The sequence below is a fragment of the Suncus etruscus genome, chromosome 1, assembly GCF_024139225.1.
Source record: "Suncus etruscus isolate mSunEtr1 chromosome 1, mSunEtr1.pri.cur, whole genome shotgun sequence".
NCBI lineage: Eukaryota > Metazoa > Chordata > Mammalia > Eulipotyphla > Soricidae > Suncus > Suncus etruscus.
The window spans coordinates 1387942-1460030 of record NC_064848.1 but is presented as its reverse complement, the minus strand read 5'-3'; the positions used below and the strand labels follow the sequence as shown (position 1 = coordinate 1460030).

General features: G+C 42.4%; 1 protein-coding gene across 1 annotated transcript; it reads left to right on the top strand.

The window, feature by feature from the left end:
* The first annotated feature begins 14236 nt into the window (after positions 1-14236).
* Positions 14237-69328, top strand: NRG4 (neuregulin 4). Its single transcript, XM_049781994.1, is given in 5 exon segments — positions 14237-14246; positions 18643-18736; positions 65277-65284; positions 65287-65425; positions 69241-69328. Coding segments are annotated over 5 exon segments (339 nt in total).
* Positions 69329-72089: the final 2761 nt, after the last annotated feature.

The following is a 72089-nucleotide window of genomic DNA, read 5'->3' as shown; positions in this document are numbered from 1 at the left end:
ACCTATAGATATTTTCTCCCCCAATTCATCCTGAATCAGACTTGGTGTTGGCATAAATTGCTACTATAAGATAGTAAGCTAAAACCTTAGTGAGAGATCCTTAAATGTATAAGGGTATATTTAACCAACTGACTGAAAATCTATCTGATCTATTTCTGTTGAGATCTTTTGGACACTCTATACAAGGTTTTAAATGGAGTTTAAAACTTGAATTTTTTAAAATTTAAACCCTTCTTACTTTTAAAAATGAATTGTTAGATTGGTGGCTTTTTATCCACTTTCATATGACTTTTTTCCTTTCTTCTTATTTTTTTGGGGGACACCCCGGCAGTGCTCAAGGGTTACTCCTAGCCCTGTGCTCAGAAATAGTTCTTGGCAATCTCCCAGGACCATATGGGATGCTGGGAATCAAACCCAGGTCTGCCCTGGGTAAACTGCACACAAGGCAAATGCCCTACCGCTGTGCTATCTCCCTGACCCTCATGTAAGGCTTTTATGCTGGGTGATTTTTTTTTTTTTGATATTTGGGTCACACTCAGAAATTGCTTCTGGCAGGCTCGGGGGACCATATGGGATGCCAGGATCCAAACCACCTTCCTTCTGCATGCAAGACAAACACACTACCTCCATGCTATCTCTCCGACCCTAATTTTTATTTTTATGGTGAATCCATATACCAGCTTTTTTCACATCACATGACATGAAAGTACCCAGGTTCTTGTGCCTATATTCATTGCTAAAATATACCCTTTCTCTGCACCAATTTTACACTGTTATCTGCTACATAGGTCTTTTTCAGGACAGGTTTCCTGGTTACCTATTATGTGTGTCCATGCAGCAAGAAGAAGCCAAATTACATAAATTTCACTAAAATTTACATAAATTTCACTAAGTAAATAGTTTGTCCACAAAATACTTACTAAATTGTAAGTGTACATGCATCCTTGTCTAATTTAGAGTCATGACTCACTGATTTTTTTTTCTGATTGTTGAATTCTCCTGTAAACTAATCTATAGTGGGAAAATGACACTAAAATATCTTGAAAATAAGCAGGATAGATGATAAATATGTTAATGAACTCAAAGAAAATCAATGACAAGTGGTAAGATTTGGTAAAATTAAGTGACAGCAGTTGTAACCTATAAAAATTTTAAGGATCATAATGAACCTCTTTGGTGGGGACACACCTGGTGACACTTGGGTTACCCATCCATGGCTCTGTGCTTAGAAATCACTCCTGGCAGGCTTAGAGTAAAGTGCAAAGTAAATGCTCTACCCACTGTTCTATTGCTCCAGTCCCTGACCCTTATATTTTAAACTGAATTTCAGAATAAAAGAGGGCCTTAAGAAAGTTGTTCAAAAAATAAACTTAATTTTTTAACTTTACAAATAAGACTTTATTTACAATTTCAATATAAAAGCTAGACATAAGATGAAGTCTGTATATAAATATAAAAATATAACTATCAGAAAAGTTATATTCAAATTCTTTCCTGATTTGTTCCTTTCCATGAACTATCATATAATTGCAACTACAACTCAAAGTTGTTAACTCTAGGATAAAGTTAATTGATCAATTCTTTTTTTTTTTTGTTTTTGTTTTTTTGGGTCACACCCAGCAGCACTCAGGGGTTACTCCTGGCAGGCTCGGGGGACCATATGGGATGCCAGGATTCGAACCACCATCCTTCTGCATGCAAGGCAAATGCCCTACCTTCATGCTATCTCTCCAGCCCCTAATTGAACAATTCTTATCATGTTTTTATAGGAAATTTTCATCTGTTTTAAGTAGTAGACTAATTTTAAATGGCTTCTTTTAACAAAGAAAAAGGATCTCACGGGCCTGGAGAGATAGCACAGTGGCATTTGCCTTGCAAGCAGCCGATCCAGGACCAAAGGTGGTTGGTTCGAATCCCGGTGTCCCATATGGTCCCCCGTGCCTGCCAGGAGCTATTTCTGAGCAGACAGCCAGGAGTAACCCCTGAGCACCACGGGGTGTGGCCCAAAAACCAAAAAAAAAAAAAAAGAAAAGAAAAAAGAAAAAGGATCTCACATAGATTATCTAGAATTTCAAAGAATTTTGTCTACCTTTATATAGTATTTTGAAAATGTATTTACATATATATGCATAAGTAAATTCATAAAAAATACTGTAATTATGGGACTGAAGAGATAGCACAGGGATAAGACATTTGCCTTGCACGCAGCAGACACAGGACTGTCAATGGTTAGATTTCTGGCATCCCATATGGTCCCGTGAGCCTGCCAGGGGCGATTTCTGAGCACAGAGCCAGGAGTAACCCTTGCGTGTCGACAGGTGTGACCCAAAAACAAACAAACAAACAAAAGTATTGTATTTACCAGGGCATGTTTCTTAAAACTACAGATTAAAGATCCTCTTGCTTTCTTGCCTATTGTTCTGACTTGTACTTCAGAATAGCCTCTACCAGTTGAAGTTTTACACCTGTGTTTATAATACATGATTGCTAAGTCTCTTTCATAACCCAAGTTTCTTGAGCTGGAGACCTTTAAGAATTGTTCACCCTCTAATTTTTTAATATAATTTTTATTTTGATCATCGTGGCTTACATATTGTTGACAATATTATTTTAGGTACATAGTTACATAAAATCAAGGGGGATTCCCATCACCAGATTGTCTTCCCTATACCTCCATTTTTGTCCTCCCTCCCATTTCCTCTTCCCTCACCCTCAGGGCGGCTAGAATATGTGGTCCCCTCTGTATCTGACCTACTACTTAGTAGTCTTGCACCTGTTTGGTCTTGATGTCTCCCTTATTTCCCCCTCTAACTGGAGGCAGGACTAGCTAGTTCAAGATGCATGGTTTTGTTTGAAAAAGAGAAAAGTCATAAGCTGGGGTAAGAGACTAATATGCCGAAAATGGGCGGAATCCTTCTAGGGGCTCTCATCAATGCTTTGAGAGATGAAGGAGATAAAGAAGGTGAAAAACTCCCCCAGTACCAAAAGAAGTGTCAAATATCCAGTGAGGATTCCAGCTATATCGATTAGCACCACAAAAAAAAAACAAGCAAACAAAAACAAAACAAAGAAAAACAGACAAACAAAAACAAAAACAAAAACAAAAAGAAACAAACAAAAACAAATCAAAACGAAAACCGCCATGGTCTTGAAATAAGAAACATGGCATAGCACATAAAGAAAGAAAAGAAAAGAAGAGAAAAAAAAAAAAAGTATAACTGGGGACAACAATTTCAATAATCACACCCAAACAGAGAAATCTACCAAAGATAGGTAGGTAAATAAAAATATTAATAATAATAAATGAAGATTAAAAAATAATATATAAAAAATAACCGAGGTTTTGTGCTTTTTGTATTTTTGTTTTTTCCCTCCTGCCCTGGCACAGTAGATATTGGGGTCATTCAAAGAGGAATTCACTTGGCCTAAGAAATATGGGGTGTCTCCGTCCTTGGAGTATTTTGTCATGGGATCAACTATAGACTCTGTTCAGGATCATTTATTCTCCCGGTGGTGCTTTTGTGGTGTGTGGAAGACTTCTGCCCTGTCCTGGGTGATACAATCAGACCTTTGTGTCTAGAGGTCTCAGTATCTGCACGGATCCTGAGGTGGGACTTATGATGAAGTCAATCTTTGTGGTTCTAGAGGTTCTGTTCCCTCAGTGTCATTTTAATCCATCTTCTGTGGTTGGAGATCTTGGTCTTTGTGTTGAACCTGGGATGGCGCCTAGGATAGCGTCTTTCTTTGTGCTTCCCGAAGCCCCATTCCGTTACAATTGTCTCTGCCAGACCTTTGGTTCACCCTCTATTTTATTCTAAAAAAAAAAGAGAGAATCTTTGACTGTTACCCTTAATCCTGTAACTATTATAAGTACAGTGAGGCAAGAAGCAAGGAAATAATTTTCTAACGTTTCTTGTAAACTCAAATATTTTATTCTTCTTTGGAACAAAATAGGTTCCTAATTGCTTACAAGTTTTTTTAATGTAGTATTCTAGACTTATTTTTTTTTGAAATATCATGATTTTAAATAGTACTAATATCAGTATTTTAGGCACACATTATTACTGTACCACAAATACTACCAGAGTTCCAGTGTTCATTCACCAATATCCCCACTTCCCTTCTTGTCTACTTCTGGCATGCCTTCCCTTTGCAGATTCAGTACTTTAGGGATAATCTCAAGGTTTATATTCATTGGCCATTTTCTGTCCCCTTTGTTTCTTTATTCTCCTGGTATCTGGTATTTGTTCTGGTATTTGGTATTTGTATACCTGGTATCTGATATTTGTTCTCCTTACTCACTTTCATATCATGTCACTCACATAACAGCCTCCGATTTCATTCAAGTTAAAAAGATTTTATCTGGGCCTGGAGAGATAGCACAGCGGTGTTTGCCTTGCAAGCAGCCAATCCAGGACCAAAGGTGGTTGATTCGAATCCCGGTGTCCCATATGGTCCCCCGTGCCTGCCAGGAGCTGTTTCTGAGCAGACAGCCAGGAGTAACGCCTGAGCAGCGCCGGGTGTGGCCCAAAAACCAAAAAAAAAAAAAAAAAAAAAAGATTTTATCTGGGCCAGAGAGATAGCATGGAGGTAAGGTGTTTGTCTTGCATGCAGAAGGACGGTGGTTCAAATCCCGGTATCCCATATGATCCCCCAAGCCTGCTGGGGGTGATTTCTGAGTGTAGAGCCAGGAGTAGCTCCTGACTGCTGCTGGATGTGATCCAAACAAAAACAAAAACAAAAACAACTTTTATCTTTCATTATAGCTAAGTAGGATGCTTTTGTGTTTGTATATCACAATTTTTTTTTTTAGTTTTGGGCCACACAAAGCAATGATCAGGGGTTACCTCTGGCTTTGCACTCAGGCTTTACTTCAGGGGGGTTGGAGGGACCATATGGATGCTGGGGATTGAGCTTGGGCTGGCTGTATCAGAGGCAAGCATCCTATCCACTACACTATCACTCTGGCTCCTGAACATCATAGCTTTTTTTATTTACTCCTCTGTTGTTGGCAACTTAGGTTGTTTCCAGTCCTGACTGAGTTATATAGCACTGAGTCAGAGGGAGTAATCACTGGGACCGCTGCTGGTGACATTGCATATTGGTATTATGGAGGAAGTTTATTGAATGCAAGTTTCCCTCCAACCATTTGCCCAATTCAACTTGGGGGACCCTAATTGTCTTGAATCTTTGAAATTTGGATGACCTAGATCAATGTGTATTCTGGATATAATATCATCCCTATAAAACTTATAAATATGAATAGTTTGTATTATTAGCATAGTATATAGCTGTCTCTACAAGCTAGTATTTGTTGACTGCCCATGTGAACCAAGCACTAATATTATACTGTAAGCAGCTCTACAGTTTTAGGATTTTGTACAAAACTTACTGTACAAATTAACTAGCTTAGTACAGTTCTCTTGAAGATTAAAAGTGATAAGAGTTTGGTGATGTATCTCTCAGTTTCACAAGTGAGAAAGCAGAGGCATAGAAACGTGAAACAGCTTGCTGAAGACAGCACAGACACGTTTCCAACACAGGTTAACTAGCTTCAAAGCCCATTGCTCTTAACTGTACCACTTCGCCTCACACACAGAAGGATTGTCTGACCAAACTTTAGAAACCAGTTACTTAGACATGAAAGTAATAGTACAATATGAAACTGGTCCTCTTAAAACAGCAAAACATGGGCTGACCCAAAGTAAAGTAGGTAGGGAGTTTGCCTTGCACACTGCCAACCTGAGATTGACCCCACCCCACCCCCAATGTCCCTAGAGCACCACCAGGAGTGATCCCTGTATGTAGAGTCAGGACTAAGCACTAAGAACACTGGGAATGACCCACCAAACCAAAATAAATAAATAATTTAAAGCCAACAAAACACATCCTGCCAGTTTACAAATTCTAAGAGGGAGGAGAAAACGAAAGATAGGAGATAGGAGAGGAAGATATAGCACGCAAGCTTGAAATTCCAGGATATAGTGTGCTTGTTTTAATACTTTTTTAATTTTTAGTGCTTTTTGTTATTGTTTGTGTATTGTTGTTTTGTTTTGTTTTGCCATACTTAGTGGTGCTCAGGGCTTACTCCTGGCTCTGTGCTTAAGGATCACTCTTGGTAAGGCTCAAGGGATTCTATGGAGCGTTGGAGCTCTAACCTGGGTTGGCCACCTGCAAGGCAAATATCCTGCATGCCTCTACTACTGGCTCCAGTTTCTATTTCTTAATTTTGAGGACACACATTGCTTTGGAGCTGCTCTAGCTTAGTGCTTGGGCGGCTTTAGTGTCAGTCCTGATGGAGCTTAGGGGACTAAGTAGTGCCAAGGGTAAAAGCCAAAGACTCACATATGCAAGGCAATGCTCTACCTTTTAGCTACATCTCCAGTCATTTTTATCTTTTCTTTCTTTTTTTTTTTTTTTTTTCGGTTTTTGAGCCACACATGGAAGTTCTCAGAGGCTCTACAATCCTGGCTCTACACTCAAGAATTACTCTGGTCAGTGCTCTGGGGACCATATGAGATGCCAGGGATCGAACTTAGGTCAGCAGTGTGCAAAGGAAACACTTTGCCCACTGTATCTATCTCTCTGGCCTTCCATTTAAACATTTCAAAATTTTAAAATTTTTTCCTTTCTTGGAACTCTCATTCACTTGGAACTCTCATGCTGGTGGGCATGTTGTCTAGTTCAGCCTTTATGAAAAACAATGTGGAAATTCCTCAAAACACTGGAAATTGAGCTCCCATGTGATCCAGCTATACCAGTCCTAGGGTTATATCCTAGGAACACAAAAACTCAATACAAAAATACCTCCTACACACCTATATTCATTGCAGCGCTATTTACGGTAGCCAGAATCTGGAAACAACCCAGATGCCTAACAACAAATGAGTGGCTAAAGAAACTTTGGTACATTTACACAGTGGAATACTATGCAGCCATTAGGAAAAATGAAGCCATGAAAATTTCCTATACATGGATGGACATGGAAACTATTATGCAGAGTGAAATAAGTCAGGGGGAGAGAGACAGACACAGAATAGTCTCACTTATCTATGCATTTTAAGAAAAATAAAAGACATTATTGTAATAACACCCAGAAACAGCAGAGATAGGGCTGGAAGGATGGACCATGATATGAAGCTCACCATAAAGAGTGGTGAGAGCAGTTAGAGAAATAACTACAATAACTATCATGACAATGGTTGTGAGTGAGAGAAATAGAATGCCTGTCTTGAATACAAGCAAGGGGTGGGGAACAAGGGAGTTGGGGATCATTGGTGGTGGAAAGGTTGCACTGGTGAAGGGGTATTCATTTTTTTATAACTGAAAACCAACTACAAACATATTTGTAATCATGGTGCTTAAATAAAAATATATTTTAAAAAATAATTTCCTTTCTCCATAGAGACTTTATATATTTATGTATATGTATACACATATATACACACACTTATTTGTAATACCTGAGGTCTCACACATACAAGGCATTCACTCCACCACTGAGACATATCCCAGCCCCTTGAATATTTTAAATTGAATATTTTATATTTTAAATTTGTATTTATAGAATTAATTATTTTATTTGGAGCCATACCTGGCAGTTCTCAGGGCTTATTTCTAGTTCTACACTCAGGAATCACTCTTGGCAGATTCAGGAGACTATATGAGGTAACACAGATTGAACCTCGGTTGACCATGGGCAAGTCAAATCTGACCTTTGTTTTTCCTAAATTATTATGATTTATCATTAATACCTTTAAACTTGTGTTGAGTTTGTTTTATTGCTACATATATTTAGCAAATGAGTGTGCTATTATTTCAGTGACTGTTCTAGGTACGATGTTTACAAAAACCCTAATCATGATCCTTACAACACTCTTGGTTTTTTGCTTTTTGTTTTTTGTTTTGGTTATTGGGTCACACCCAGCTGCACTCAGGGAATATTCCTGGCTCTATGCTCAAGAATTGCTCCTGGCAGGCCTGGGGGACCATATGGAGTGCCGGGATTCAAGCTACCATCCTTCTGCATGCAAGGCAAATGCCCTACTTCCATGCTCTCTCCCGCCCCTCTTGTTTTTTTTTGTTGTTGTTGTTTGGTTTGGTTTTGGGGTCACACCCAGTGGTGTTGAGGGCCTATTCCTCGCTCTGTGCTCAGAAATCACTCCTGGCAGGCTCATGGGACCATATGGGATGCTGGGATTCGAACTGGGGTTCGTCCTGTGTTGGCTGTAGGCAAGGCAAATGCCTTACCTCTATGCTACCACTCTGGCCCCACAACACTTTTGTAATAATATGGATTGTAGGGACAGAAGCGATAGCACAGTGGTAGGGCATTTGCTTGCACACGGCTGACCCAGGATGGACCTTGGTTCAATCCCCGTTGTCCCATATGGTCCCCCAAACCAGGAGCGATTTCTGAGCACATAGCCAGGAGTAACCCCTGAGCGTTACCGGGTGTGGGTGTGACCCAAAACCCAAAAATAAATAAAAAAATAGGGATTGTATATATCTCACTTTACATATGTGTATCTTTCCCAAGACAGTTTTTCTTTCCTAAGGCCATTACATTTTAAAGTTTATGGGTTTTATTTTGGAGAAAACAAATTTACCTCTCAGTTCTTTATTCAGCAAATTATTTATTCAACTCTCAAATCTTTATTCACTTTTGGTGAGTTTTTTTCTTTTCCAAAGTAGCTTTATGATTATTATTATTATTGTTGTTGTTGTTGTTGTTATTATTATTATTATTATTATTATTAGTAGTAGTAGTAGTAGTAGTAGTAGTATTTGGTTTTGGGGCCACACCCGGCGTTGCTCAGGGGTTACTCCTGGCTATCTGCTCAGAAATAGCTCCTGGCAGGCACCGGGGACCATATGGGACACCGGGATTCGAATCAACCACCTTTGGTCCTGGATCGGCTGTTTGCAAGGCAAACGCCACTGTGCTATCTCTCCGGGCCAGCTTTATTATTTTAATCACTACAAAGTTGTTCATGATTGAGTTTTAGTCATAAAATGTCCAACACCCTTCACCAGTGCACATTTCCTGCCACTAATGTCCCCAGTTTCCATTTTATCTTCATTACCCCCACCTGCCTCTGTGGCAGACATTTTCCCTCTCTCTTCCTCCCAACTCCCTCCGTCTCTTTCTCTCTCTCTCTTTTTCTGTACTATGGTTTACAATATTTTTACTAAAAGGGTACCATGCATGTCACTTTACCTCATTTCAGTACTCAGTTCTTGTCCAGAGTGATCATTTCTAACTATCATTGTCAAGTGATCTCTTCTCTGCCCTCACTGCACTCTCCCCATGTACTCCCTTGCTTTTATGGCAAGCTTCCTACCATGGACCAGTCCTCCTGGCCCTCATCTCTATTGCCTTTGGGTATAATTACCATACTAACTTTGTTTAATATCCCACAAATGAGTGCTTTTGTTCTGTGTCTGTCCCTCTCTTGATTCATTTCACTAAGCATAATACTGCCTGTATCCATCCATGTATAAGCAGATTTTGTGACTTCATTTTTCCTAATTGTGGCATAGTATCACATTATATAGATGTACCATAGTTTTTCTACTCTTCTGTTCTCTTAGGTTGTTTCCAGAATCTGGCTATTGTGAATAGTGGTACAACAAGCATAGGAGGAATGCTTTGAATGAAGATAGGAAAATGCCTTTTCTGCATTGTATTTTTGGACACCTAGGGATTATCCCCAGGAGCAGTATTGCTGGATCATATGAGAGCTCAATTTTTATTTTTTTGTGGAATGTTCATGCTGTTTTCCAAAAAAGCCAAGGTCACTCTTTAGTAAGAGGTGGAGCCAAAATTCACCGTTAGTAATCTGATGTAAATTTTTTTCTACTTTTTATTATCCTAAAAACAATATTTAGAACTGAAAACTGTCTTCTCAGGTTATCTAGAAGGTCAGCGCTCTAAAATTTCTTTATTGGGGCTGAATTAGGGCATTTGCCTTGCACATGGCTGACCCGGAGTTGATCCCCAGAAACCCATATGGTCCCTGGAACACCTCCAGGAGTAACTTTTGAGTGCAGAGCCAGGAATAACCCCCTGAGTGTTGCTGGATATGACCCAAAAACTAAATAAAATAAAATGTTCACTTTTGAAATTAATCTTTATTGCACTGGCATTAGAAACTATACAACTTCAGGGGGTAGAAAAAATACTATTGGTTAGAAAAGATGGTTTTGATAACATCCAAGTTTATGGTATTGGTGATATACAAAGTTATTATATTCCACTACCACCAAACTGCCTATATAGCACCTACCATGCTCATGATTTTACGTATGGACCCGTAAGTTTAGGCTTTAAGGAGTATGTGGTAGATATTATTAGCTACCTTCTTACCAGCTACTTCTCCATCCAAACCAGGTTTTGTGTATTTATCCTAGTGCTCATCTTACTCCAGGGAATTTCTACTCCTTGGTAATCCAGAAAGTCCCCTCATGAGACTCTGATTAAACTATGATAATTCTATTCTCCTTGCCAGTGATTGGTTTAGAAATGGGTAAAAGGGAGATTTTTCAAACATTTGAGATTTGTCTTCGTTCCTCCTAGATGGCTCCAGTGGTCAAAAGGATGATGATTATGGGAAGCCCGCAAGCAAGCCCACAGAGCCATATGGGAAGGTCCTAACGTCTGATCACATCCCTAAAATAACTTTAAACTTTACTGAAACATTTTTGAGGAGTTATAGAGATAGGACAGGGGCTAAGGTGCTTGCCTTGCATGTAACCAGCCTCTGTTGAATCCCCAACACTCTGTGTTCCCTGAGCATGGGAGTGACCCTTGAGCCCAGAGCTAAGAGTTGAATCCCAAGCACAGTTGAGTCTAGCCTCACTCATCCCTCCCCAAATTAAAAAAGAACTAAATGTGTACTTTCAGGCAAAATTATCTTAACTTACAGAACTTATTGAAGTTTTTATATGAAAAAATAGTGTTTCTTGGGGCCGGAGAGATAGCATGGAGGTAAGGCGTTTGCCTTTCATGTAGAAGGTCATCGGTTCAAATCCCGGCGTCCCATATGGCCCCCCGTGCCTTCCAGGAGCAATTTCTGAGCACGGAGCAGGAATAACCCCTGAGTACTGCCATGTGTGACCCAAAAACCACAAAAAAAAATAGTGTTTCTTGGGGCCAGAGAGATAGCACAGCAGTAGGGCGCTGCCTTGCACACAGAAAGATGATGGTTGGAATCCCAGCATCCCATATGGTCCCCGAGCCTGCCAGGAGTGATTCTGAGCATAGAGCCAGTAGTAACCCCTGAGCACTGCCAGGTGTGACACACACACCCCCAAATAGTGTTTCTTATAGATACTGAGAAAGGTGTGGCTCTTTATTTATTTTTGGATTTTGAGCCATGCTCTGCTATACTCAAGGATTACTCCTGGCTCTGTGCTCCGGGATCATTTCTGGTAATGTGACTGGGACAGGGGTTGGCCAAATGCACAGCAAATACTTTAGCCCTGCTATCTCTTTGACCCAGGTTATTTTTAGAGTTAAAAATCAGGTGAAAACAGGGGCCAGAGAGATAATACAGTGTATAGGGTATTTGCCCTGTATTCAGTTGACCTGGATTTGATCTCTAGAACCCTACGTGGTCTTGGAGCTTTTCGAGTGTCATTCCTGAGCACAGATTAGGACTGAGCCCTGAGCAAGCCAGGTGTGGTTCAAAATTAAAAATAAAAACAAACAAAATTAGACTCAATGGTGAGGTTCTATATAGGGAGATGATGTGAAGATTGGAAGAAGCCCTGAGTTCTATTCCCAGCACTACATGGACCCCAAGTTGAGTAGAAGTAACCCCTTAGTACCATATTCAGAGTAGTTCCAAAACACTGCCATGTATGACACAAATACTCTCTGTCCCAAAGCATCACATTCCTCCTCCGATTCTAGACTCTTGACACTGTAACCCTTGAGCAAATTGCTTACTTTCTCTAAGGCAGGTATATGGTAATCTTCCTCTTGAGGCCCACATATTTTGGTTTAGGCTTTCTAAGCAATCAAGGTTCCATTGAAACCTCTGAACTTTGCTGGGGTGACACATTGAAGCAGCCATGTGTGAATTTATGAATGTTTTGTATTTGAATTCCATATTCACATGGATCTGATATTCCAGTTCATTTTCCACATCCTACTATATATACATATATATTTAACTGTTTGAAAATGTAGGAATCATTTTTTAAATTAGGTGGAGAGTTCCAGAGTTACCAGTACTGTGAGTAATAAATCAGGCTGGAAAACAGACATGCTAATATTTGCGCTTGCCTAAAGATCCTTGAACTTTCTGAGTCTTGAGAGCCTTCTTGATTAGTTCTCCATTAAGGTACCAGAGAGAACATGCAGGGGTTAAAGTGCTTGCTTGCATATAGATGACCTTGGCATAACAATCCATACAACATATGGTGCCCAAGCACTACCAGTGGTCATTCCTGAGCACAAAGCCAGGAATAGTCCCTAACCACCACTGGATGTGAACCCCAACCCCAAACAAAGATCCCAGTTTTTTTGTTAGAAGGAAGGGATATTTCTGAAAATAAAAGGGTATGCAATAAAGAGTATAATTAAAAAGGTAAGGTGTCTGCTTTGCAAGCGCTAGCCAAGGAAGGACCGGGGTTTGATCCCCCGGCATCCCATATGGTCCCCCCAAGCCAGGGGCAATTTCTGAGCGCTTAGCCAGGAGTAACCCCTGAGCATTAAATGGGTGTGGCCCGAAAAAACAAACAAAAAAAGTATAATTAAGAAGCTGAATATTTTGAGGGGCCAGAGAGGTGTACAGTGGATAGGTGTTTGCCTTGCATGTTGACCTCCTGGGTCCAATCACTGATACCACATATAGTCTCTAGCCTTTAGGGGTGATCCCTGAGCATTGCAGGGTGGGCTCCCCCAAAGAAGCTGAATATTTGTAATGTCATAGCAAAGCATGTTATCCTTCGGTTCCTACCTACCTTTTCCCCCAAAAGAAAGCTGCAAGAAAAACCTAGTACAAATAAGAGGCAAATTCTAATATTCCATAATTTTTAATCATCCTGTAGAGTTGAAGGAAACCTGTTTTCTGGGAATATTATAAGTGGCCCAGGTATCGAGACACTGAAGCAGGAGGAGGAAGCGTGATTCTTGCCCACTGTTGTAAATTTGTGTTCAAAGTTACAGTAATACAAGAGCTGTTTGTTTTCAACTTTGAAAGTAAAATTTTCAAGGAAACACATGATATGCTCCATTAAATGTACAGACTAGAGTATAAATGTTAAATATAAGAGTCAATAGCTGGGGCCGGGCGGTGGCGCTGGAGGTTAGGTGCCTGCCTTACCTGCGCTAGCCTAGGAGACGGACCGCGGTTCGATCCCCCGGCGTCCCATATGGTCCCCCAAGCCAGGAGCGACTTCTGAGCGCATAGCCAGGAGTAACCCCTGAGCGTTACCGGGTGTGGCCCAAAAACCAAAAAAAAAAAAAAAAAAAAAAAAAAAAAGAGTCAATAGCTAGGGGCCGGCGTGGTGTCCCTAGAGGTAAGGTTACTGCCTTGCCAGCGCTAGCCTAGGACGGACCGCGATTCGAACCAACCACCTTGGTCCTGGATCGGCTGCTTGCAAGGCAAACGCCACTGTGCTATCACTCCGGGCCCTTGCTAGCTCATAGGCAATTTCATGTACTGTATTAGCAAGGTCTACTGAAAGTAAAACGTACTAGACTTTTTCCAATGAAATATTAAAATGATATATTTAAACAATAATTTATATTTAATGCATTTATACTCTTTAGTGTTCTTTTTGTTTTACATATTCAACATTTTAATTTATACATTAAGTCTCTAAAACTGACTAATCAATTAGTCTTATTTATCACTAACATACAAATGTCTTGTTTTCATTAGTTAACAGAATGTTGTTCAGAATATTTCCAATTTTATAATGCCCGCAAAAAAAGATAATTTTTCCAAAATTATTCATTTTAGGTGCTGTATTTCAACCCTAATCTTTTTTTTTTTTTTACCAAGAATGAAACTATTTAAAGATTAAGATGCCTTGGGGCCGGAGAGATAGCATGGAGGTAAGGTGTATGCCTTTCATGCAGGAGGTCATCGGTTCGAATCCCCGGCATCTCATATGGTCCCCCGTGCCTGCCAGGAGCAATTTCTGAGCCTGGAGCCAGGAATAACCCTTAAGCACTGCCGGGTGTGACCCAAAAACCACAAAAAAAAAAAAAAAAAAAAAGATGCCAACAGGTAATTCCTTGTAAGTTTATACTTTTGTCAATGTGTGTCACATAACAGTAGAACAACAAAAAATACTGTATTAAAACAAAGCTTTTTTTTTTTTTTTTGTCCATCTGAAAATACTGCAGAGATGTGGAGTGTTTGGGTTTTGAAAGACCTTCTTATAACATAAAATGATTTTGTTTTAGAAATATATTTTAATCTCATCTAAAACCAATAAATTCTGTCTTACTCTTTATCCAGTGTCAACTACCAAATAGGTAAATGAGCCAGAATGAATATAGATGGTTAGATGAGTATACTTTATTAATAAAATACCAGGTGTTAAGAAATGAGGGTATAGAGTCCATACCAAGACCACAAAGAGGCCAGCTTGATAGTACAGAAGGGAGGTTGTTTGCCTTGCACGTGGCTGACCCAAGTTCTGTCTACAACATCCCTTATGGTCCCCCAAGACCACCAGGAATGATTCTTAAGCGCAGAGCAAGGAGTAACCCCTGATCACTGCTGCATGTGGCCCAAAAACAAAACAAAAATGAAGCAAACAAACAAAAAACCCAAGGCCACTAACTTCAGCCGCAAGAACATTTTACGTAACACTCTACATCTACAAAATTCTTGGTGATATTCATGCTTCTGATTTAATGTAATATTAATTGCCGATTAATCAATCAGATTATTCCTGACAAATTGTGAGATCTATTTTATTAAAAAGGTGTTTGATTATGAAGAAGCCTGACACTGTGTTAAAAGAAAAATACAAGAATTTGTTCTGGCTTGTTTATCTTTCTTATCTTATACTTCTTTGTATAGTTCTATTTTTCTTGATAATTTTATAGATTTGTTTATGTAATATTTTGTACGTGAGGGAATCCATACCCAGAAGTGCTCAGAAGTCACTTCCTAGCAGTGCTCTAGAGTCTCATTCAGTATCAGGGACTAATCCCCAGACTTCTGCATATAAACCATGCCCTCAGCCCTTTGCGCCATATCTCTGCCCCTATTGACTGACAGTTTTTCTACATGGTGGAATATTTATCTCAGTTTTTTAACATTTCAGATTCTGATAGTGGAAACAGCTGGCTGAGTAGCTGTTATAGCTTAACAGGTCCTGATAACCTTTATGGAAAATATTAGATAGCCTTTATGAAACAGAGTATACTATTTTTTAGTGCCAGTGACATAGTATGTCACTTTCTTCTTCACATAAAATTCAGAACATTTTTTACAAATAATCAGGAAGTAACAATAAGCAATTTTATTTATTTGGGGCTTTGGTGGTTTTTCTTTGGTTTGGAGGGGGGTCACACCATGCAATGCTCAAAGGCTACTTACAGCTCTGCGCTCAGGATAGTTCTTGGCGGTGCTCTGGAGACCCTGATGCCAAACACGATCCACTGAAGCTTTCTTCATGCAGAAACTTTGGACTTTGCAACCACAAAAATGGGCCCTTTTTTTTGGGGGGGGGGGGTTTGAGGTCACTCAGGAATTACTCCTGGCTCTGTGCTCAGAAGTCGCTCCTGGCAGGCTCAGGGAACCATAGGAGATGCCAGGAATCCAGGTCGGCCGAATGTGAGGCAAACACCCTACTCCTATGCTCTCTCCAGCCCCCAACAATGGGCCATTTTAAAGCACTGTAATTTTCCTTTCAAGACTGACAGCTGAAGCATTCAACGGTTTGCTTCTCAAACCCTGCACAGCAGTAGGGCTGAATGAATTCTGCTAGGTTCATTCCTCAATTTTTCTATACCATGTTGTTGATGCCCAGGAATGAAAGAAAAAAATTGAACTGTGGAGAGAGGTGGAGGCTCGAAGGAAGGTGAGGTCCCGTGGGAGCCAGGGAAGACAAAGAGTTAGAATGAAGGTCAACTGAAAGATAGTGTTGGAGCCAGAGCAATAGTACAGTGGGTAGGACACTTGACTTGCACATGGCTGACCCAGGTTTGATCTTTGGCACACCATATGGCCCCCCATTACTGCCAGGAGTAATTCCTGACCCAAGCCCCTCCTGCCCCCCCAAAATAAGATAAATACGGTTGGAGCGTCTGGAGGAGAGAAAGGAAGTGAAAGGAGGAGGGGGTTATTTTTCTTAAGAGTCTAAAAGCCCTGTTTGTGTTTCAACAGCAACAGATTTTCATTTGACTTGACAGTTAACTAGCTATTCCCTGAAATCCTCCTGGAAAAAATAAACATCTTGTAAGGTTATATTTTGTCTTTCAATGTTAAAATGATCCTACATATGAGTATCGAGAGGTAATTGTAATAAATTCTGATGGCTAAAATTACCCAAATCTCTCTCTTTTTTTTTTTCACAATAACTGCAAATGTGTTTGGTATGGTACCTGAAGAGAAAGGAAAGATTCTAAAAAGTAAGAATAAGACACTCTAAGCAAGGCAGCAGGACCCCTGAACTCAGTAAGAAAGGCCACTATGATACAACTAGGCTTTTTGAGATCTAAAATTTTGTAATCTAGTTTATAAATCAATTATAATTTATGGCCATGTTAGTTTAATTTTCCCACCAAAGCAACAGTGGTCCCTGCTTATTAAATAAGGAATAACATTAAGTTCTTTATTTCAACAAGTACTTGTTTTTTGTTTTTGCTTGTTTGTTTGTTGGGTTTTGGGCCACACCCAGTGATGCTCAGGGGTTACCCCTGGCTATGCACTCAGAAATCACTCCTGGCTTGGGGAGCCATGTTGGACACCAGAGGACCGAACCAAGGTCCTTCCTATGCTAGCTTGCACAAGATAGACGTCTTAGCGCTTGCACCACTGCTCCAGTCCCACAAATACTTGTTTAAAAAAAAATTTGGCAGTAGCCAGAGAAGTAGCACAGCAGGTAGGGCATTTGCCTTGTATGTGGCCAACTCGGGTTTGATCTCTAGCACCCCATTTGGTTCCCTGAATCCCACTAGAAGTGACCCTGAGCATAGAGCCAGCAGTATTCACTGAGCATCACTGGATCTGGATGCTGGTAGGGACTAGGCCCTGAGGCCCCATATGCAATTCTAGGCTAACCAGGTGATTGTTTCACAGCTGGGTCCAAAGATGGGATTCTACTCCGGCTCTGTTGGCCAGGGAGATTTGAGCCATACTGGAGGTTCTGGAGGCTTCCATGGCCACAGCGAGTGGCATTAAGAGGACCACTTGGTGCTGGAAATCAAATCTGGGTTAGATGCTTACTAGACATGCACTCTAATCACACTACTGTTTCTTGGTTCCTCAATTAAAATCTTTTAAGCTCAGATTGTCAATTCCTAGTTCATTTATTTTACTATAGCACATTAGTGTTTTATGCTTGCAGTGTGGAGATGCCCACCACCAGAGTGCTAGGAATCTCCTACCCCATTATTCAAGCAAGTTCCCTTGCTCATTCTGACCCCCAGGACCCTCATATCACAGTTCTCTTATCTCTAACCCCTTGCTTTGTGGGATGTGGTGAGGGCACACCCATAGGTGCTCAGGGCACCACCTGACTTTGTGCTTAGAGGTAACCCAGCAGTGCTTGGGGCAGGTAGGGACCATAAGGACCAGGGAATGGGAACTGAACCAGGATTAGCCACATAAAATCAAAGCCTTGCCTCTTGTCCTAGTTCTCATGCTTTGTCCTTGTATACTTCTCATGTGTGAAGGAAAAAGTGTTTGGCACTTTCCTTTTCACTTCACATAACATAACACCAGCCAGCTCCATCCAAGTTGAAACAAGCTGCAAGATTTCATCTTTCTTTCATAGTAGAGAAATATTCCATTGTATATCTAAGCCATAGTTTTTTTTTAATTTTAGGCACCACCATTTACATTTACATTATTATTATTAATTATTATTATTATTTTGGGGGGGGTTGGGTCACACCCTGCTGCGCTCAGGGGTTATTCCTGGCTCTCCACTCAGAAATCGCTCCTGGCAGGCTCGGGGGGCCACATGGGATGCCAGAATTCGAACCAACGTTCTTCTGCATGCAAGGCGAACACCCTACCTTCATGCTATCTCTCCGGCCCCCCATTTACAGTATTATTAATGGCAGTAGGGTTTCATGCATATCACAATCCATTCCCATACACTCCACCAGTGTCCACTTCCTTCATCCTCTTGTCCCAGTGTCTCCAATATTAGCCCACCATTTCATTTCCCTATGAAAGAAAGCTTCAGTAAGCGTCCCACTAAAGACGAGTTCTCAGGTTCTTTTGACTCTGGGCATCTGTTATCCCCTACTATTTTCTTTATAATCCATACATGAGAGATTGTTTTGTGTCTCTCTCCCTTCACTCAGCAAGAGGCTTTTCAAAGTAAATAATGCCATTAATATTCATTTAAATTTTAGATTTGTTGTTTCCACCTAAGATATTTAGTTACTTTCCTTTATTTTCCTCTGTAAGATAATGTTACTTCATGGTGTTTCAGATCACGAAGAGCCATGTGGTTCCAATCATGGGTCCTTCTGCTGGAATGGGGGAATTTGCTATGTGATACCCACTATTCCCAGCCCATTTTGTAGGTAAGTAAAACGGTGTGGTGTCTGTTATTTATTTTGTTTTTGTCTACCAACTTCTTTGAGAAGTTATAAATAGTTCAAATGGTATGAAGTGTGAAAAATAGTTTTCATACTATGCTCTTCAAACAAAGTTTCGTTCACAGTCTCACATAAAGTTCTTATTTGGTAAGTTTGGTAGTTTGAAAAAAAAAATAACCATGGTAGTTTCAAACCTAGTCAGATTTTTAAATTTTTTTTTTTTTTTTTTTTGGTTTTTGGGTCACACCCGGTGACGCTCAGGGGTTACTCCTGGCTATGCGCTCAGAAGTCGCTCCTGGCTTGAGGGACCAATTGGGACACCGGGGGATCGAACTGTGGTCCGTCCTAGGCTAGCGCAGGCAAGACAGGCACCTTACCTCTAATGCCACAGTGCCGGCCCCACTCTTTTTTTTTTTTTTAGATTTTTAAATTTTTATTTAAAGAAAATGCATTACATAGTTGACATAGTTAATCATAATACATTTGATTCCAAAAAGCAAAAGCAAAGTTATTGAAAAAGATGGAAAGAAAAAATAAAATGGAAGATAAAAGAAAGAAAAAAGAAATGAGCAAGCTCATTTGTGAAAATTATTGTATGACCAATGAAATAATTAAGACAGTGGTAGAATGTTTAGTAAGTTTTTGTTGTTATATGCCCACTCTTTTAAATAGGGGTGTTCCTTTAGGGATGAAAACATCAAACAAATGAGGTTGTCTTTAAATTTAAAGCTATAATACTACAAATTTTAGGGGCATATACTCAGTGCGAGGCCTTCTAGAAGAAAGCCAGTTTCAAATATGGCAACTGCATTTGTGGGAATGGTTAAAGCTGCCAGGCTTTCCCAGAAGAAGGAAGATATTGCGAACAGTGCCTGCACTTGGTCCCCTCCCCCTGACAAAAAAAGCCATGGTGATATCAGCCGAACAACTGGTGATCCTGAAGTGTGGTTAGATCGGTGTTCCTGCAGGAAATTATAGAGGGTCAGTGATGAAGCAGGGCCATTGGGGAAATGATGATTCTGGGTGATGGAGGCAGCAAGCGTGGCTTCAGCAGGGTGGGGGCTTGACCCACCTTCTCCTCATGAGATAGCTACAAACCCACCGCTCCTCCTGAGGTGGCCAGCTTTGTGCTGTGTGGGCTGGTTTTAGACATGATCTTTCATGGCTCAGTTTACATCTTGAATTATAGTCAGATTTTTTAAAGTTCATTTTAGGGAACTCTGTGGATTTATAGTGAATAGTCTATACTTAATATTACTGTCAAAACAGCTGGAGAATTTTGTTATAAAAAACTCCAGCATGAAATATTTTGCTTTGCGTTTTGAAAATATTAATGCCTAGCTCTAGTGGTCCCAAATATACTTGTTTTGTTAAAAAAGAAAATAGGGGGGCTGGAGTGTTAGTACAGAGAGTAAGGCATCTGCCTTGGATGCAGCTGATGTGGGTTCAATCCCTGGTGTCCCACATGGCCCCCCCAGCACCACCAGAATTCCTGAGTGCATAGCCAGAAGTAATCCCTGAATATCACCGGGTATGACCCAAAGGCAAACAACAAAAATATAGTTCTTCTAATTGTGGGGAAAAAATTGTAAAGGGGTATTTTAGACAGAGAGCAGCAAATTACTTGAAAATAGTACTTGTCTGGCCCGGAGAAATAGCACAGTGGCGTTTGCCTTACAAGCAGCCGATCCTAAGGTGGTTGGTTCGAATCCCGGTGTCCCATAGGGTCCCCCGTGCCTGCCAGGAGCTATTTCTGAGCAGACAGCCAGGAGTAACCCCTGAGCACCACTGGGTGTGGCCCAAAAAACAAAAAACAAAAAAAATAGTACTTGTCAAGGCCGGAGAGATAGCATGGAGGTAGTGAGTTTGCCTTGCATGCAGAAGGACAGTGGTTCGAATCCCAGCATCTCATATGGTCCCCAAGTCTGCCAGGAGCGATTTCTGGGTATAGAACTAGGAGTAACCCCTGAGTTCTGCCGGGTGTGACCCCAAAAAAACAAAACAAACAAACAAAAAAAGAAAATAGTACTTGTCCATTGATAGGGCGCTTGCCTTGCACAAAGTCAACCTGATTCAAGCTTAGGTTTCCCAAATGGTCTTCCAAGCCCTTCCAGAAGTGATCCATCAGCACAGACCCAGAAGTCCTGAGCACTCCATATATGCCCCTACCAAAGAAAGAAAATGTACTTCTATAGCTGGCTTCTTGTGAGTTTGGTAGAGTAAGATTTAAGGTCGATATAATACATTTTTTAAAATACAAATTAGCTACTGAATACTATCAGTAGAATCTAGACACTTTCACAGAGCTGGCACCAAAAGACCTCAAGGTCTTTTAGACCACGTGTCTGAATTTGTTCTAGTTTTTGTCTTTAACTGAAACTGGAGATATAGAATCTAGACGGAAGATTTTACTACAGGAAAGGACAGTAAAGTAGTGAAGTAGAATTCATTTCAAAAGAAAAAAGATATTGGGGTTTAGCCTGGAGTCGGGGAGGCAGAGACTCCAGAGACCCTTCATAATTCATATATGATAGAGGTTTTCATATAAGGACTAGGGACTTGTTATATATTTCTTTCAAGTGAAAAGGAAAGAGAGGATGGAGGATAAATAAATTTTGGTACTCACCAGCTACAAAATTTTTCTTTTTTAATGTATTTGCTGAGATAGAGTTGACAATCTAATAAACCTTATACATTCTGTAAAGTTGCACAGCTCCCTGGCTTCCAAACCTGGCACTATAAAGAGAAAGCAAAAGTATAGAGCTAATGAATTTGAGTGATGTTTCTGTCCATGAAATCATTACCAACATAATAGGATAAAGAAAATTTCCAGTGCCCCCAGATTCCTTTGCACCCTGTGTTCTTTATTTACATTTCTTTTTCATTCTCACAAAAGCCTCATTTGAATGGACTCAGGAAACAAGCAAATTAGAGAAAGTTGAGAAATGAAGCAACTTTTCAAAAGTCAATCAGATTTTGAGTACTACTTATGGGATTACTTAATCTTCAGGTTTATTTGTTCTTCTAGGGATATATGATATCACACCTCACATGTAGCAGACATAGGTTTAATCTCTACATCCCATATGTATGGTCCCCCAAGCCTGCCAGGAGAAATTTCTGAGTGTAGAGCTAAGAGTAATCCCTGAGCGCCGGAGCCACAGATACGGGGAAAAAAAAAACAAACATTTCAAAACATATTAACATTTAGTTTCTTGGTCTTGCTGGTGGCTACATGAGCGGGTATATTCTACATTAAATTGCCTTTGCACCTTTGTCAAAAATCAGTTGACCATGTATGGATGATTTCTGCACTATTCAGTTCCACTGATCTGTTTCTGTCTTTTCTCAGTTCCATAATCATAATGACTGCAGCTTTAGAATAAGTGAATTCAATTGAATCCTTAGTTTTGTTCTTAGCTCATTGAATTTTAGTGTTTTTGAATGTTACAACTTTCTAAACATTTGCTGCATCTTACAAATTTTGTTTGTTTTGGTTTGGGGGCCACACCCAGTGGCAAACACCCTACCTGCTGTGCTATTGCTTCAGCCCCACATTTTACAAATTTTATATGGTTTGTTCAGTTCTAAGTTTTTGTTTTTTTTTTTCATCAGTCACCTCACTTTATTCCATGGCTTCTTCCCTGCCTGAGTCTTTCTGCTATCAGCTTTCTTTGCCAAGCAGTTTCCCAGTTCTAAGTTTAAAAGCTTTATTACTACTTCTCAAACCTTTGAGTTTTTTTAAATTATATTCGATTGAGTTGTGGTCAGAGTGTTCAACTTAATATTCATCTGTCTAGTGTTCCTTTAATGCACTGAAAAGAAATGAAAGAATGAATCCACTGCACTGAAATTTGTAGCATTTAGGTTTTGGCGGTTGTAACATAAGTCCATTGATTTGTGGCTTTAGTTCTTGGGGCTCTGGTGGCTTGAAGTCAGGGATCAAAGTGCTGTATGACTGGGTTCTTGTGAATGGTTCTTATGAACTGGGTTCTTGCTTCCTGCTCTGCAGGTGTACAAGGTAGAACTTCTGCCTGGTTTGTTTTGTTTCTTTGTTTTGGTTTTGGTTTTTCATGCATAGCCAGTAAGGAGCCAGCAACCAATTTGCAGAATTACCCTGTGACAATGAGGAGGGGAGAGCATATTCTAGAGCAGGGTCTAAACATTTAAACTACAGGCCACTTTTTTTTTTTTTTTTTTTTTTGGTTTTTGGGCCACACCTGGTGATGCTCAGGGGTTACTTCTGGCTATGCATTCAGAAGTCGCTCCTGGCTTGGGGGACCATATGGGACGCTGGGGGAATCGAACCGCGGTCTGTCCTAGGCTAGCACAGGCAAGGCAGGCACCTTACCTCTAGTGCCACCATGCCGGCCCCAAGCCAGCTTTTTGTATGATGATAGATCCATGATTGTTTTTGTCTTCATAAATGGCTGTAGAAAACAAGAAATGAAACAAATATGTAAGCTTATGCAACCCAGGCTAGGCAGAAAAAAGAACTTGCTGGAGTCTTTTTATGATTACACTAAACATTCATAATCTAATCACTTCCCATGTTCTGGGGCTGGAGAGATAGTACATCAGATTGGGCACTTGCCTTGTACATGGCCGACCTACATTCAATCCTGGTACCCCATATGATCCCCTGAGCCACATTTGGAGTGATCCTTGAACAGTGCCAGGTGTGACCCCAAAACAAAATAAAACAAAACCAACCCCTGTCCTGATGCCATCATTTGGGGGTTGGGACTTCAGTATGCAAATTTTTCATTTGGAAAGGCTTCTTAGATATTCTCAGCCCCTGGACTTGAGGCTCAATTTGGGGGTGGGGGCTCCACACCAGGCAATGATCAGGAATTACTAGTGGCTCTTCACCTACAAATCGTCACCTAAAAATGGCGATAGTTGGGAGACCATATTGAGCTACATCCCCTGTGTTAGCAAATCCTGAGGCCTAGGAAGGCACCAAGTTTATAAAGGCCCTAATTGCCAATGGGAGGGTTTTTTTTAATAGGTGTCTGCTATTACAGGAACTTTTTTAAAGCAGTCTGTACTAGCAGAGAGGACGTTTGAAAAAGTAGCACCTGTAAGAAAAGATGCTTAAAAAAATAACCTATACTCACAAGTACGAGGGCCCTGAAAAAAACCTTGGTTGCCTGTCCATGAGGCATTTGGGAAATAAAGGGATGTAGCATAAATTATTATTTGAGACATAATTGAGCTGACATGTTAAAGATAACTTAGATATAGAAACACAGCCTATGAGTAAATTTGTTTAGATTCAAGCATTTTTATTTAGTCTTACAGAAATATTTTTCATCCTCTAATCTAACTTTACTCTTAGCCCATGTACAGTCATAGTAAGGGTTAACATTTCAGGCCTCAGTTCAGCATGCATAAATCCAAAACAATTCTCAACTGACCTTGTTACTGAGAAACTATTGATAGCAAGAAGCAGCCTCAAAAATAAAACTGCCTGTGTCAAATTATGTTTTGAACAATTTGCCCCTGTGCCTTTTTTGGTAAAATTAGTTTTGTCTGAATAACTTTGTTTGAAAATTATGACTAGTCAAGAAATTGGGTATACATATGTTCCATCTTTTGCTTTGAATAAACGGAACAGAGCTTGAAACCAACACTGCTGGTGTTGCCCCCCTCCCCAATGCAAAATAATCAATCTACTTTTTCTTAATTTCTAACTCTGGCCATGATCATTGAAGAGGAGCTGACAGCTGGCCCACAGAAAGAGCTGTCCCATCATACAGCCATGAGACACCCTGGGATTTAGTACTCTGCAGTATGAGTAGGGGAGGGGACCTGGAGTTTTTAGGACATTGGAAAGGAGTTACACAAACATGAACAAAAGCATGACAAAAGACAGAAATATTTTGACAAAGGGTTTAGTGTTGCATGGCAGATATAGTTTAAATCTGACTTTTGTACAAGTAATTGCTTTCCACTAATTGTCTACTTTCACTTAATTATACCACCTCAATTATAGGAATATTTTAATTTTATACTTAAAATTGTCCTTTGTGAAGTCTTTCTTCTGTTTTTGCTGCAAAAGTTATATCATTAGATATTCTAAACCACGGACTGCAGTTCCAGGGAGTGAGCCAGGGTTAGCTATATCATGGTACACTTTAATAATTGTATGCCTGGGGCCAGAGAGATAGCATGGAGGTAAGGTGTTTGCCTTTCATGCAGAAGGACAGTGGTTTGAATCCCGGCATCTCATATGGTCCCCCGTGCCTGCCAGGGGCGATTTCTGAGCATAGAGCCAGGAGTAACCCCTGAGCACTGCCGGGTGTGATTCAAGGAAAAAAGAAACAAACCCCCCCCCCAAATAATTGTATGCCCAAGACTCTGTGGCCATTAATATTGGTACTAATACACATCTTGTGGTCTATTCCATTTCCAATTCTCACTTTCCATTCCGTTCAGTCCATGTGGTGGGGTTCTGAGACCATGTAATATGAACTAAAGGAATGAAAACAAATTATCACTCTGGCTATATATAATCTCTGGGAAAACTCCAACTTTGATATTTCCGTACCTCAGTGTCCTTGAAAGCTATGTCTTCCAGGTAGTAGATTGAATAGATGTAGAATATAGCACATTCAACTGTAATATGCACAAAAACCAATTTTTATTATACTAAGCTACCTATATTTGAGGATGTGTATTAAGTGGCAGATAATATTATTTTATTGACTAAGATAGCCCACATCTTACACATATTTCCATATTTACTTCATTTAGTAATTTATAGGTACGTTGCTCTCTAATAGAATAGAATAAATGCCGTTAGAACAGGCACATCTTCCTAATTGTCTTAACGTTACCTCCATAAAATGAAGGTCCTGGAATAAAATAAATACTCAAAGATGAGTTAGAACAATAGCACAGTGGGCAAGGTAATTGCCTTGTTTTCATCCAGACCAAGTTGATCCCATATGCACTGCCCAAAGAGATCCCTGAGCACAGAGTCAGGAGGAAGCCCTGAGTACCACCGAATGTGTCTTTAAAAAAAAAAAGGAGAGAACACTCCGCATGCCAGGATTTCTGGGTTCCTTTGACTGGTATGTTGGGGGCTCTGGGCAGGACAGCTAGCCACCGGACCCCTGGGCTGACCACTTAGTCCAGGCGAGCATGACTTCCCCCACACCAGGCGGGTCTTCAGGGCCACGCCTGGTTAATCCGGCCCTGGGGGGAGGGGGTGAGAAATTCCTCCCTAGGCATCCAAAATCTGCAGAGGCACGGCTGGGGCCAGAACACTCCGCATGCCAGGATTTCTGGGTTCCTTTGACTGGTATGTTGGGGGCTCTGGGCAGGACAGCTAGCCACCGGACCCCTGGGCTGACCACTTAGTCCAGGCGAGCATGACTTCCCCCACACCAGGCGGGTCTTCAGGGCCACGCCTGGTTAATCCGGCCCTGGGGGGAGGGGGTGAGAAATTCCTCCCTAGGCATCCAAAATCTGCAGAGGCACGGCTGGGGCCAGAACACTCCGCATGCCAGGATTTCTGGGTTCCTTTGACTGGTATGTTGGGGGCTCTGGGCAGGACAGCTAGCCACCGGACCCCTGGGCTGACCACTTAGTCCAGGCGAGCATGACTTCCCCCACACCAGGCGGGTCTTCAGGGCCACGCCTGGTTAATCCGGCCCTGGGGGGAGGGGGTGAGAAATTCCTCCCTAGGCATCCAAACTCTGCAGAGGCACGGCTGGGGCCAGAACACTCCGCATGCCAGGATTTCTGGGTTCCTTTGACTGGTATGTTGGGGGCTCTGGGCAGGACAGCTAGCCACCGGACCCCTGGGCTGACCACTTAGTCCAGGCGAGCATGACTTCCCCCACACCAGGCGGGTCTTCAGGGCCACGCCTGGTTAATCCGGCCCTGGGGGGAGGGGGTGAGAAATTCCTCCCTAGGCATCCAAAATCTGCAGAGGCACGGCTGGGGCCAGAACACTCCGCATGCCAGGATTTCTGGGTTCCTTTGACTGGTATGTTGGGGGCTCTGGGCAGGACAGCTAGCCACCGGACCCCTGGGCTGACCACTTAGTCCAGGCGAGCATGACTTCCCCCACACCAGGCGGGTCTTCAGGGCCACGCCTGGTTAATCCGGCCCTGGGGGGAGGGGGTGAGAAATTCCTCCCTAGGCATCCAAAATCTGCAGAGGCACGGCTGGGGCCAGAACACTCCGCATGCCAGGATTTCTGGGTTCCTTTGACTGGTATGTTGGGGGCTCTGGGCAGGACAGCTAGCCACCGGACCCCTGGGCTGACCACTTAGTCCAGGCGAGCATGACTTCCCCCACACCAGGCGGGTCTTCAGGGCCACGCCTGGTTAATCCGGCCCTGGGGGGAGGGGGTGAGAAATTCCTCCCTAGGCATCCAAAATCTGCAGAGGCACGGCTGGGGCCAGAACACTCCGCATGCCAGGATTTCTGGGTTCCTTTGACTGGTATGTTGGGGGCTCTGGGCAGGACAGCTAGCCACCGGACCCCTGGGCTGACCACTTAGTCCAGGCGAGCATGACTTCCCCCACACCAGGCGGGTCTTCAGGGCCACGCCTGGTTAATCCGGCCCTGGGGGGAGGGGGTGAGAAATTCCTCCCTAGGCATCCAAAATCTGCAGAACCGCGCGGGGGCTTACGCCCCCGCGCGTCCTTCGTGTATTCAGAATATTCCTTATTCTTAAGTTATGTTTTGCGTATACAGAATGTTCATTTTGTATTCTGCCCTTTACCACACCCCTACAAATTTCTTTTTTACTCCTTAACTCTCTAACCCCCTCTGAAATAATACTAACCTACATTACTCTCTTTAATTCAGTAGTGTACAATCCTAATCACAGTCCAAAGCTGTGCATTTTGTGTGACAACCCCAAACCATTTCAAGATACATAAAATGGACACATATTCTTTAGAATATGTTGTATTTTTTCTCTGACAGCTATGATTCTTACTAAATGTTGTCTTATACAGTGACGATTCTAACTACTTTTTATCTTCTCTTTTTGAGCTGTTTAATAAGGAATTTTGGTGGAAGAGTCCCCCAGTTTAATGCTTATGATTGAACCATGTCATGGGAATCATTGGAATTGTTCTTATGGCCCCCATATGCGCCAATAACACCACGTGGCATTGCTTCTTATTTGCATAGGCACATCAAAATGGGAAAATACTATACATACAAATAAGATCCTACCTAATAGATTTTGGAACACACAAATCTTGTAGTGCAAAGGGACCTTACCCCCTGAACATTGACATAACGACCTGGCACAGACCTCAGAAGAAAGAGCATAATCCATCCTCCCCTGAACCAGGGAAGCCATCTACGAAACATCCAGGCTGGTCTATAACATCACCTGGAAGTAATCCTTTACCACGGAAGACCTACACTGCTCAGACTTCGACCTGCTCAAGAGAGACTTCCCTTAACAATGAGAAGACTTAACAACAACAACGACCTGCTTACAGGACAGGGCTCCCTGCATTGCCCTATGATTGTGAGGTGAAAGGAGAGGATGTTCCACATCCTGACTTCAATGTAAGATATGCAGATTCCAGGAACTTTAATACAGAATCACACAGAGACTGTGTGAAAAATAAAAGTGTGTTGGCATTACAGACAATGTATTGGATTGGACGATCTAGCTTGCCTGGAGCCTAGACTTGGTCTTGTGCCAGGAAACTTCAGGGGTCTGGTCTCTTTGTACTTAGGCCAAGGTTATTTCTTTCCATGTCCCTCATATTTTGGTGGGCCTATGCAAACAACAATTGCCACTCTAACACCATTTTTACTGTGCTCCTTTGACTCTAATCCTTAAAAAGAACTCACTTAAAATTTGAGGGTAACTTAAGCCAATATGCATGTATATGGAAATGTAAGAAAATACTATGCCTGTAATGTTTAAGGGGTTACATAAGTTTTATTGCTTTAAATTACCTTGTGTACAGTTAAGAAATATTATAATGTGTTACAATCTGGGGACTTGAGGGACAAAGTAATTGTACATGAATTCTGTCTTATTTGTCTTAATTTTCTTTGGCTGAAATTTCAAAGTTAAGATATCAGCAAGGGGACTTTTGAGAATTATGTTATGGGTGATTGTCCTTCCACGGTAACTCTTTCTTTGCACCCTTGTTCTCATAATTAAAAATAAAAATTAAAAAAAAAAAAAAAAAAAAAAAAAAAAAAAAAAAATTAAAAAAAAAAAAAAAAAGGAAACAACAAAATCAAAGAAAAGGTCAAATGAATTGTGGAGGAGAAAAAATAGAAGCAGATAAGAATGTGTTGCTCTTATGTCAAGAAAACAGGAAAAAATTAATACAAGCAAACATAATTCAGATTAAGATACAGTAAGAAATACAGTAAGACATTTCAGAAATATCTTTGTAGTGCAGAGTAGATTTGAAATTAGGGCCAGATATGTAGCTTTATTTGCCTTACATATGTGAAACCGTGGTTTCTAACCTTAGTAACACCCCCCACCTTCACACATACACACACACACACCCCATACACACACACACACACACACACACACACATTTGCAATTTTCATTTGAGATTTTCTGGAATTGGGATTTCCCCCTTCTTTAATTTGTTAATATTTTTCATTAGGTTTATAAAAAATCTGCAATTCTGAAAATCTTCTGTTGTTTTGTTTTTGTTTTGGGGCTATATGCCCAGCAGCGCTCAGGGGTTATTCCTGCCTGACTCTGGGCTCAGAAATTAATCCTGGCAGACTCAGAGGACCATATGGGATGCTGGGAACTGAACTCTAGTTGGCCACGTGCAAAGCAAAAGCTTTACCTGCTGTGCTATCACTGGCCCTACTTCTGAAAATCTTAAACTTAGTCTAGCAGAATGTTGGAGTAGGAGAGGGCTTAATGGGGGAAGGGCCATGAAGCAGTTTTAAAAAATACCATTAAAAAAATTTCCCCTCTGTTTAACAGCTACCTCATCCTCTTTACAAATTAGCTCAACCAATATGTGTTAATTAAGTGGGAGCTCCAAATACATAGCTAATCTGGCCATTGAGGGAAAAAAAAGTGAAATACTAATATTTATAGGCCATCTTTTTTTAATATAATTTTTATTTTGATCATAGTGGATTACATATTGTTGACAATAATATTTAGGTACATATTTACATAAAATCAGGGGGGGATTCCCATCACCAAATTGTCCTCCCTACACCTCCATTTTTGTCCTACCTCCCATATCCTCTTCCCTCACCCCTAAGGTTGCTAGAATATGTGGTCTCCTCTGTATCTAGCCTACTACTTAGTAGTCTTGCACCTGTTTGGTCCTGGTGCCTCCCTTATAGGCCATCTTTTTTTAATATTTAAATGACAGACATTTATTAGAATATATAACGGCAAATCTTAGACAGTGATATTTAAGGTACACAGTGACAATAAATGAGGGTCTTTCCCCCACCAGTGTTGTCCTCCCTTCATCCCTGTTCCCAAGCATATATCCCTTATCTCCCTCCTTTATCCCCCAGAATGCTAGTGCATCTAAAAGCATATATGTTAACACTAATGTAAACCTTTTTTTTTTTTTTTTTTGCAGTTCCAGATATTTTTACTAGTGGTTTCTTAAAGGTTTGGAGTCAAAGGAGCACTGTAAAAACAATGTTAGAGTGGCAATTATTGTTTGCATGGGCCCACCAATATATGGGGGTTATGGAAAGGAAAAACTTTGGCCTAAGTACAAGGAGACCTTACCCCTGAAGTTTCCTGACATAAGACCATTTCTAGGCTCCAGGCAAACTAGTTTGTCCAATCCCAGTCATTGTCTGTAGTGCCCATACAGTTATATTTTTCACAGTCTCTGTTGTTGATCTCACGTTTCTGTATTGAAGGTCCTGAAATCTGTATATCCTACATTAAAGTCAGGATGGTGCAGAGCGGCGTCTAATTTCAACTCGCAATTAACGGGCAATGCAGAAAGCCCTGTCCAGTATGCAGGTCGTTGTTGTTGTTTAAATCTTCTCAGTGTTAAGAGAAGACTCTTTTGAGTAAATCGATGTCAGAGCAGCGGTAGGGTCTTCCTTGGTAGAGGATTGCTTCCAGGTGATGTCATAAACAACGTTGGATGTTTCACAGATGGCTTCCCTGGTTCAGGGGTGACTGGAAAATACCCAAACCTCTGAGGCCTGTGCCAGGTCATCATGTCATTGTTCAGGATTTGTAAGGTTCCATTGCACCACAAGATTTGTGTGTTCCTATCTCTATTAGATAAGAACTTATTTGTATGTATAGTATTTTCCATTTTAATGTGCCCATGCAAACAAGGAATAATGCCATCCGGCATTATCAGCACATAAGGGGGCCACATGAACAAATCCAACAATCCCAGTGACCTGGTTCAAACATAAGAATTAAACTGAGGGACTCCATCACCAAAATTTCTTTTTTTTTTTTTTTTGGTTTTTGGGCCACACCCAGTAACGCTCAGGGGTTACTCCTGGCTATGTGCTCAGAAGTTGCTCCTGGCTTGGGGGACCATATGGGACACCGGGGGATCGAACCGCGGTCCGTCCAAGGCTAGCGCAGGCAAGGCAGGTACCTTACCTTTAGCGCCACCGCCCGGGCCCAACCAAAATTTCTTATTGAACAGTTCCCAGCGAGATTGGTGCCTATGGGGATGCTAGAACAAGTCCAACAATCCAATTGACTTGGTTCTTATATAAACATTAAATGGAGGGACACTTCTACAAACTTCCTTATTTAAAAAATAACAGGGAAGGAAAGATAGAGAGGGACTCTCACCAAAATACCTTATTGAACAGTTCACAAAGAGGAGAAAAAAAAGTGGGGAAAATAAACAATCTAACTTAAGACAGTGGACTCAATTGTCACCGTTCATAGGAACTAATCAGAAACCTAGTATGGTAACAACCACAGTTACACAATGAAAGAAGGAAGAGGCCAAGAGGCCGCTGAGAGTAAACAAGTAGGAAAAGAGTACTGTTTATAGGCATCTTGATGCAGTTCCCAATAGATGTTTTTCAGGGAATAATTGAGCCTTGATCAGACCTTTTTTTTTCACATTTTAATTTATCTGATGTCTAATATAGTGGTTTATTATAATGTAATATATCATCTGCTAATATATAGTCATTTCATCTGACATCTCCGAGGATAGTCCAGCAGATGTAATAATAGTAAATAATAATGTTGGAATTTAATGCTATCATCATGTAGTTGAATGATCTCAGTAACTCACTAGCCATTCATTGAAAAGGAGGTGGTTATTCCTAAGAATTTGGTACTCTTCCAGTTTGGTAAATGAACAGTCTTCTTTCTTTGCTGCTTCTGGGGGAGATTTTATATCAGGGACCACGGTTGATGTTCTGACCTTTCAACCATGTTCTCATCTGCTACAGCTTCTCTCCTCTATGTCCTATGTAATCAAGGACATATGATTGTGGGTTTTTTAGATGTCACTTTAGAAAAGTGAGATTTGGATTTCAAGCTATTATTAGACTGTGCATTATGTGCAAAGGTCAAGACTGAGGTGCTCTACAATACTTGGAAATGAAGGAAACAAGAATACTTGCTGCAGTTGAATTATACCAACAATGAGTCAGAGCTGTGAAGGCAGCTCAAAGGGAGGGCATGCCTTTGCATGCCAAAGGCACTGAGCACCCACCCCATCGACCTCAAGTACTGCCAGGAGCAGCACCCCCTGAGCACAAGAATCCCTCCCTCAAAAAATAATTGAAAATAAATTACTTTTAGCTACTCAGTGAAGTAAGTACATTTAAAAAAATAAATATCATCCTGGAATATGACCATTGCCATTATCACGATCTGGAGGTCTCCCCCAGCTTCCATGCATAAGAAGCTAATTAAACACTTTTAAGATGAAGGTTTCATCTCATATTAACAAGGCTTATAAAGATTAATGTCTAAAATAAGCATTTTAAATTATTCATTTCTAGTGAGAAGGATCAGTGACACAGACTTTGGAGCTCCTGTGAGCCTGGCATTCTCCCTGTGGACTGACATGCTTGAGAGGCCAAGTTTATAATTAGAACATTGTTTAGTGAGCAGAAAGGAAAAACAAGAAATATTATATAATTTATATTTCTATTTATAAATTGCTGCATACATTCATCTCTGCCCAGGCAATCATACTCCCTAGAATTGTACTACTTGAAGATTTTTGGCCACAGCTTCCAACTGAAAAATCTTAGTTTAGTTTTGATTTTTGTTTATGGACCACACCCTGCAGGGCTCAGGGCTTTTCGCTGGCTCTGTGCTCAAGGATCACTCCTGGCACACTCAGAACCATATGGGATGCTGTTGTAATGGGTATTAACATGTTCCCTTGATCAAGCACATGGAGACAATCCATGGCAGGAGTAAAGGATGCTTATTCACCATTGAGCTTAGTCCAGACAGCAAGGGTATCTGGAAACATCAGCAGAGTAGTGGTCTCACAAGCCATTTTATAAGACCACAAGGTCATTAGTGATTCACTCTCAGTATTATGCATTGGCACATATATACACCATGGCAGCAAGTACAGCAAAGACATTGGATAAGGAGTAAACCATGGTTATGTCGGAGGAAGTTGCGTACAGCTAGGATATTACTGAGTTCACGCACATCATGATATCTTACCAAAACAGCTATAAGAAGTTTCTAGAATAAGCGGTTTCTTAGCTTGGATGGATTAGGAAACTCATCCTAAGTGTAAACAGTGTGGGCTTCTTGTAACACTTTCCATTTAAAGGCAAAATCATCAATTTAGAGCACATCTTGTAAATCAGTTATAAAATCAAAGATACGTATCATAAATTTGCATCATAACAATGCTGGGGATTGAGCCCAGGTCGGCTGCATCAAGACAAATGTCCTGCTGTACTGTTGCTTTGAAGATTACTATCTCGTATTTACCTTTCTGCCTTTTCTGTGCCTTGGTTTCCCTGATTGCCTAGCAACTCTTCAGGCTTCTTTTCAAGGTGGGCAGGTATATATTTAGTCAGTTTCAAAGACTAAACGCAGCCTTGGTTATAGATTGCTCTGATTCAGAGACTGTATAATTCAGCTGCAATTAGGTACTCTTGTTTCCTTCCTTTCCAAGTATTGTAGTGCACCTCAGGTCATCCTTGTATATCTAACACAGTTTGAATGCAGTTGAGATATGACATAGTGCTTAGTTATCTTTTCTCTTTGTGTCTGTCCTCCTGCTCCCTGATTTCCAAGAAAACGGTCTGTCCACTTTAGTCTTAAAAACAGAACTTTGGGGGCCGGGCAGTGGCGCTGGAGGTAAGGTGCCTGCCTTGCCTGCGCTAGCCTAGGACGGACCACGGTTCGATCCCCCGGCGTCCCATATGGTCCCCCAAGAAGCCAGGAGCAACTTCTGAGTGCATAGCCAGGAGTAACCCCTGAGCGTCACAGGGTGTGGCCCAAAAACAAAAAAAAAACAAAAACAAAAAAAAAAACAGAACTTTGGTTTTAAACCCCCAACATCTTTTCATGTTTGACCATCACCAATTTAAATTTGATTAAAACTACTTTGTCAAAAAAAAAAACAAAGAAAAAAACTACTTTGCATTGGGACTATGAATGTGTCAGTGGTAGAGGACTTGCTTCCCATGCAGCGCATCTGGGGGCTTTTATTTCTGGCACCACTTTATGGACATCTCACGTTAAACATATTCTCCCTCATACAGATCTAAACTAGAGGGCCAGAGAAATAGTACCGCAGGTAGGGCTCATGCCTTGCGTGTACACGGGCCACTAGATTTGACTCCTGGAACTCATAAGATAGCCTGCCTGGAGTGATCTCTAAGCAGAGAGTAAGTCTCAAGCACATAACACTAGAGGTACTGGACAATGACAAAGTTAGTAGGAACTGAGGTGACCTTTGAAAGAGAATTTCCCCAGGTGAATTTCCCATTTTTATGACAGTTTACCTGAAGACAGGCCCCTAATAAGTGCTACACAGAGAGGACAAAACTGCTACACAGAGTGAATAAAAGTGGTACAGCACATGCCTAGTATGTACAAGGCCCTGTGTTCCAACCTTGGTACCTCTTGTACCCTGAGTACCTCCAAGAGCAACCTCGTTGTTGGTGGTCTTTTTTTAATGTCTAATATTAGAAAGAAACATTTACTTGAGAACTTAAAATCAACCTATGTGATCATGGGTATTCTTACAAGCCTCCTGTAAAACATTCAATGATCCAGCAATGATCCCTGAATGCCTCCTACTCTGCTGTAAAATAAATACTCTGACTAGTCATCTTGAAACTTCTCTGGGCCGAGTTGTCAACCCCATCAACTTCCCTGCCCACTGGCCCTGCCCTGTCCAGTGTTCCTCAGTAATTGCACTCTTCCAAGACCACTGATGAGGTCATCCTTGCAGTGAATGTCCTTGTAAGGGAGGAAGAAAATCCTTCCTTGTCCTTCATCTTCAATTCTTAATTTAGAGCCCTGCAGATTAAACTGGCAAAGAGATATTAAAAAAGAAAACTAAGGGGCTGGAGATATAACACAGAAGAAATGCCATTTGCCTTGAACACTGCTATCCCAACTCGATTCCCAGCATCCCATGTGGTCGTTCCCCTTGCCCTTAAGTACCACCAGGAGCGATTCTTGAATGTGGAGCCAGGAGTAAGCCCTGAGTATCACCAGGTGTGTCCCCAAAACAAAGGAATAAAAAGAAGATAGAGGCCGAAGAGAGCATGAAGGTAAGGCATTTGCTTGCATGCAGAAGGTCAGTGGTTCGAATTCCGGCATCCCATATGGTCCCCCGAGCCTGCCAGGAGCAATTTCTGAGTGTAGAGCCAGGAGTAACCCCTGAGTGCTGTTGGGTGTGATCCAAAAACCAAAAATGAAAGAGAGAGAGAGAGAGAGAGGAGAGAGAGAGAGAGAGAGAGAGAGAGAGAGAGAGAGAGAGAGAGAGAGAGAGAGAGAGAGAGAGAGAGAGAGAGAGAAGAAGAAGAAGAAGAAGAAGAAGATAGCTTAAAAGGAGGCCTGGCTTCAATACCTGGCTCCACTAAGAATGAGCTCCCCCACCCCCACATCCCAGAATACCACCACCACTATCAAAATCAAACAAAAGCTTTTTAACCCATGCATAATGTGAGTAGTTAGAGATATATAACTAGAGGAAATATTTGGGATATATATATATATATATATATATATATATTGTATTTTTCTTTTTTTGGGGGGTAGACACACTCTGTGACACTCAGGGGTTACTCCTGGCTATGGGCTCAGAAATTGCTCCTGACTTGGGGTACCATATAGGATGCCAGGGATTGAACTAAGATCTGTCCTGGGTCAGCGCATACAAGGCAAATGCCCTACCACTGTTCTATCACTCTGGTCCCTAGGCCATATATATATATATATATATATATATACACATGTATATGTATATGATATTGAACAAAAATTATTTGAGAATATACTATCCTTTTATTAACTGTCCATGTTTGATTTTAGTAAATAAGTGGGGAAATTCACCAAAATATTACTTATATATTATTTAGTCATATTTTCATCCCATTACTATTATTCTCATTTTTAGTTGTCTCCATTTTCTCTTATACTACCTCTTGAGACACAAAATTTTGGAATAGCGGACAGAATTTTGTGTGTTTTATAAAATCTTTACTATATTTTTTTACTCTTATCCTTTAAGGAAAAGAATACAACTTACTGAACTTAAAAACAAATAACTGTAGTAGAATGCCTGTCTCAAATACAGGCAGAAGATGGGAAGGGGGAGGGGGGAATGTTACACTGGTGAAGGGGGTGTTCTGGTTATTACTGTAACCAAATATGATCATGTTACTTAAATCAAAAAATATATTTAAAAAAAGTAAAAAAAAGAATCTTTTTCAGCTTATATTTTGTTCTGAAATTAAAAAAAATATTTTTTTTGGGTCAACCCGGCAGCACTCAAGGGTTACTCTTGGTTCTTTGCTCAGAAATCACCCCTGGCAGGCTTGGGGGACCATATGGGATGCCGGGATTTGAACCACCGTCCGTCAGCATGCAAGGCAAATGCCATACCTCCATGCAATCTCTCTGGCCTTAAACCGAAATTTTATCTTACTATTTAGTTGGTGTACATTTCTAAATTTGTACTCTTCTGTAGAAAAATTTTCCTCGTGTTGTTTTTTGAACCTGTTGCAAAATTATCAAATGGGAGATAATAAAAAAATTCAATAAAAGTCCAAATATTTTGGAATTTTTATATATTTCATACAAATTCTATATTTTATACAAATATCTTATACAAAAGTTTTATCATTTATACAAATATTTTTTCAGGAAGAAATATTACTTTATTGACTTACCAAGGAAATAATTTAGGAAGAACCATTTGAAGTGTAGTTACAGCTGAGCCTTTTGTTTTTTCTTGTTTAATTTTTATAAGAATGGTTAAAATTGGGCCCAGAGAGATAGCACAGCGGCGTTTGCCTTGCAAGCAGCCGATCCAGGACCAAAGGTGGTTGGTTCGAATCCCAGTGTCCCATATGGTCCCCCGTGCCTGCCAGGAGCTATTTCTGAGCAGACAGCCAGGAGTAACCCCTGAGCACCACAGGGTGTGGCCCAAAAACCAAAAAAAAAAAAAAAAAAAAAAAAGAATGGTTAAAATTACTGATAATGAGCATCTAGAGAAGGCAAGAAAAAGATGTGATGAAATAAATATTTAGTAAATTCATTTTGGTGTACTAAAAGCCATTTAAATGCTGTTAACTTCAGCATAATTGACCTGTTAGGTAAGTTATTAATATAAACTAATAATAACTAAGGTTATTTTTAGTTGGGTGAACTATGACCATAATTGTTGGTTTTTATTTTGGTCAGCAGTTTATTGATTATGATTCAAATAGAAAATAAAATCTTTTCAGTATGATGGGAATGATTTTCTTTTTTTTTTTTTTTTTTTTTTTTTGGTTTTTGGGCCACACCCATTTGACGCTCAGGGGTTACTCCTGGCTATGTGCTCAGAAATCACCCCTGGCTTGGGAGGACCATATGGGACGCCAGGGGATCGAACCGCTGTCCTTCCTATGCTAGCACTGGCAAGGCAGACACCTTACCTTTAGTGCCACCTTCCCGGCCCCGGGAATGATTTTTTAAGCTTGTTTTGAATATCGGCTATTTTGATCTTGGTAAAGAGCTAAAATACACCAAAATTAAATGATTTGCTTTTCTGTTTCTGCTGGAAAATGATGTAGTCAAATAAACCTCATTAATAGTTTAGGCTGTGTTTCCCACATAAAAATTGCTTGGAAATATGGACATTAGATATATTTATGTATGGATATATATTTATATGCATATAGAGAGTTGGCTTGACTCCAAAATAGGGGTCAAATCCATTTAATTTAGAGATAAGAAATAGAGTGAGTTTTGCTGATACAAGCACATACGAATGCTATTACTGCCTAACTAGAGCTATGCTGAGCTGTCCTGTTATTATTCAAGTGTCAGCATTTCTATTATGGCCTTATGTTGTAGTTATAAGAATTTTTTGTAATTTATAGTCTGGAAAAAAAGCACATCATTGTTTCTGAACTTCCACTGAGACTGTTAACCCAGTAGGGAAAAATATATAGCACAAGGATTATATTTCCAGACAAACTACTTAGCTTTTTCTTATCTTAAAAAAATTTTAGAGCAATAGTACAGTTTGTAGTGTGCTTGCTTTGCACGCTGTCCACCTAGGTTCAATCTCTGACGCAACATATGATTCTCTGTGGAAATATTCCCTGAGCACAGAGCCAAGAGTAAGCCCTGAGCACTGCTGAGATGGCCTAAAAACAAACAAACAATCAAACAAACAAAAAGAGGGACTCCTGGCTTGCTGCTGACCCCCATTTAATCCCTGGTATTGCATATGGGTCCCCTGAGCATTGCCAGGAGTAATGCCCAAGGACAGTAACTGGGAGTAATCTTAAGAATTATTGGGCAGGGCTAGAAGGACTGGCTCAAGATATGAAGCTCACCACAAAGAGTAGTGAGTGCAGTTAGAAATAACTACAGTTGGGGCCGGGCGATGGCACTAGAGGTAAGGTGCCTGCCTTGCCTGCGCTAGCCTTGGATAGACCGCGGTTTGATCCCCCAGTGTCCCATATCATCCCCCAAGCCAGGAGCGACTTCTGAGCGCATAGCCAGGAGTAACCCCTGAGTATCACCGGGTGTGGCCCAAAAACCAAAAAAAAAAAAAAAAACCCAAAAAAAAACCAAAAAAAAAAAAATATACTTGGGGCTGGAGAGATAGCATGAAGGTAGGGCGTTTGCCTTGCATGCAGAAGGACAGCGGTTCAAGTCCCAGCGGATGGTCCCCCGAGCCTGCCAGGAGCAATTTCTGAGCACAGAGCCAGGAGTAACCCCTGAGCTCTGGCAGGTGTGACCCAAAAATAAAAAAATAAAAAAAAGAAAAGAAAAAGAAAAAGAAATAACTACACTAACAACTACCAAGACAATGAGACAATGTTAATGAGTGAGAGAAGTATAATGCCTGTCTCGAATACAGGTAGGGAGTTGGGGAGAAAGGAGGTGGGGGGCATTGATGGTGGGAAAGTTGCACTGGTTAAGAGGTGTGTTCTTTTTATGACTGAAACCCAACTACAATCATATTTGTAATCATGGTGTTTAAATAAAGATATTATTTAGAAAAAAAAGAAAAATACTGGGCATTACCCACTATTTATGCACTATTTACCCACTATTTATTACTCACCCACTCTCAAATTTCGGTAAATTTACTTTTTCGCAAAGGTCCCTAAAGTCACTAAGAATCTTAGCCTCAATAAGTGATTTCCTTACCATTTGTTCTCTGAAATTGTAAACCAGGAGCTACTGGATTTTGTAGACTTCTGATCTAAGAGGTAGCTTCCTTTAGCTCTATAGACATTCCTTCAGTTCTATGACTTGTCTGTACCATTTCAATGAGAATTGTTCCAAACATGGAAGTCTAAGAAAGGGCTTAATTGTCCAAGTAATTAGCCTCATTGCATTCTAATTTAGAAAAGAACACAAGGAGATAACTATGGTGCTATGAGAAGTAAGGTGATTTGGTGATAGTTTTGTCAGATGAATGCATCTCCAGGGATGTCTTTCAAAACTAGCTTAAAAAAAGAAAATTCATAAAAGGGAAAACCACGATTTTCATATAACTATAAAATAAAAGGCCAGGGAGGTGTTCTGGGTTCAATCCATAGCACTGCATGGTCCATGGTCCCTAAGCATCACTGAGTGTGGCCTCCCCCTCCCCCCAAAAAAACCCAAAAAATTATGTCTAGGAATCAAAGCTATATTTAACTCACTAGTGAAATAACCAATAAGATATAACAGTTGGGAGTCTAGCAGGAGGAGGTTTGGCAGGCCCACGCCATGCCGGAGGCCTGCTTGGCCAGGCCTAGGGGGGGGTGCGGGACTTGGGTAACCCCTGCACCCCTCTGCCGCCTTGCTCCAGATCTCCAGGGCTTCCCCGGGCCACACGCCTGGGCAAGCCGGTGAGTTGGGTCCCTTGGTGGAGCTTGAAGGTACCCTAGGCCTTCCCCCACTATCCATGCGGCTCCTTAGGGAGGGTCTGGGTGGGGCTCTGAACTTCTGGTCTCCCAGCTTCTTGAAGGATCTCTCCTTCCTGGGAGCTGGGAGTCTAGCAGGAGGAGGTTTGGCTGGCACTGGTAATCTCTGTCCAGTCTACATTCTCAAAATCGCGCGGGGGGCACAAGAAACATTAATAGTACTCTCACAAGAAACATTAATAGTACTCACTATCATTGAATTATGTTTTTATGTATGCAGAATGTCCATTTTGTACTCTGCCCTTTTGCATACCTCTTCATAAGTTCATATTTCTCTTTAACTTCTTTATCTCCTATCATCATTACTCCTCATTACTCCTTTTTTACCCTTTCTAACTTAAGTACTGTTGAGTCCTAATTCACAGACCAAAGTGGTGCCCTAGAGTTAACACCCACTCAACTATTTTAAAAGACATAAAAAGGACACATATCTTTTCAACATTTTATGGGTGTTTTCTTTGATGGCTATAACTTTTGCTAAATATTTTCTTATACAGTGATGATCCCCCCCCCATGTTTTTTATCTTCTCTTTGTGAATTGCTCAATATGGAATTTGGTGTGAAAGAATCCCTCAGTTTAATACTTATGTTTGAACCAAGTCATGGGTCTTGTTGGAAATGTTCTTATGCCCCCATATATCTGATAGCACCACGTGGCTTTATATCTTGTTTGCGTAGGCACACTAACATGGGAAAATACTATACATACCAATAAGTTCTTATCTAATAGAAATGGGAACACACAAATCTCGTAGTGCAATGAGACCTTACACCCTGAACATTGACATAAAGACCTGGCACAGGCCTCAGAAAAATGGGCATTCTCCATTTACCCCTTGATCTACAGAAGACATTCACAAAACATCCAAGGTTGTATATAACATCACCCGGAGGCATTCCTGTACCAGGGACGACCCTACAGCTGCTCTGACATCGATCTACTCAAAAGAGACATCCCTTAACACTGAGAAGACAACAAGAACAATGACCTGCTTACTGGACAGGGCTTGCTGTATTGCCCCTTTATGGTGAGGTTTGTCTATAACATCACCTGGAAGCAATCCTCTACCACGGAAGACCCTACCACTGCTCAGACATCGTCCTGCTCAAAAGAGACTTCCCTTAACACTGAGAAGACTTAACAACAACAACCTGCTTACAGGACAGGGCTTCCTGCATTCCCCTTTCATGGTGAGGTGAAACGAGAAGGCACTCCACATCATGACTTCAATGTAGGACATGCAGATTCCAGAATCTTTAATACAGAAACATGAGACCAACAACAGAGACTGTGTGATAAGTGTGTTGGCGCTACGGACAATGTCTTGGAGCGAACGATAACTTTCCTGAGGCCTAGAGCTGGTCTTATGCCAGGAAACTTCAGGGGTAGGATCTCTTTGTATTTAGGCCAAGGCTATTCCTTTCCATGCCTCTCATATTTTGGTGGGCCTATGCAAACAACAATTGCCACTCTAACACCGTTTTTACTGTGCTCCTTTGACTCTAATCCTTAAAACACACCCACTTAAAATTTGAGGTTAACTTAAGCTAATATGCATGTACATGGAAATGTAAAAAATACTATGCCTCTAATGTTTAAGGAGTTATGTAAGGTTGATGGCTTTAGATTGCCTTGTGTGCTGTTAAGAAATATTATAATGTGCTACAATCTGGGGACTTGAGGGACAAAGTAATTGCACATGGATTCTGTTTTATTTATCTTAACTTTCTTTGGTGAAAGTTCAAAGTTAAGATAACAGCAAGGGGACTTCTTCTGAGAATTATGTTATGGGTGATTGTCCTTCCACTGTAACTTTACCTTATCCTCTTTCTTTGCATCTTTTGTTCTCATAATTCATAATAAAAAATTATAAAATAAAAAAAGATATAACAGTTGACAAAGAAGAATGCAAACAACATACACATTTATATATGTATATATATATAAATGTGTATGTTGTGTATATATGTGTATATATGTAGATGACCACTCATATGGAAATGAATGACACAGGAAGTCTTTGGTGCTTTAATGGACAGAATTCCTCAGTATTTTCATGATTTCTATGATTTATGAGTGGTAAAAATCTCAGTGGGCAGTGAAAAGCAGACTATTATAGATTCAAATAAGTCAAAAGATACCTTAGGTAGGATTCCTATTTTTTTCTTGTCTATTTAAAGTTATTTATTATAGAACAATTTAGGCAATTTAGACATATAATCAGGCAGCATTTCAAATTTCCAACATATGCTCTTCAGGTTCTTGGAGCAAGGGTAAGGAATGAGGTTTATCTGTCCAATCTTCTCATCACTGTCTCCCTCCCTTTCTGTGGATCTTGTGATGGCCCAAAGTCAGTCCTAGCGAGGCAATGCCTTGTGATCATTTTACTAGGCAAAGAGAAAGAATGGAGAGGACAGTTACTCAGAGTGACTTAGTAAAGTTCTATTTCTTTTCCCTGAGCCTCATCATGTGGGTCCTCTTATAGCAGTTCTTCTCAATTATTTTCTGTCATGCCCCCCTAGGAAGAATAAAACATTTTTCATGACCCCCCGTGCGACTGTAATTAGTATCTTTATTTTTTAAAAATTTAACCTGCAAAACAAAAATATATAAAATAATTTGAGCTGATTTTTTCATCAGAGGTGATGTCTGGATGAATGCTACAATGAGCACGTTTTGCAATGCAGAGCTTTTCGAAGTGGGGTTTGAAGCAGGACACAGCAACTCTCAGCTCCAGAGACATACAGAGACATAAACATGGGGCTTAGCTTGTTATGACAGTGTTTGCCGGGGTCAAACGCACCTCCCTTTATGGGGGGCTGCCCTGGCAGATCCAGCCAGACAAGTCCCCCTATTTAGATAAATGAAATGCATCTGTCAGATAATAAAGACTGCATTCTACCTGCAAGGTAATTTAGTAGTACAGACATACCACATATTAAAAACAAGTTACACCTAAGTAAAATCATTGAGATTAAAAATCACTTACGGAGCTGGAGAGATAGCACAGCGAGCGGTAAGGCATTTGCCTTGCATACAGCTGACCCAGAATGGACCCAGTTCGATTCCCAGCATCCCATATGCTCCCCCAAGCCTGCCAGGAGTGGCCACTGCGCATCTCCGGGTGTGGCCTAAAGATCAATCAATTAATAATAAATAAACTGCTAAAAAAAAAAAAGAATCACTTAGAATTGGAAAATTAAGAAATCCCACATTAGGGGCCAGCGATATAGCATGGAGGTAAGGCATTTGCCTTGCATGCAGAAGGACGATGGTTCGAATCATCCCATCATCCCATATGGTCCCCCAAGCCTGCCAAGGGCAATTTCTGAGCATACAGCCAGGAGTAATCCCTGAGCACTGCCAGGTGTGACCCAAAAACGAAAAAAGAAAAAAAAAAAAAAAGAAATCCCACATTATACTAAATTTGTTATATTAGCACATATTGGGGGGGGGGGGGGCGCATGCCTGTTGTGCCCAGGGTCTATTCAATACTTGTGATCATCTAGCATACCCCAATCTGCTGTACTATCTCTTGGGCCCTGTGTTGACACATTTAATTGACACATTTAATGTATATATTTGTTTCTTTCACAGTTTTGCATTTGACCACACTGTAGTTAATGCTAAATTCAGCTTTCAGAGAACTGTCTGGGAAAAAAAACTGTTTTAACAAACTGTAAAATTTTTTGGTTTGTTTTATTAAGGTCAGTTGGTTCTGATGGACCAGTTCTTAGCATTTTCTGTCTCTTCACCTCTAAATTTAATAGAATAAAAGTTCACGAACGGGGAACTCACCTTGCACACTGCTGTCCTGGGCTTGATCTCCAGCACCCCATATAGGCCCCCAAGCTCTGCCAGGAGTGACTCCTGAACAAAGAGCCAGGAGTAAGTCCTGAACACTGCTGAGTATGTCCCAAAAACAAAACAAATGAAAAGGAATAAAAGTTCAAGGTGCTATTTTTAAAACTGTTTTGTTGGGTTTTTGTTTGTTTGTTTGTTTTTCTTTTTGTTTTGTTTTTGGTTCACAACTGGAAGTGCTCAGGGGTTACTACTACTGGCTCTATGCTCAGAAATCGCCCCTGGCAGGTTCAGGGAACCATATGGGATGCCAGGATTCGAACCACCGACTTTCCGCATGCAAGGCAAACTCCTTACCTCTATGCTATCTCTCCGGCCCCTCAAGGTGCTATTTTTTTGCAATCATTAAAAAGTTCCTCTTTCTTTGACTTTTGGCAACATACCACAATAAATATTAAACAGAATAAAGTTTTACCTTTAAGACGCCTTACAGAAAAGAACTAACAGCCTGAAAGCTTATCATAGAAGAGTTGCAAATGCAAAAAACAACTGCTCTATTTAGCTAAGCATTTAAGAAATACACTTTGTTTTAGTGACCTTACTTCTGATAAAGACTATTCATTAGTATCCATAGTAAACACAACTGTTAACGCTTTCTTGACCCACCATTTTAGAATAAAACTTCTTTTGGAAAAAAGAATATATATGAAAACCTCACATTTTTCCAGATTACACAAGAAGATGGCAGCACACGGCGATGAAGCAGTGGAAATAGACCTGTTTCCTTCTGTCAGCTTGGCTCTAACCTGGGCTTGGTTTACTGATTTTGAAAGAACTCCCCCGCAGGGGAAGTCCGCTCCAGGCTCAGGATATGCGCGTACCCAAAGAGACTCGAAGACCAGACTTGCTGTAATAACACGAGGGATTTTAATATCTCAGCATGCTGGAGACCGAATCTCATAACTCAGGACCGAGTAGAGAAGATTCGGCCCCCCTTTAGCATTCAGCAAAGCTTTTATAGGGTAAAAAGTCTATACATATCATGGGAACACACCTGCCAGGAAGGAGGCATTTCTCCTTATCTCCCGCCACAAAAGAAGTTATGCGTCAGAGCCCAGGAAAGAGGCATTTTGTTTTCCCTGTGTAACAGATGGGGCAGTGTTTGCCCCTGGGGTCATGTGCGTATCTTTGTCCTTCCCCTGACGGCATATGTCTAATTTAAAATGAGGGTCTTCCGCGAATTGTGGTGGTTAGTTCAAAGGAAGGGGAGTTAGGGAGTGGGGGAGTGGGAAGGTTCCCAGGGAAAGGAAGGGGAGCTAGGGAGTGGGGGAGTGGAAAGGTTCCCAGGGAAAGGAAGGGGAGCCAGGGAGTGGGGGAGTGGAGGAAAGGGAAAAGTGGAAAGGTTCCCAGTGAGCTTGAATGAAGTGTAAATTAAGGCACTTTAAGGAATTAGCTTAGTTGGGATCTTTCTTAAGGCACTTAATTAAAGTGTAAATTAGGGAAGTTAGAGTGCTTAGCCGGGAGCTTTCTTTAGGAACTTAGAGAAGCTTAGGGCTTGGCTTAATTCTCTTAGGAAGTGCAAGTTAGGGAGGGTGCCTAGTTTTTTCTTCTGTTTGCTATTTTCCAGTTCTTACTTATATTTATTATTTTCTTCACACCTTTTCATCCCCCACTTTTTTTTTTTGCACATAGCTCTAATCTTAGAGCATCCCTTCATTCTGCTGATATTGCTGTTTGAGAACCATTACATGGACTGTATTTATTCTTTGTTTCACAAAACTAACTAACTTATTTAAAATGCAGGGACCGAAAGTAAGCAGGAAGAATAGGATTATTAGGGGTCCTGTTAGAGTGGAGATAAGAGTTGTAAACCAAGGGGATCTGTTAAACCATCCCTCAAACCAGCCCTGATGAGAATCCCTTTCCAGTCTGCGTTTGTCTAATCTTTCTCTTAACTTTGCCATGGAGTCTCTGACGACTCCGGAGTGGTCTGCATAAAAACAACATTCTTCCTTCAAGGCTGCACACATTCCTCCTTCTTTTAAAAACAAGATATCCAGACCCCTTCTATTCTGGAGGACTACCTCTGATAGGGATGTGAGAGACTCTTCGAGCTTAGTGATGGATTGCTCTATTATTTCTAAGTCTGCATCCATTGCAGCACGCAGTTCAGTATAGTAGTGGGGCATTTGGACTAGGGCGGAGGTCCCAGTCCCAATTCCTGCTGCGACCCCCCAAGCCTAGAAGGACTGCCAGTGTAATAGTTACAGGTTCCCTTTTCCAGCGAGCTCTTCTGTCAAACTCATTCACAAAAGACTCGCTATCATGGTACAAGAGTCTAGGGACTAGCTGGACTAAAATACAGTAATCCTGGAGATTGTTGAACACGCTGGTGGAGATGCATGGGGTGAGTCCCGTGTTACAGGCCCAAACCGTGTCTGGAGGGGGAACGAGGTATCGCCCCCGTGTAAAGGATGATTGTAGGGTTGAGCTGCAGAGGTGCTTTCTATCAGGGGGAACGGTACCTAAACAGAGGCCCTGCCCAGACACGGCAGCTAAGGTTAGCTTTCTGCTCCCTCCCCAGGCACATACAGAGGAACTTTCGCTTTCGTTAAAGGTTCTATTTTGGGCAATTCCTTCATAGTAGGGGGGGCTTGAGGCGTAACAGAGCCAGCAAGATTGGGTGATATCAGAATTGGTTCGGTTGAGTACCAAGAAGGCTCCTTCTATTAAGTTTAAAAGGCGGTTTTCCATCCCTGGGGGGGCAGGGGCGTCTTTAGATTCATGAGTCTGGGTTGTTGGGTCCGAGTTTAGGGGCTGTGAGGAAGCAGGAGTAACAGGGACTAGTGTTGGCCTAGGCTTGGGTAAAGGCTGGGTGTCCGTTAGGACGGGGTTGGGCCCTATTGGCTGAGAGGGAGGATTTTGAATTTTCAGTCTGAGTTTGAATGTGAACCCCGGATCGGTTCCAGAAACGTAAAATCTCAGGCCCCACTGTTTTCCTTTTATCCAGCCGCCTTTTTCCTCCCTCCCTTTCTGCGTGAAAGTGATGTTTAGGGTGTCACCTTTACTACCTCTAACTACTGTAATGAGGTCCCAGCTGGAAGAGGGGTTCCAATAGGCAGTGCCAGAGGTTTCACATCCCCATGCTTTACAAAAGAAACTTTCTATCCCCCCACATCGGCGACCTTCCCTCTTAGACTGTTTTTCCCTGGGGCAAACATAGAACGATGCCTGCCGTAACTTTCTCTGCTTTGCCAAGGAACTGCACCCTGGCAGGTCGGCTACGTACTGGCCCCTAGTGTACACTCCCTGTGAGAGGGCTCGTTTCTGAAAGACGACTTTTTCCTGGGGAACCGTTTCAGGTGACTCTTCCGGGATGTCCCATGCCTCTACACCAGCAATGAGGGCGCAAACCTCGGGGCGCAGTGGTGGCCACCAAGTATACGGGGGGGCCACCTTGGAAATGCTCCACACAGTGTCTCCAGCCTGGGAAATGACTTCCCAGGTCAGTGTCATAGGAGCGTGGGGGTTACCGCTCTGGGCAGAGGCGACGGCGCAGGCGAAGTTTAAGAGGATTATCAGTTGCTTCCACTTTCCATTCATCCTTAAGCTTTTCAGCAGGAGCTTTCTTTGTGTGTGACGCGTGGATCCAGGCAGCAATTCCGTCTACTTTCACAGCTGTTGGGGTGGTTAACAGTACTAAGTAGGGTCCCTTCCACCTGGGCTCGAGGGTTCCCACTCGATGACGTCTAACAAGGACCAGATCACCGACTTGGATCCCGTGTGGCACCGCAGGAGTCCCAGGTGAATAGGCTTCTTTAATCTGGTCCCAGATCTGGGTGCGGACAGCCTCTAGAGCCTTAAGGTGGATAAACAAAGCAGAGGGTGAGTGGGAATCTAAGGCGGGGTCTAATACTCCGTCTGGTCTGGTCAAGGGGGGAGGTCCCCCAAAAAGGATCTCATAGGGAGTGAGCCCGAAACGTCCGGGTGTGTTTCGGGCTCTGAGGAGCGCAAAGGGAAGGAGGCCCAACCAGTCCTTCCCGCCGGTCTCAATAGCCAATTTAGTGAGGGTCTCTTTTAGAGTTCTATTCATTCTCTCTACCTGCCCTGAACTCTGGGGTCTATAAGCGCAATGCAATTTCCAATTGGTCCCCAGCTGTTTGGCCAGTCCCTGACTTACCTGGGCGACAAACGCGGGCCCGTTGTCGGAGCCGATTACCTTGGGTATCCCGAACCGGGGCAAAATTTCTTCCAGAATTTTTTTCGTGACCACCTGGGCAGTTTCAGACTTTGTGGGGAAAGCTTCAACCCATCCGGAGAAGGTGTCTATGAAGACTAGAAGATATTTATTGCCATACCTACCAGGAACGATTTCTGTGAAATCTACTTCCCAGAAGACTCCTGGTCTGTCTCCCCGCAGCCGTTTTCCTGGTTCTACGAGCGGGTGGTGGGCATTTGTTAGAACACAGGCTTTACAGGACTGGGTTACTTGTTCTGTTATAGTTCGTAGTCGGAGTACGTGATAATTGGAGGCTTTTACTAGTTCGCACAATTTCTTTTTTCCTAAATGTGTTAGGTGATGGATACTCTTTACATAGTATTCACCTTCTTTATGAGGCAAAATGATTTTGTTGTCTTTAGTTTTTGCGATCCCATGGCAGTCAAATCCGCTGGATAATCCTTTTTCCTTTAGGCGTTCAATTTCCTCACAGTCTATTGGTGTGTAGTTTAGACTGAAATTATCTTCTTTTGGTTGGGGTTTCTTTCGTTGCTCACATAAGGCACAGGAGACAGTTCCTTGTGCGGCTTTCTTAGCAGTGTGATCTGCCATTCTGTTCCCTGCTGCCACGGGGTCCATTCCTTTTTGATGTCCAGGACAATGAATAATAGCTACCTTTTTCGGCAGGTGTATGGCTTCCAAGAGAGCAAGGATTTCTTCCTTGTTCTTAATTTCCTTTCCTGCAGCCGTGAGGAGTCCTCTTTGTTTGTAGATCGCGCTGTGAATGTGAGCGGTGGAAAACGCGTATCTGCTGTCGGTGTAGATGTTAATAACTTTTCCTTCTGCCAGCTCAAGGGCTTTTGTCAAAGCTTGTAATTCAGCTTTTTGTGCCGAAGTCCCCTCAGGAAGGCTGCTGGCCCATATTACTTGCTTCCCATCCACTATGGCTGCTCCGGCTTTTCTTTTTCCATCCATGATGAAGCTACTACCATCTGTGTACCAATTCGGCGCCCCATGCCAGGGCAGATCTGTCAGGTCTCTCCGGGTTCCAGTTTCCTCAGCTAAAATGTCTGTGCATGAGTGTACCGGCTGGGATCCGTCTGTCTCCGGGAGCAGGGAGGCGGGGTTAAGAATAGCAGGCGGTTCCGAACGTTATACGGTCGTTTAGCAAGAGACTTTGGTAGTGAGTTATTCGGGCGTTGGTCAACCAACGGTCAGGAGGCTGCCTGACTATACTTTCTAATGCATGGGGAGCGACTATAACTACATGCTGGCCCAGAGTAAGTTTGTCAGCGTCTTTTACCAGGAGAGCCACCGCTGCGATTACCCTCAGACATGACGGCCAGCCGCTTGCCACTGGGTCGAGTTTTTTTGACAAGTAGGCTACTGGTCTTTTCCAAGGTCCCAGGGCTTGGGTTAGCACTCCCCGAGCCACTCCCGCACGTTCGTCCACATACAGGGTAAAAGGTTTGGTTAGATCCGGCAGGGCCAGGGCTGGTGCTGTGAGTAGAGCAGTTTTAATTTTTTCAAAGGCTTCTTGACACTCCTGTGTCCAAGCAAAGGGAGCTTGATCCCGTGTAAGTGGATACAGGGGAGCGGCTAGGGAGGCAAACCCAGGTATCCAAAGTCTACAGAAACCGGCTGTCCCCAGAAATTCCCGTACCTGCCGTGGAGTCTTGGGGACAGGAATGGTAACTACTGTCTTTTTCCTGGCTTCTGTGAGCCACCTCTTGCCGTCTTTCAGGACATACCCCAGGTATGTTACTTCGTTGCGGCACAACTGAGCTTTCTTGGCCGACACCCGGTACCCTAACTCACCCAATTCTTTTAGGAGTTCTCTGGTTCCTTCTTCACACGCTTCCTTGGTGGATGCTGCCAGCAGGAGGTCATCAACATACTGAAGAAGGGAGACTTGGGGGTTCCGAGCCCTGAAGGGGGCCAGGTCCCTATGGAGTGCCTCGTCGAATAGTGTGGGGGAGTTTTTAAAACCCTGGGGCAATCTAGTCCATGTCAGTTGTCCAGTGTGTCCCCCTTCCGGATCTCTCCACTCAAAAGCAAACATCAGTTGGCTGCTGGGGTGTAATTGGAGACAGAAAAAAGCGTCTTTTAAATCTAGCACTGTGTACCAAACCCGCTCCGGTGGGAGGGAACTCAGTAGATTGTAAGGGTTAGGCACAGTGGGATGCAAATCCTGGGCCCTTTTATTAACCTCCCTTAAGTCTTGTACTGGTCGGTAGTCCCCAGTGCCAGGTTTCTTCACCGGCAGCAAAGGCGTGTTCCAGGGAGATCGGCAGGGTACTAGAACTCCTTGCTGTATCAGCCTCTGGATGTGGGGACGGATGCCTTCCTTTGCTTCTTTACTCATGGGATATTGTCTCACCGAGATAGGTGAGGCATGCGCCTTCAGCTCTACCACTATCGGGGGTACTTGTTTAGCCTTGCCAATTCCTGCCTGTTCAGCCCAGACCTCAGGGAATTGGGTAAGCCATTCTGAAGCAACTACTTCTCCAGGCTTTGTTTCATGGAGGCGGTATTCCTCCTCAAGTCCGACTACCAGACAAGTCACAGGAGCTTCCCCCAAAGTTACTTCAGGTCCCTCAGGGGTAAACTGAATTTGTGCCTTTAATTTGGTCAGCAAATCTCTTCCCAGGAGGGGCGCAGGGCACTCAGGGATGACCAGGAAGGAGTGAGTTACTCGGCCCCTCCCAACGTCCAATTTTCTTTTTGTAGTCCAATGGTAGAATTTGCTGCCCGTGGCCCCCACAACCATGGTTTCTTTTGTTCCTAATTTTCCTAGGGGCCTGGTCAATACCGAATGTTCAGCTCCCGTGTCCACCAGGAAGTTGATGGGAGTCCCCTCTACTGGAAGCATTACCCTGGGCTCGGGGAGGGGGACCGAGCCCCGTCCCCCCTAATCATCGAGAGCCAGGACCTTGTTCCTCCTGAGTTGCTTTTTCGGGCACTCCCTTGCCCAGTGTCCTTTTTCTTTACAATGGGCACACTGATCTTTTTCGAGTGGACGGTCAAGTCCTTTTTCTTTACAATGGGCACACTGATCTCTATCGAATGGACGATCTTGTCCTCTCGGGGTTCTTCTTGCCCTGTCGCCCAGGTGCCCTGTCTGCCTGCTTCTTTCTCTTTCTGCTATACTATCCCCTACTACTGCAGCCAAAATTCTAGTTAAATTTCTCTCTTGTCGGCGATCACGCCGGTTCTCTCTGTCCTCTATCTCTTTCTTTTCTCTTTCCTTTTTCTCCTCCTCTGTTTCTCTCTTGTGGAACACTTTCTCTGCCTCCTTCACTAAGTCTCGCAACGAATAATCTTGAAGTCCCTCTAGCCTCTGTAGCTTACATTTTATATCTGTGGCTGACTGCCCAATAAAGGCCATTGCTATGGCCGCCTGTTGTCCCTCTGAAGCTGGATCAAAAGGAGTGTACCTCCTATAAGCTTCCATTAGGCGTTCCAGGAAAACCGAGGGCGGTTCAACTGGACCTTGGACAACCTCTCTTACCTTAGCCAGATTCGTGGGGCGTCTTGCAGCCCCTCTTAGACCAGCAATGAGAGCCCGGCGGTAGACGGTGAGGCGCTCCCTACCTTCTGCGGTATTGAAGTCCCAGGTTGGCCTGGTCAGTGGAAACCCTTCATCTATGAGGTTAGGGAGATTAGTGGGAGTCCCATCGGCCCCCGGGACGTTTTTCCTGGCTTCTAGGAGGACTCTTTCTCTTTCCTCTGTCGTGAAGAGGACCTGGAGCAGTTGTTGACAGTCGTCCCAGGTGGGCTGATGCGAAAACATGAGAGACTCGAGGAGTCCCGTCAGGGCAGAGGGATTATCTGAAAAGGTGGGGTGCATAGTCTTCCAATTATATAGATCTGCCGAGGAAAAAGGCCAGTACTGTAAAGGGGGGAAGCTGGTCATCTCCTGGCGGGGGCCCCATTGCCCGAAGGGGGGAGGGCAAGAGACCGTGACTCGGAGGGGCGAACAGTTTCTGGACTGCGGCCCTTCCGGCTCCGGGTTCCCCCTGCTGGTCCCGGTTCGCGTGGACCGGCCGCCGGGGGTTGCCCCACAGCGACGTGTGGCACGTTAGGTTGTGCCGGCTGGGGAGAGGATTGAGGTTGGGAGTACGGAGGGGGGGAGAAGTCAAGAAGAAGATCATTGTCTATCTCAGGGTAGAGGGGCGGGGGAGCTGAAGGTCGGGGGGGAACAGGCAAGTTGGGCTCGGGGTCTGAGGCTACTGCCATTATAGTGGAAGTTGGCTCAGGGCGGCCAAATATCCAGGGCTTGACCCACACTGGTGGATTCTGGACGAGGTCCTGCCAGACGAGAATGTAGGGTATTTGGTCCGGGTGTCCCCCTTCAGACTGAAAAATGACCTTTCTTACTGAGGACTAAGAGAGAGGTTAAAGACACCTTCTGGCGGCCAGCCGACTCCAAAGGTTGGCCATTCAGAGGTGCAGAAGGTCTGCCAGGGGCCCTTCCGTACCCCGACAGACAGATTGTGAGCCCTAGCTTTTACGTCAGTCCAGTGGTTAAGGGTTAGAGTCAAAGGAGTCGTCACGGTCTGTCCCATCTTAGTCCTAATTTCAAGGAAAACTGACACAGAAGTTACAATCAAGAGACAAATGACCCAGAACAAGCGCCGTTCCCGCGTTGCCCAAAGGCACTTCAAAGAGTCGGATGGCAGGGGCCTCCGCCGCCAGCCTAGTTCAATGAGGAAGCTATTCTCCTCGCGACTCTCCAGACCAGGGGGGTACACCAGGCGTCCCTGGTCGTCCCCGCTTCCTCCCGGGACGTCTCCCAGGGTGATCGGACGGTGGACACCCGGACACGTCTGTCTTTATCCACGAAACCTCAGACTTGCTGAGCGTCCGTAAAGCCGAAACTGCGATCGCGCCAAACCTCAGAGAAAAGTACAGCCAGAAGCAAACGAACCCAGACTAAGTAGACACAGACACAGACACAAGAGCTCACCTCCAAGTGGGTCTGGGGTCTCTGGGTGGTCGCAAATATCCCGGACGAGCCCCCAAATGAAAGAACTCCCCCGCAGGGGAAGTCCGCTCCAGGCTCAGGATATGCGCGTACCCAAAGAGACTCGAAGACCAGACTTGCTGTAATAACACGAGGGATTTTAATATCTCAGCATGCTGGAGACCGAATCTCATAACTCAGGACCGAGTAGAGAAGATTCGGCCCCCCTTTAGCATTCAGCAAAGCTTTTATAGGGTAAAAAGTCTATACATATCATGGGAACACACCTGCCAGGAAGGAGGCATTTCTCCTTATCTCCCGCCACAAAAGAAGTTATGCGTCAGAGCCCAGGAAAGAGGCATTTTGTTTTCCCTGTGTAACAGATGGGGCAGTGTTTGCCCCCTGGGGTCATGTGCGTATCTTTGTCCTTCCCCTGACGGCATATGTCTAATTTAAAATGAGGGTCTTCCGCGAATTGTGGTGGTTAGTTCAAAGGAAGGGGAGTTAGGGAGTGGGGGAGTGGGAAGGTTCCCAGGGAAAGGAAGGGGAGCTAGGGAGTGGGGGAGTGGAAAGGTTCCCAGGGAAAGGAAGGGGAGCCAGGGAGTGGGGGAGTGGAGGAAAGGGAAAAGTGGAAAGGTTCCCAGTGAGCTTGAATGAAGTGTAAATTAAGGCACTTTAAGGAATTAGCTTAGTTGGGATCTTTCTTAAGGCACTTAATTAAAGTGTAAATTAGGGAAGTTAGAGTGCTTAGCCGGGAGCTTTCTTTAGGAACTTAGAGAAGCTTAGGGCTTGGCTTAATTCTCTTAGGAAGTGCAAGTTAGGGAGGGTGCCTAGTTTTTTCTTCTGTTTGCTATTTTCCAGTTCTTACTTATATTTATTATTTTCTTCACACCTTTTCAATTTGTGTCCCTTGTCTAAGGGTAGATTTAGAACTAACTCAGATTAGCTCATTGCTCTTCCAGGAAGCAAAGAGTCAAGCAAAGATGCCCCACACCCTGCTTTTCTTGTGTTCTTTGCATTTGTTGCTCAATAAAGGTACATCGACTCAAAAAAAAAAAAAAAAAGGTACATACATCAACTCATACACTTGCTTTTGCATTTTGTTATCCTTTAAAGACAGGGTCTTAATCGTCCATTGATTTTCCTGGAAGGCAGCTGAAGAATACCCCAGTTTCTCATCAGTAAGGTTTCATTTCTATCATAGGAATACCACACAAAGTGACAGCTGTCTTTTGCTCAGTTCTAATACTTGACTTCTTTTGTCAGGAAGTGAACTGATCCTGGCTTCTCTTTATCTTATTCCAAGTTGGGCATGAGATCTTCCCTGCATTAGAAGGCTGTTGAGGCCTGATGCCTGGGAAGGTAAGAAGCTAGAATGAATCTTTTCCATTTAGAACTGTGGTTTAGTTGGTGATTTAAGAGTATAAGTCTTTACAGCTATTCTGGGTCTATAGTCTTGATGAACCCTTCAAGTTTTACCCATACATGATTAGTGAAAAAGTATCAACTATTGGAAGCCCTAGTGATATGATTTGCTATTTTTACATCATCAACAGTTTATACTTATTTAAGTCTTTAGAAGAAAGGAGAGATGAAATTGCCATATTTTTGTGCAAATATGTGTTTTTGTTGTTTTTGGCCCACACCCAGTGACACTCAGCAATTACTCCTGGCCATATGCTCAGAAATTGCTCCTGGTTTGAGGGACCATATGAGATGCTGGGGATTGAACCGAGGTCGTCCTGGGTCAGCCGCATGCAAGGCAAATGCCCTACCACTGTGCTATTACTCCAACCCCCAAATATGTGTTTTATATACGGTTCATAAACATAAAAAATTAATAGGTCTAGGTTTGGCATAGTAACACAGTGGGTAAGGTGTTTGCCTTGCAAGCAGCCAACCTGAATTTGATCTCCATTTGGTTCCTCGAGCCTACCTGGAGTGATTTCTGAGTGCAGACCCAGGTGTAACCCTGAACGCTGCCATGTGTGTCCCCCCAAAGAATATTAGGTCTAGAGAAATAGTACAGGGGGTAAGGCATTTGTTTTGCATGAAGACCCTTGTTCAATCCCTGGCACTTGTCTTGCATAAAATTCCTGGCACTGCATAAAGACTCCCAACCATGGCTAGAAGTAACCCCTGAGCACAGCTGGATATAGTTCCCAAGAAAATATATTAAAATATTAATATAAGTGGCTGTAGCAGTCACACAGCAGGGAGGGCACTTGCCTTGCACATGGCCAACCCAGGTTCAATCCCTGGCATCCCATATGGTTCCCATCAAGAGTAAATTCTTTTGGGGGTTCTGGGCCACACCTGGTGGCACTCAGGGGTTACTCCTGGTTATGCTCTCAGAAATTACCCCTGACAGGCTCAGGGGACTATACTGGGATACTGGGAATCGAACCCAGGTCCATCCCGTGTCGGCCTTGTACAGAGCAAATACCCTAATACGGTGCTATCACTTTGGCCATACCAAGAGTAATTTCTAAGTGCAGAGCCAGGAGTAATCCCTGAGCACTACCAGCTATGGCCCCCAAATCAAAAAAATATATATTAATATAAATTTTTATATTGAGCATCATAACATGACAGTTAATATATAATATATATATATATATATATATATGTAATTCAGGGTCAGAGCAATAGCACAGTGGTTAGCACATTTGTCTTGCATGCGACCAATGTGGGTTAGTTCCCCAGAATCCCATATGGTCCCCTGAACCTACCAGGAGTGATTTCTGAGCACAGAGCCAGTAGTAACTCCTGATAGCTGCTGGGTGTGGCACAAAAACAAAAACATCAGTAACAATTACGGGTTGTTGTTTATCTGTTCTCTGTAATCAATGTTGTTTGTTTGTTTGTTTGTTTTGGGGCCACACCTGCTACTCAGGACTTCTGGTTTTGCACTCAAAGTTTCAGGGGACCATATGGAATGCTGGGGTTTGAACCCATATCAGTAGCTTACAGGCAATTGTCCTACTTACTATATTCTATTGCTCTGACCCTATGATGAAAATTTTTAAATAATATTTTATATTTTAGAGGAGTTTTTAATTTATTGCCTTTTCATTTATTTACTTTTGAGCAGTCCAAAAGGGGGGACAATGTCTTTATACATTGTTCATATTTTATTTTCATATATTTGAAAATATTTTGTTCCTATAGGGACTAGAGACTTTAAAAAATTTAGTCAATTTTTTAAGTCACAAAATATTGCCTAAAGACTGCTGAATCAAGCACCTCTCTGGGTAACTCCTCCCAAGGTTTTCCTAGAAGACTGGCCAGTGTCTCCTTGGGATGAAGTTCCTTTCATACTCACATGCTGCTTGCTGTCACCATCGTTTATGTGCTTCCCTGAGCTTATCTTGTTTCAATATATAGAACAGGACGTTATAAGACATCAGTGATGCCTGTGTTTCCCATCACTGTCTCACCCTCGGATGACACATTATATAGATTGTACCGGTAGAAATGATGATTCTTGCCAAAATTTCATACTATATTTTTTTTTGAGCACCATTTAACAGAGGACTACTAATAGTGCTATCAGATGAGAAACCCAGATTGCAGTGCTGGCATCAATGGTAGTTAGAAAATTTCTACAAGAGGGCCAGAGAGATAGCACAGCTGCAAGGTCTTTGCACTCAGCAGACCCAGGATGGACCAGTTTCGATTCCTGGCATCCTATATAATCCCCGAGCCTGGCAGCAGTGATTTCTGAACGCAAAGCCCAGAGTAACCCCTGGTTTTGTTTGTAAAACAAACAAACGAAAGAAAAGAAGAAAGGACATTTCTACAAGATTGCCTTTCATAAACGAACAACAACATGACACATAATGACAAGTGTGGATCATTCTTGATATAGTGTTTTATTCATTTAAATTCAGATAGACTCTGGTACATTTCAGCAAAAGAATTTTCTGGTCAGCTGTCTACCTTGAAAGAATGTAAGAAATGTTTTGGGTTTTTTTTGTTTTTGTTTTTGTTTTTTGAGCCATACCCAGTCATGCTCAGGGCTGACTCCTAGCTCTGTGCTCTGGGATCATTCCTGGTGGTATTTGGGAGGACCATTGGGGTGCTGGAAATGGAACCTAGGTTGGCTGCATGCAAGTACCTGCCGTACTGTCTCTCTGGTTCCAAGAAATATTTTCTGCAGGGGCACCAAAGGCAGTTCAGGAGTCTGGGAGCCACTCTGGTGATACTCAGACACCTGAACTAGATGATTGATTCAGTGCTAGAACCAGAAAATGTGTTGCTGCTTGTGGGGTTCACATAATGCAGGGATTTGAATTTGGGTCCTGGTGCATGCACCCCTGACCACTGAGATATCTTCCCAGCCTATGGAATCTGTTGTTGTTGTTATTATTATTATCATTATTACTTGGTTTTTGGCTTCACACCAACTGCGCTGAGGGGTTGCTCATGGCTCTGCATTAAGAAATTGCTCCTAGCAGGCTCAGTGAACCATATGGAATGCCGGCATTCAAACCACCGTCCATCCTGGGTCAGGTGCGTGCAAGGCAAATGTCCTACCACTGTGCTATTTCTCTGGACCCAGAATTTGTTATTTTTAAGGCCACATCTGTTGATGCACAGAATTGCTACTGGCAATGCGGAGTAGACCATGTTGTGCTAGAGATCAAATGTAGGCCTCCTAGATGCAAAGTGTGGACCCAGCCCATTAATTCTCTCCCTCTCTGGTCCTGCAGTTTTGTTTTGTAACTAAATTTGTATTTTGCTTACACGTTTGAAGTTTAATAATTGTTTTTAATCTTTTAATTATAAATAAGACATTAACACCAGAAACTAAATATTCTAGGTATCTCTTGGGTCTAATAAATGCTTAGTGAAGCAATTTTTATTGTTATAGCATTAGCTAAGAAGAGAGGCAAAGGTTAGGACTCAGAATTTGGGGGAAAGTTTTAGGAGGACTTGCATAAAATGTTGGCTTGTTTGAATGTAGTTATATAGTTCTGACCTACTAAGCAGGGGCCCTCAAACATTTGAAACAGGGGGCCAGTTCACTGTCCCTCAGACCATTGGAGGGTCTGACTATAGTAAAAACAAAACTTATGAACGAATTCTTATGCACACTGAATATATCTTATTTTGCAATGAAGAAACAAAACAGATACAAATACAATATGTGGCCCGCGGGCCATAGTTTGAGGACCACTGTAAGTGTTGCATGCCTCTGTGGTCAGTTCAAGTGTCTTTTTGTTTGTTTGTTTTTGTTTTTTGTTTTTTTGGATCACACACTTGACCACATTCAGGGATTACTTTTAGCTCTGCACTCAGAAATTGCTCTTGGCAGTCTTGAAGGACCTTATGGGATTCCGGGAATCAAACCATTGTCTGTCCTTGGTTGGCCATGTGCAAGGCAAATGCCCTACTGCTGTGCTATTTCTATTTCCCTGGCCCCAGTTCATGTGTCTTAAACACTGTGAAAACATTATTATTATTATTATTATTTTGTTTGTTTTTGTTTTGGGCCCACACTAGTGATGCTCAGGAGTTACTCCTGGTTTTGTGCTCAGAAATTGCTCCTGGATTGAGGGACCATATGGGATGCTGCGGGATCGAACTGTGATCTGTCTTAGGTTGGCTCATGCAAAACAGACGCCCTACCGCTTGCGCCACCACTCCGGCCCCTATTATTTTCTTTTTATCATTTGAATACTGATCTTCAGTTATTCCTGAGTATTCACCAAGTGTTAGTAGGTTCTGTCATTTGTAAATAACAAGTCTTTTTTTCTAGAATAAAAGAGCCTACATAAAGAGGCATAGACATTAAATGTTCAGTTGATGAGTAAACTATTTTATAACCTGTTTCATATTTATTAGAAATAATTTTGGGGGGCTGGGAAGGTGGCGCTAGAGATAAGGTGTCTGCCTTGTAAGCGTTAGCCAAGGAACGGACCACGGTTCGATCCCCCGGTGTCCCATATGGTCCCCCCAAGCCAGGGGCAATTTCTGAGCACTTAGCCAGGAGTAGCCCCTGAGCGTCAAACGGGTGTGGCCCAAAAAAAAAAAAAAAAACAAAAAAAAAGCCAAAAGAAATAATTTTGGGGCCGGCGAGGTGGCGCTACAGGTAAGGTGTCTGACTTGCAAGCGCTAGCCAAGGAAGGAGCACGGTTTGATCCCCCCGGTGTCCCATATGGTCCCCCAAGCCAGGGGCGATTTCTGAGCGCTTAGCCAGGAGTAACCCCTGAGCATCAAACAGGTGTGGCCCAAAAAACCAAAAAAAAAAAAAAGAAATAATCTGATGACCTCTTCTGACTATAAATTTTCATAGGCCACTGCCCACCAACTTTAAATGTAAATATGGCCCTTGCATGCTGACGTTTATTTCATTCTCACTTGGATTGTGATTTATTGTTTAAGTACTTGTAGGCAATGCTTAATTTGATTCTGTACAGGTACTCTGAAAAAACTGACAAAAATGTCATTTGATTCTAGTCTTCTACAGTTTAGTGACTTGCCCAAGGACAAGAGGAGAGTTAGGACAAGAAACCAGTTTTCTCTAGTTCCAAATCCTTTATTCTTTCCTGAAGTTAAATGGCACTGTGTTTCTTCAGATGCATAAAACTTAATTCTTTTCTTCTAACATAAAAACATACCTGGAATGCCGTATCATAATTTGTTTCACAGCTCATATACTAAACATAGCTGTTGGGCAAAGAGACGGATTGAGTCTTTGGGTAATCAGCCAGAAAGAATACAAGATGTCTTACTCGGATTATGCCTTTTGGAAGTTCTCAACTAACTGAGCACTTGAAGCTCTTCCCACGTTCATCTTTCAGATCTAAGAAGATATCATGATCTTTAGTGCTCAATAGTTACTTTAAGAGATAGCACAGTTGTCTGCTGTATACTCGTCTGTGCAGAAGTCAAATCCAGAAATAATTGTTTGCAAGGTAGATGAAGACCAATGGCTACTTGATTCTGTGTAAAATGCTGGTGCCAACAACACCTTACCTTTCTGGCTTTGTTTCAACTAAACCTACCAAGTTTCTGTCTAGAGCTTCATAATTCACCCTCGTTTACACTTACCCAAGGCTGTGTTTACTTGAAAGGTGATATTTATGCAGAAACTGAGGTCGTATAATAAATAATCTGGAGCTTTAACTGTAGAAAACTAGGGCAGAATGTGGTTCTGTGGTAGAGCACCTGCCTTGCATATGTAAGATCTTGGGTTTGATCCTGGCACTACCAGTGGAAGTGGAATCTTCATACACTCTTATAATTAGGAAGCATTTACATTTAAAAAAAATAACAACAACAAAATCTCTAAAGTTTTAAGATGCATTTTTGTGTTATCCATTCTTTTTGGGTAGCAACATACTTTGGGGCTCATATTTCTTGGATTAACAGAGTATTTCAACTTCTCTTTGCCTTTCTCTTAGATTCTGGTTTGCTAGTAAAAAAAAGTAACAGGATGTGTGTTGTGGAATTTGATCAAAAATACCATCAGTTTTGACTTTCCCACAAGACCAGGTATTTTTCTTGCCCCTCTGTACAACAGAACACACTGAGGTTAGTGGGTCTCCTTGATATGCCCTTTGCTATTCACTTACATTACAATATGAGCTGTGTTTTTGGCTCTTCCTTGCTAGGCTCCTTCCCACTCATTTCCTATCATCCAGATCAGACATTTATAATGACATCAGATAGTTGGTTGTCTTTTTTCTTGAAGTGTTAACAGTGTTAAGAAATTTGAGTTTATAAACTAAAAAAAGATTTATCAGGAATAATTATTTTGCCTCCTTTCCAGATTTCTTTCATTAGTCTTCTTATTTGTTTTGTTTTGTTTTGTTTTTGAGAGACTTGCTTTTGTTTTCCAGAATGAATGCGACCCCCAACTTCACGTGGCTTCCCAAACTTGAGAGTTGTTTTTAAATTGTGAGAGTAATATTTTTCAGTACCTAAATCTTTTCTTTAAAAATCTCCAGAAGTCATAAATAATTGTTACTTACTGAGTTCTATTTTTAAAATCGAAATGAGTTTGTTTTTTTTTTGTTTTTGTTTTTGTTTTTTTTTTTACTGTTGATCACTTTAGATATATATTTTTGAAAACTCAATTTGCCAGCTAAATTTAGTTTTTGGTTTGTTTTTAATGTGTAGAATGCCTTCCTTTGCTTGTTTTGGAATGATAATATGTTTTGATTTTATGGTGGTTTCTGTGCTGGCTTTATGTGCATGAATGTGGCAGGGGGTTATTTACTCCCTTTTTAGGATAAAGGGTCAGATAAAGGTTAGAGGAGTGCAACCTTGGTGGGGGACCCCCGACCCGCGGGGGTGTGGGAATGAGGGTCGCTAGTAATTTGTGGGTTTACTCGAGCAGGTCCGATCTGTGAAGAAAACTTAAGAAGTTAGTAAGAAAAATCTTCAAGACAACACATGCTGTTCAAAAGGGTTTTATTGCCGGGGAGATCAGCTTTTAAGGGCGAAATACGTCAGAGGGTGTTACAGGTTTCCACCAATTACAACTGCAAGCACTCATTAGCATAAGCTGGGGGCAGGTAATAGAGGAGGGGTAAAGGGGTAGACCTGAGCACATGTTTGTACTGAAAGCACAAGATCCAAACAGGGTCTTATAAATTTTACTCAGCAAGCATAAATAAAACATCAGCTGTAATCATATTAATCTTTTGCTAACACAAAGGCAAGTTGCTTTATAATTTTCTTTCTGGCTGGATGTATTGGGCTGCTTTGAATTTACTTTAGTATTTGTCTATTTCCTTTGTCCTCAGGGCATGGGTGCCTCTGGTCACGTGGGTAACAAGGTCAGGGATTTCTGAGGCACCTTTGTTCTAGGTTCCATCAGTTCGGCTCCCCACAGAGGAGAACTAGATTAATTCTTTTCTTGGGATGGGTCATACCTGGTAGTGCTCAGGGCTTACTCCTGGCTCTGTGCTCAGGGATCACTACTGCTCGAAGGACCATAAAAGGCATAAAGGCAAACACCTTGCCTGTTGCCTTTCCCTCTGACCCTGAGACAAATTCTTTTAATCAAATTATTTCCCCCCCTAACAAAAAAAATAAAATAAAATAAATTATTTTCCCCCACATGTACCTAATTGACTTAAAATTGTGGATAAAACTACCCTCATTTAGTTGGATATAACTCTGTCTTCCTCAATATTTTCACTTTCATTTCAGTCTGCCATTCATATTCTGTTTTGATTTTTCCTTTCTGAGTCTCCTCAGCTCCCTTCAGTCAGTAGTTTGACAATCAAGATTATTTCTTTGCTCAAACTAAATATTCCCACTGGAAACTTTCACTAGTAATACTACTTTTATACAGGAGGGAGGATTGATATTCATAAAACATCTTTCAAATAAATAAAAAATAAAACATTTTTATATGTTCTAAATATTAATTCTCTGTACTAGCCCTAATTATGAAAGCTTTGCTAGTTATTAGCTTCATTTAATTTCCTAGTTCTGTACCCATATTAGTTCCAGACATGAGAGAAAGAAAACATTTAATATGTGGGGCCAGAGTGATAACACATCAGGTAAGGTGTTTGCTTTGCTTGCAACTGTCCCAGGCTCAATCCCTGGCATCCCTTATGTCTTCCAGGAGTAACTTTTGAGCACAGAGCCAGGAGTAGCTGCTGTGCACCACCAGATGTGGCCCAAATACTAAAAAAATATTTTTTGTAATCTTTTCTCAACTAGGAACTAGAGTGGTAGCACAGTGGTAGCATGTTTGCCTTGCACATGGCTGACCCAGGACGAATGTGGGTTCAATCCTCAGCATCCCATATGGTCCCTTGAGCCAGGAGTGATTTCTGAGCACAAAGCCAGCAATAACCCCTGAGCACCGCCGAGGTGGGCCCCCCAAAAAATTTTCCTCAACTGATAGGAGGTAATAAAGAGTGTTAATATAGTAGAACCAGTAATTCTATACTTGACAATACCAGCATAAAGAATTACTCAATAAGTAGTAAGCCTTCAAGTATATGTATATATTTTATACAGAATTATCAGTGATAAGTGTAATTTACTTGACAACTTCTTGACTTGCTTTATATAATAGTGTATATTAAGTTACTATACTCCTTTAACTGAAACTATAAAGTATTGAATTTGAATTGGTGCTAAACAGTGTCATTCTCATTAAATCATATCAGTCTCTCTCTCTCTCTTTTTTTTTTTTTTTGTTTTGTTTTTCGGGCCACATCTGTTTGATGCTCAGGGGTTACTCCTGGCTAATCGCTCAGAAATTGCCCTTGGCTTGGGGGAACCATATGGGGAATCGAACTGCAGTCCTCCCTTGGCTAGCGCTTGCAAGGCAGACACCTTACCACTAGCACCACCTCTCCAGCCCCAGTCTCTCTCTCTCTCTCTCTCTCTCTCTCTCTCTCTCTCTCTCTCTCTCTCTCTCTCTCTCTCTCTCTCTCTCTCTCTCTCTCTCTCTCTCTTTTTTAAATAACTCTTTGAGGGGCCCGGAGAGATAGCACAGCGGCGTTTGCCTTGCAAGCAGCCGATCCAGGACCAAAGGTGGTTGGTTCAAATCCCGGAGTCCTATATGTCTCTCTCTCTCTCTCTCTCTCTCTCTCTCTCTCTCTCTCTCTCTCTCTCTCTCTCTCTCTCTCTCTCTCTCTCTCTCTCTCTCTCTCTCTCTTTTTTAAATAACTCTTTGAGGGGCCCGGAGAGATAGCACAGCGGCGTTTGCCTTGCAAGCAGCCGATCCAGGACCAAAGGTGGTTGGTTCAAATCCCGGAGTCCTATATGGTCCCCTGTGCCTGCCAGGAGCTATTTCTTTTTTTTTTTTTTTTTTTTTTTTTTTTTGGTTTTTGGGCCACACCCTGTGACGCTCAGGGGTTACTCCTGGCTATGCGCTCAGAAGTTGCTCCTGGCTTCTTGGGGGACCATATGGGACGCCGGGGGATCGAACCGCGGTCCGTCCTAGGCTAGCGAAGGCAAGGCAGGCACCTTACCTCCAGCGCCACCGCCCGGCCCCCGCCAGGAGCTATTTCTGAGCAGACAGCCAGGAGTAACCCCTGAACATCGCCAGGTGTGGCCCAAAAACCAAACAAAAACAAACAAACAAAAAAACTCTTTGAGGGCTGGAGTGATAGCATTATCATTATAGTGGTAGGACATTTTCCTTGTACACAGCCGACCCAGGACAGACCTGTGTTCTATCCCTGGCATTCAATAATGTCCCTTGAGCCTGCCAGGAGCAATATCTGAGTGCAGAGTCAAGGGTAACCCCTGACCACTGCTGGATATGGCCCCAAAACTCTTTGAACATATTGGTAGGGAAAATGATGAGCAAGACCAAATCTTATACAGGTTAGTCATCGTTATTTTAAAGAGTTGAAAGCAATTTATTATAGGTAACAAATGAAAAAATATGTATAGAAGGGATGGTAAGTAATAAGGTTGAGAGTAGAACTACTGTATAGCAGTTATAAGTAGTTACCAGATACTTCAGTGTATGAAGTCCATGTTATGTCTAATACATGTAGACCACTATATATTGATCACTGGAGAATAGAAATGCTGCCCTTTATATACACTTGACCTATATTAAGGGAGAAAAACAGTGAGAAAAGGAATGATTGGCTAATAAGTAGGATATGAACAACATTGAAAATTCATGTCACCCCACATCTACACAAGATAGAACAAATGTCAGATAAATCTGATTTAAGTGTAGGCTGTAAATCTCATCACTGAAAATCTAGAAAACAACAGGACAGAATCTTCTCTGACTTCCCTGGTCTCTAAAGTGGTTTGAAAACTAGGAAAGGAAACTGCAAAGACCAGACCGCAAATGCCAACTTCCTCTGACAATGGATCTGTGAGCACCTCAGAAAGCATGAAAATGTATTTCCCTTTCCTCCAGACCAGCTGGAAACCTTTTGTTTGCTGTCTTAGTTAATGGATGAGAGAGTGCAATTTGTTCTCTGAAATTTTATTCTTGTAGATGCATTGAAAATATACAGGAGCACGGTGTGAAGAGGTCTTCCTCCTGAGCACTAGCGTCCAGACTAAAAGTGACCTGTCCGCAATTTTTGTGGCCCTGACCTTCCTCATCGGGACACTCATCATCGGAGCCCTCTACTTCCTCTGCAGGTAACAGAAATAGAAAGAGGCCCCCACAAGAAAAAGTAATGAAGAATATGATACATAATTAATGTACCCTTTGGTTCTAGGTATTTCTCCAGAGTGTTTTCTATTTCGAGTTCTCTCCCTAATAGGATTTTTGTTATTAAATTACAATGTAACTTTGGGAAGGATCTTAAATCATCACTGTTTATTTTTGGTTTTTGGGTCACGCTCACTGTTGCTCAGGACTTATTCCTGGTGTGGCTCTGCCCTCCTGGCATGGCTCAGAGCGATGCAGATGGGGTGCTGAGACTCAAACCCGGGTCAGGCCTGTGCAAGGCAAGCACACTGCCCACTGTACCATCACTCCCTAATTGTATTTCTGAAATGAAACGTCTTGTAGCCATTCATTAATAAAAGTGGATACCTTAAAATCTAAAATAACCCCAGAGCCAGACAGTTTTTCTGAGTGAATTTTTTAAACAAAGGGGAAAACACATGAAAGTAATATACTGTAGGGAATAGCCACTGTTCTGTTTTCAGGAGTGTATCTGCACTGTTACTCACGCCTACACAGATACATGCACCCTGCTCAGGCTGCCAGAGAGGAGGCTTCCATCATGTGTCCTCCTTCTTCTGGAAATTGGCAGTTCAGGTCAAGGTGGAGCTATTCAGGAGTGTTACCTCCCTTTCTTGTTTGTCTATGGCCCCATCTTCTTCCTAAGAATGTAATGAGATGACCATTTCTCTGACTTGCCTGTAAAGGCATCAGCGCCCCCATATCCCGAGGCCCCAGTTAGCCTTAATCCCCTCCACATAACCCCCATTTTCAAATAGTGTCACATTCAGGTGTAGGGCCTCAAGTTAGGCTTTTGGTGAATGGTGGGGAACACAATGTGATTCTTTCACAGAGTTCCTGTATTCATGTTTTACTGAAAAGCAAAATACCATGGGATGGAGGAGGAGACAGGCAAATGTATCTCAAGGAATGATGGAGGGTGACAGGTCAAAAGTCTAGTTAGTGAGCAGGCAGACTAAAGACTTAGAGGAAAGTCAGTGTGGCAGTTCAAATCTACCTGCTATCACCTGAAAGAATTTCTTCCTGCTCAAAGCGAGCTACCTTTCTGGGGCCAGAGAGATAGTATACCAGGTAGGGCATTTGCCTTGCATACATTTGTCCTAGGTTTTATCCCCAACATCCTGTATGGTCCTCCAACCACAACCAGGACTGATTCCTGAGTGCAGAGCATAGCATTAGTGGGTGTGACCCCAGTAACTATCAAAGGAGACCAGACTTTGTTGTATTAAAGCTTAGATTATGGGGCCGGAGAGAGAGCACAGTGGTAGGGTGTGTGCCTTGCATGCAGATAAATGGTGGTTCAAATCCCGGCATCCCATATGATCCCTTGAGCCTGCCAGGAGCGATTTCTGAGCACAAAGCCAGGAGTAACCCCTGAACACCACCAGGTGTGGCCCAAAAACCAAAATTAATTCAATAAATAAAATAACATCCTTGAATACTTTTCAGGTACGATGGTAGCATACTTGGGTCTGTTTATTTTTCATTTTTGTATCATAACACCAACAGAGAGGTGTTATCGCTTGTACGTGTCTTAATGCCAAGAACTAGATTAATTTGACAAATTCCATATGGCTATTGCTTATACTCAAAATGTAGACATCTGGGCTCTTGTAGGCAGATCAAATAATGTATTTGTGAGAAATAAGATGCTTTGATCTAGAACAGTGGATTGGGCATTTGTCTTGAAGGAAGCCAACACAGATTTGATCCCTGGCATTCCATATGGTCTCCTGAGCTTGCAGAAGAGTGCAGAACCAGAAGTAACCTCTGGGTAGCACTGGGTGTGCCTTCCCCCACCAAAAAAATGAGGAAAGAAATTAGATGTTTTCTAGAACGAGACCACGTTCTGTTCACTGTCTTTGTTTTTATGCCCACTAGTGTTTGGAATTACTTTAAGTGGTGGATCTTTTGAAAGATAGTAATTATTGAGTGCTATCTTTGAGTGAAATACAAAGTCATAGCCCATTCATGCTGCTATCTAGGCCAGAATCAATAGTCTCAGGAGAAACCAGTGTATTAGAGAGCATTACAGCATTTCATTTGTGGTGAAAGTGGTTTTGAATTCATTTTCATTGAGGAACTGGTTGGGCACTGATACACTGGGGAAAAAAGTGAAATAAGAATATTCCAATCTTACATTATACTGCCTAGAGTGTCCCCTATTCTCCTTATTATTATTGTCATTGCCAAGTCCAAAGGTCACACACATTTATCATGTACATGAGATGGGATCATACTGGTTTTGGCATTCAGCAACCATGCAAGTAGTTATGGGAATCAAACTTGAGTCCTCACAGATACAGAGCCACTGAGCCATATCCCAGCACCTTTCCTTTCCCACAAGTACTTTGCTGTTATTGTTCTGTTATGAGCACTTAGATGCAGTTACAGTAAATGATCATAAGACCATAAGGATGAAGCACAGCCTTTAAAATACTTTTGTACCCCCCCTTTTTTTTGCTGGAGAGATAGTACAGTGGGTAGGGCATTTGCCTGGCACTCAGCTGACCTAAGTTCAATCTCCAGCACTGCACATGGCCTCCCAAGCACCACCAAGAATGATCTTTGAGCATCATTGGGTGCAGTAACCCAAGCCCTCCTCCCCACAAAAATCCATGTTGGTAAGGGGCTGAGATAGCACATGGGTTAAGGTGCTTGCTCAGCTGACCATATATGTCCTCTGAAACCCCAAACCCAAGAAATACAAATAACAAGTGCTGTTATTAAAATCCCATGGTCTGGGGCCGGAAAGATAGCATGGAGGTAAGGCGTTTCATGCAGAAGGTTGGTGGTTCAAATCCCGGCATCCCATATGGTCCTCTGAGCCTGCCAGGAGCAATTTCTGAGCATAGAGCTAGGAGTAACCCCTGAGCGCTGGCCAGGTGTGACCCCAAAACAAACAAACAAAAAATCCTATGGTCAAGGGCCAGAGTGGTGGCACAAGCATTAGGGTGTTTGCCTTGCAGTAGGCTAACCTAGAATGGACTGTGGTTTGATCCCGAGGCATCCCATATGGTCCCCCAAGCCAGGAGCGATTTCTGAGCGCATAGCCAGGAGTAACCTTTGAGCATCACTGGGTGTGGCCCAAAAGCAAAAAAAAAAAAAAATCTATGGTCAGGGCTGGAGCAAAGCATAATGGGTAGGGCACTTGCCTTGCACCCAACTGACCCAGGTTTGATCTCTGATATCCCATTTGTTCTCCCAAGCCAGCCAGGAGTGATTTCCGAGCCAGGAGTAACCCCAGTGCTGCCGGGTATGGCTCAAAAACAACAACAACAAATTCCATGGAATAAAATATTTGCCTAAACCCACAGAGGGTCACAGAGGGGCCCCAACTAATAAGGGAAATCAACCTGTTTTTATAAAAGAACAAAATAGCATTATTCTAAAATTCAGCTTCTCTGGGGCCAGAGCGATAGTAGAGTGGGTAGGGCACTTCCTTGTGTATAGCCAGCCTGTGTTTGATCTCTAGAAATCTAAATGCCCCAGAGCCTGCAAAAAGTGAACCTATTGCACTGCCAGATGTGACCCTAAGACCAAAAATGAAAAAATGAAATGCAGCTGCTCTGTAAAGGATAATGGACTAAATGGCAGCGCTGATCTGAGGTCTTCAGAGGACTCCTGCTGCCCTGCCTGTGTGAGAATGAGGGTGAATGATAGATAGGTTGGCAAGAAAAGTTGTGGCATTCTGCTGATCTAGTGTCAGAATTCTTCCTGCTCTTCTTGCCCATGTCTCATTCCCACGTGTTTTTCTCCTCAGGAAATGCCCCTTTCAGAGGACCAGTTCCATCCATTATGATATGAACCTGACAGAGATGAGCAGCATTGGTGCCCATCATGGCGAGTGAACTTCACCAGAGCGCTGCAGGTTGTACCCACGGGCTGGGACCAGTAGAGACAGGCTCTGTCCAGAGAGGCCGTCTGCCAAATTATTCTGTGACTTTCATTCTAAGTACCTCTTTTCTTTGTGATTTTTGGTTGGTTTGGGGAGCACACTCAGCAGTGCTCAGAGATGACTCCTGACTCTGCTCAAGAATCACTCCTGACTATATCCAGGGGACCATTTGCAGTGCCAAAGATCAAACCTGCATCCGCAGAATGGAGACATGTACCCTACGCCCTGGTACTATTTTTCTGGCCCTTAGGTACTTTTTTTTTTTACCTGCAAATGACTCTCCGATTAGTGATCTGATACCAGTCATCCCTTTCCCCAAAGTAAACCATGTTTTCTAAACACCTAAAAATGTTACCATCGGTGAGTTACCTGCATGGAAAAGATTGGATTCTTTATTTTTCTTTTAAACATTTTTTGTGTGGTTTTTAGTTCACACCCAGCAGTGCTCAGGGGTTACTCCTGGCTCCATGCTCAGAAATTGCTCCTGGCAGGCACGGGGGACCATATGGGACGCCGGGATTTGAACTGATGACCTTCTGCATGAAAGGCAAAGGCCTTACCTCCATGCTCTCTCTCCAGGCCCCTTTTAAACATTTTTTAAGCCTTCAAAACAGCACTCAGGGCCCCAGGGCCACTTCCTAGGATTTTTTTTTAATTTTGTGGGGTTGGGCCACACCTGACAGTACTCAGAAGTTACTCCTGGCTCTGCACTCAGAAATTACTCTTGGCAGGCTTGGGGGACATATGGGATGCCAGGATCAAACCCAGGACGGCCAGTGAGTACAAGGCAAACACCCTATCCACTGAGCTCCAGCCACCAGAGACTGGATTTTTTAGAAGGAATTTGAGGAGGTCTGGTTTTTAGAAAAGAAGACTTAAACAGGCCTTTGGGAAACTTTAATTGTAGACCAGTTAATGTTTGAAAGTATCTTGAGACTTCTGCTTCTGGCCAAAATAAAATAACCAGGGACTTATTCCCTATTGGGAACTGTTTAAAGGGGGGCGGGGGGAAGACATTGCAAAGGAAACTGTGGCTTTCAAAACATGGGCACCGTAAAGGTACAGGACTGTGGTCCCTGAAAACAGAGATATGGATGAAGAGAGCCAGGTGTGTCAGATGAATAGAGGGAGTAGTCTCTGGACTCTGACAAGATGGGGCCATGCTGATCCCGGCAGACTCTCTGAACTGAGAATCGAGCTGTAATCTGAAAGGATTAAAGTTCCAGTTCCCAGGACAGAATGCTGGAAGAGGGCTCTGCAGGAAAGTGAGCCACAGAGAGCGACCAGGCAAAGGAGACCCACTGTGTGTATCCCCACAAGAAAGTAATAAAATGGCTTTTGGTTAGTGGGGGAGATCTCCTGAAAACAAACAAACAAACAAAAACTAGGAACACCTAGAAATCAACAGGAACAGGAAAACTGTTTACTCCCAGTAATACAATTGAGACACCTCAATGTTCTGAAGGCCTTGGGCAAAACATCCAGTAGTGTGGAACAGATTCAGTCCTCAGTTACAAACCTACAGACAGAATTGAAAGAATCAAACTGTACCTGCACCCAGATCAAAACTCAGGAATACAAACGAATCCAGCATTCAGCAGGTAAATTTGACATCCAGCCACAGTGATTAGCCTCTGGCCTTAACACAGGCTAATCATTCATCTGAAGCACCACACTGATAGAATGAAAGATCCAAAGTACAAGACCATCTTGTTAGCTACAAAAGAAGTACTTGACAAAGGTCAACATTCCAGTCATAGTAAAAATCTCTCAACCAAGCAGTAGTAGAAGAAATTTTCCTCCGCACACTGCAATCATAATCAGTGGGGGAAACAGGAAGGTTTCTTCTAAAGTCCAGTGCAAGGAAGGAAGCGCACAGCTCAGCAGTCCTTAATGCCCCTCTCAAGAGCCCTGGCAGGAAGTTCCTTTATCCCTTGCTAAGAACTTTGAGATAGTCTAGACAGGGTTTCTGAAACTTCTACCACTTGCAAACCCCTTTTTATTTGTTTGGTTTTGATTTGGGGTCCACACCCAGCTGTGCTCAGGGCTCACTTTTCATGGGGCTCAAGGGACCCCTGGGGATATCAGGGCTCAAACCCGGGTTGGCTGCATGTAGGAGTGCTTCTCAATTAACTTCTGTCATGCCCCCCTAGGAAGAAAACATTTTTCGCGCCCCCTCCCCCCCCCCCCCCGCAACTGTAAATAGTATCTTATTAAAAAAAACTTTAACCTGGGCCTGGAGAGATAGCACAGCGGCGTTTGCCTTGCAAGCAGCCGATCCAGGACCTAAGGTGGTTGGTTCGAATCCCAGTGTCCCATATGGTCCCCCGTGCCTGCCAGGAGCTATTTCTGAGCAGACAGCCAGGAGTAACCTCTGAGCACCACTGGGTGTGGCCCCAAAACAAAAACAAAACAAAACAAAAAACCCTTTAACCTGCAAAACAAAAATATATAAACTAATTTGAGCTGATTTTTTAATCAGAAGTGATGTCTGGATTAATGGCTACAATGAGCACATTTTGCAATGCATAGCTTTTTGATGCAGAGTTTGAAGCAGGACATAGCAACTCTCAGCTCCAAAGACATACAGAGACATAAACACGGGGCTTAGCTTGTTATGACGGTGTTGAGGTCAAACGCGCCCCCCTTTACGTGCCCCAAGGGGCACACCCCACTATTTGAGAACCACTGATGTAAGACAAGTACCCTATTCA